At 45.4% G+C, this 72,089-nt stretch overlaps 1 protein-coding gene across 1 annotated transcript; it reads right to left on the bottom strand.

Moving 5' to 3' along the window:
* Window positions 1-16,262: 16,262 nt before the first annotated feature.
* Window positions 16,263-31,892, bottom strand: C1H11orf87 (chromosome 1 C11orf87 homolog). The gene is made up of 2 exons (XM_006265887.4): window positions 31,883-31,892; window positions 16,263-16,750 (listed from the first exon to the last, which is right to left on the bottom strand). Exons 1-2 carry the CDS (start codon window positions 31,890-31,892, stop codon window positions 16,263-16,265), a joined length of 498 nt encoding a protein of 165 aa, XP_006265949.3.
* Between the last annotated feature and the right edge of the window lie 40,197 nt (window positions 31,893-72,089).

The following is a 72,089-nucleotide window of genomic DNA, read 5'->3' on the forward strand; positions in this document are numbered from 1 at the left end:
ACACCAATTGTTGGGGAAGTAAAAACAACATAGGAACAGCACAGATGGGTTTCAAAGTCTTTGAACAGTATTGCCAAACAAAATGTTTAAAGAACTCATGAGTGAGGCACCAGCAAACAAAAAAGATCGACAATTTCTGACGTTTTCAAAGTAATATATTTTGGGTTATATTTTACTTTCCTTCTGTTTTTCTAAGTCATTAATGTTTAGGTTTTCCACACTTGTCTCCATGCCCAGGAGAGCTAAAATGTATTTATTTTTTAGTAAATAAAAAACAAGATTATCACACAAAGAGAGGACTCAACGGGTCTTAAAGAAACGCAACAGAAAGAATATGAATTAGTCATGCCAGTTGCAAGAGAAGAGGGTAGTAGAGTTTAGGCCCATTAAAAGAGGTATTGAATGCAGAAGAGTTAGTAGTGAAGAAAGCTGCTCTTTCCCTAACAGTTTTGTTTCAGGTATTGATTTTTTTCCTATAGTTCAAAAGGAGCTTTTACATTAACTTCTTTTTAGTTTATTTCTTTGTTTGGGCACCAGCATAACTAAGAAGTAAGCACAAATCCCTAGTTTGCAATTGTCTGCTTATTGCTCAAGACAGGGAAGGGAAAACAAAAGTACAAACCTTGGGTTTATCTAAATTTTGCAAAAAATATTAACTTATTGTAGAATTGATTGGACCATAGACTTCAAAACACACTGTAGAGACTTTGACCACTAAACACTGGTTCCAATCCAAGCCAGCTCTGTTGTTTCCAACAGTCGTTTTTGTTTGGTGCTTGACATATGAGGTTTGTGTTTTCATGTCAGCTGAGAACTGAATGCACATGGAACCTGAATACTTTTCTTTATGATCCCTCTAGATTATGATTATTTTACACTGGGGAGCGGGGCAGTAAAAGAAGTATTGTCCACATGATACTCTCTTAGCACCTGATGAAGTACATTGCAGTCTATGAAAGTTTATACCTCTCTGAACCAGTTAGTATCTAAGGCAGGGGTTCTCAATCATTTTAGGTTCAAGGCATTCCATGTTAAATTCAAGGCACCCCTCAGTAAGCTCAAAACACACATTGAAAAATCTCAATTCTTAGCTTTTATTTGGTTTTTGACTACAGAAAAATAATGCTGTTGTAGAGAATTCAGAAAGACTACAACAGGCCAGAATGCTTTTGGCAGGATGGATTCATATTTGAAATCTCTGCATATATCTTATGATTGTAGCCCGGATACACCTGAGGGGTGTTCCCTGTCCTCCGATGACAGTGGTGGTGGTCAGGCAGGGTACTCAGGAAGAAGTCAGCTACTAGAGCAGCTTTTTCCCCTCTCTATACAGCTAAGACAAAACCAAATATTTTGCTATGTACAGTTTATTATAAGAATAAATACAGACACTTAATATAAAACGGAATATTTACAAGGCTTAACATATAATACTATATATAATGTTCCACAATTTACATATAATACTAAATATGAACCAAATAACTTACAACCTATACAACACAATTAACACATAGGGATATTAACCTAAATAACCCAAGTAACTTAACCATAATATTTCTTTAAAGCTTCACAAATAACAATACCAATAAAACATGTAAACCATATAAACCCCCTTAAAGAATACCCCTAGCTATATAGCCCTTAACACAACAACCTCAAAATAGGGAGTGCACTCAGCCCCTCCCCTTTAGGGCCTTGGGACGTGGACCCACCCCTCCCGCAATGGAGGGTGGAGGTGGCAGACCTTCCTCACCCATGTCAGCCTCCCCTGTGGGGCCCGCTTCCCCAGTAATTCACACTTCCTCTCTGGAGAAGTCAAGGCTCATCCCCTGGTGGCCAATCCCACAAGAGCCTCTCCCCAGTGGCGCCTTCAGCTCTCCTCGACAGCCTGGCACCCTGCAGTGGGCACCCAGGGCTCTCTCTCTCTCTCGTCAGAGCCAAGCCCTTGCAGGCTCTGACTCCCCAGTCTCACACCAGGGGTTCTCCCTTTTCCCAGGCCCTGCTTAGGGCACAGGGGCTCCTTTAGTTAAAAGTGGAACTGTACTGTGGGGCTCCAGTCACTCAGCCTAGGGCCGGGGCCAACGTGAACAGCCGCAAGCTGCTTCCAAGGTGGTTCTCCGTGCACCGACCTGCGCACCGAGTGAGGCCCAAGGAGCTGCAAGCTGTTCCCTGGGCCAGCTCTCCATGTGCCGATCTGCAAACCGACTGCCCAGTTGTTTGTTCAGTTCACAGGCTTAAGCCGCCTTGGGCAGCTCCTAGAGCCTGATCCCTGTGCACTGATTTGCACACTGCTGAAGCTCAAGCAGAGTCCTGATGATGGACGTCTCTGGAGCTCCTCTCTCCTCACCATCCCTCATCACCTCTCCACAGCCTGGTGAGCACACTCCCCTTTTATACTCTTCAGGGGCCCCATCCCCGACGTTCTCCAGATCTGGCTGGTGCAGTTACAATTCAGGTCCAGCTGCTCCTTGCCCCTTCCCTTTGGAAAAGGGTGGGGCATTGCTTCCTTTGTGCTGCCTCCAGATTGGTGGGGGGCTCCACCAATCAGACAGCAGACCCTTGATCCTGGGACTCAACCCAAGCTCCAAAAAGGTAAGCCTGCTACATGAATAACTAGGGTTACCATATTTCCTGTTCCAAAAAAGAAGACGCCTATCAAGGGGACGCCTCACTCCCCACCCACAGCCCCCAGGCCCTGCCAGAACCCCTCACTTCCAACCTGCAGTCCCCCATCCCTGATGCTGCCCCTTACTCCTAACCCACAGACCTCTGGTTCTGCTGGTGCCCCTCATTCTTGACCCACAGTTCCCCACCCCTCCAGGCCATGTTAGTGCCCCTCATTCCCAACCCATAGCCCCTATTCCTGCTGATGCCCCTCACTCCCAACCTGCAGCCCCTTGGCTCTGCCAGCACCCCTCACTCCTGACCCACAAGCCCTCCACCCCCTCATGCCCTCACTCCCAATCCACACACCCCCAGCCCCACTGGTGCCTTTCATTCCCTACCTGAGGCCCCCAGCTGCCTCTTTCCCAACCGAGCTAGACTGCAGCAGCTCCGATTCACACGGGAGGTGGTGGAGTGAGCCTGGCCCTGATGCAGGCAAGAGGGAAGAGGAGGGGGCACCTGTGGCACCCTCCACCCTGAGCAGGGACTCCCATGCCATGCCAAGGGGCCTGGCCATGACCCACCTCCCCCACTGGGCAGCATCTCCTGGCCACCCCACTCCTGTGAGCACAGGCACTGGCCCTGGTGCCATGGGCCTATCCACACAGGTCCACACTGCCCCTTAAGGGCCCCCCCCATCCCCTTCCCCCCACTAGAGGCAGGTACTTCCCCCCCCACACCCCCTCCCCTGCCCCAGCACCCGAACAGCTTCTCCCAGTGCCAGCAGGCACCTGCCCCCCTCCACACAACCCTGACATACACACACCCTGGACAGTCCCCAAGCCCTGGCTCCCCATCCCCACTCCCCATAAATTTACCTGCATCCAGCTGCCAAGGCTGCTCCCAGCACCCTGCCTGTCTATATGCATATGCATGTGCATTTGCATGTGGTGCCTCTGTCTCCAATCACCCTCCCCCTGCTCCCACCAGTGGAACAGAGCAAAGTCCCAGACATTTGTTCAGATTTTTAAAAACCACCCAAACGGAGACTGGAGGATCCAAAAAAAAAACGGATATGTCCAAGAAAACCTCGACCTCTGGTAACCCTAGAATAACGTGTAGGTGATTTCACCCTGCGTCATCCTTAAAAGGATTTTGTGACAACTTGACTGAGAATCACTGGTCTAAGATGCTACCAGACCCAACCTTCTACCTGACAGTAGTGGTGCATCTGTTTTTTGGAGAGATAAAAGGGCTGTCAATCTTTCATATTTCACAAACATTAAATTCACAGAAACATTAAGTATCTTGTCTTGTTTTACTTTATTTCCTAAAGGCCAAATTTGAAAACTTACAGGTGTCACTTTCAGTAGCAATCCAGCTTTTAAGAGGAAGGGACTGTTAGGAAAAAGGTTAGAGAAAAACAGTAAACAAAAACATTTCTTTCAAGCTTATTTTCACATTGCTTGAATCCCCTCGGACCTTTTCTGGATTTCTGCGTAGACGTGCATTTTACCCTGAGTGTATCCAACAGTACTTTGTTTCTCATCAGTTTGACTATACAGGTGAAACTATAAATCATCAAGTAACTCTTGATATTGAGGGTATTTCACACAGCTATGGGGGAGAAAACTTAATAAAGAATGTGGCTTTAAAATCACCAAAATAAAAGGAACACTTTTTGGCAGGTTTAATATACAAAACTACTATTAAAAATTACTGTCAATGCAACATAACATTAAAATAGTACTGGGTATTCTACATCGCTAGAGTGTCCTAGGAAATTTTCTAATAATTTTGCTACTTAAAGAAAACAAAAGACTGTATTTTGTATTGTGTGAAAGACCTTAATAAAGAAAAGGAAGAGGAAGAGATGGAAAGAAAATTACTTTGGTTGATCATCTCCCAGCTAGCAAAGCTAACTCTGTGCATGATTTCAACTGTAGAGCATAAATGAATAAACTGAAAAATTAGAAACACAGAGATAAATTATCATATCTCAGGAACTTCAGCTAAATCAAGTATTTTCTCTTGTTTCACTTTATTTCTTAATGGTCAAACTTTAGAACATAACACTTTCAGTAGAAATTTAGCTGTTAGGAGTAAGTGGCATATTTGAGACCTAAGGATTTTGACTATACCTTGAACATACAAGCTGCTAGGGACAGCAAAAAAGACCAGCTAGCCAGGAAGTTTGTGCTAGGATTCCTGGGGGGGGGGGGGGCGCATTTGGCTGCTTGTTTGTGACTATCATAGAAACAGAGAATTAGGGCTGGAAGGGACCTCAGGAGACCCCCCCATCACAACTTCACCCTTGTTGTTCTCCCCTCTAACCTTTACCCAGAGACTTTCAACAGCTCTCTCTCCAGTTTCATACAGGAGCTCTGATTAATCATATGGCTCTTTTACATAAAGTACAATCCCTCCTCCTCTTCTCCCCTGCCTGTCCTTCCTGAACAGTTTGTACCCATCCATGACCATGCTCCAGTCATGCGAGCTCCAACCAAGTCTCTGTTATTCTAATCACATCATAGTTCTGTGACTGTGCAAGGACTTCCAATTCTTCCTGCTTGTTTCCAGGCTCTACGATTCATGTACAGGCACCTAAGGTAACTAGTTGATTGTCCCGATTTCTCAGGAAGTATGAGAACACCACTCCTGTTGCCCACTCCTGCTTGCTTCCTCCAGGTCTCTCATTTCCCCACTTACCTCAGGGCCTCGGTCCCCACCTCTCGGCAAAGCTCCTTCCCCCAGCGAACCTAGAATATAATGGTGCGATTGTCATATTTGGACTTTATAGTCTGGCTATGGCTGCTACTTTGCAGTGTTTGGGGCAGTGAGCTGCTAACAAGGAAGCAAGAGTAATCTAGTGAGTCATCCAGGAACACTAGGACTTAGTGGGAGCAAGCAAACAAAGGACTGCAGGAAGAGAGGAAGAGCGGGGCAGTCAGGAGAGTAGAAGCACGTGGCACAGAGTGATCCATCCATCGTGGCAAAGAATAAATATTTAACCCTGCCATCATTGAAGAAGGTGCTCATCCCACCGGTGGAAAAAGGGAGCCATGCATCCCCAAAGCTGGGAGTTAAGACTACCTCTTTCAAGAGGAAATAAGGGGTGCTGGTGGTAGTGGTAACAAACACAGGTGATGCAGTGGAGGTGGTAAAGGGCACAGAAGCATCCATCCATGGTCTGTGTTGTCAGAAAATCTCCTGCCTGTCCAGAGTCCAAGTATGAGATGTTACAGAAAGGCCACTGAAACTCAATCAGTCCTCAGACTATTACCCCATGCTGGATAGAGAGGCTGAGATGTTTCATTCCTTTTTTACTTCAGTCTTCACAAAAAAAATCAACTGTCAGATAACTAGCAAACTTAGAATCAGGGATGGAGCAGGTAGGTATTCAGCCTTGAACAGGAACAGAACAAATCAGAAATTACTTAGATAAGCCTGATATTTTCAGATCAGCAAGGCCTGATGAGATTCCTTTTAGGATACTCACAGAATTGGCTGAAGCAAATGTAGAGCTATTGACTATTATCTTTAGAATTCATGGAGGTCAGATGAAGTTCCAGAAGATAAAAATAGTGAAAATAGTACTTATTTTCTATAAAGGGAATAAAGAAGAGGACACAGATCAGTTGGTCTAATTCAGTATTTGGCAAGATATGGGAACATATCATCAATGAATTGTAATCATGTACCAGATGACAAGATCATATGTAATAACCAACACGTTTTCATGATTAAATCAGGCCTAACCAACCTAATTTCTTTCTCTGAATGGATAAGAAGGAGCAGTGGATGTGATATACCACAACTTTAACAAGGCTTTTGATACCATCTCTCATGCCATTCTCATATGTAAGCTAAGGAAATACAAACCTGATGAAACTAGAGTAAGGTGACACATAGCTGAAAGATTCAGTGTCAGACTGAGAAGCCAGTTTCTCAGGAGTCTGTCCTGCACATGGTTCTCTTCAAAATCTTTATTAATGAGCTGGAGAATGGAATTGAATGCACAAACAGAGAATTGGCTGATGACACCAGGCTGAGTGGAACAGCAAACACTCTAGAAGACAGAATTAAGATTCAAAATGACCTTCATATACCAGAAGAATGGCTTGAAATAAAATAGAGGAAGTTCTGCAAATTCAAGTACAAAGGGCTACATGTACAAAAGAACAGTCAAATATACAAATATAAACTGAGGAATGACTGGCTAGGCTGCAGTGCTGTAGAAAAAGGCCTGTGGTAATAGTGGACCACAAACTAAATATGGTTCAGCAGTGTGCTATTGTTGCAAAAATTAAAAAAGCGAATGGCATGTTGATTTGTATTAACAGGAGAATCATATGCAAGTCACTGGAAACCATTCTTCCACTCTTTTAATCATTGGTGAGTCTTTATTTGGAGATGCATGTGCAAGTTGGGGCAAATTAGAAAGAAAACAAAAGAAGTGCAATAAAAATGACATATGGAGAAAGGTTAGAACAGATGCAAATACACAGAGGATTGTTATAAAGAGGATAGAGATCAACTGTTCTATGAGCACATCTACACTACACCCACAGGAGTGATGCCCAAGCCATGCTCCCAAACACACTCTGCCCATCTGCTCCTACTTATACACACCAATTCCAGAAAGAAAGACATGAAGCTGTTCTGAGGTGCTCCCTTGTTATCACTCTTGAGACTTCTGTCTCCAGGATGCATGAGAACAACCATTGGAGTGGCTTCACTGACAAATTTCTGGGTTTGGTGAGGGCATGGGGGTGAGCAGCTTCAAAATATCCCTCCTTAGACACTGCAGTGTAGCCATACTCTCTGCATCTACCAGGCAAGAAGTTGTGGGCATAAATACCAAGGGGGGAAATAGTGCAGTTGAGGTGTTGTTGTAGCCATGATGGTCCAGGAAATATTGAGAAAAAAGGATTTTCTGGAACATCTTCTGGACAAAGTATAGTTAGGAGAGTTGTTGGACCAGTTTTGTGGCATCAAGCAGCTGTCCTAAGGATTAATGGGGGAAATACATGTTATATATCCACAAGAGTTCTCTCACAATGAGGATGATCAAGCAGTAGAAGAGGTTAGCTAGAGATTGTAGAATAGCCATCATTGGAAGTTTGTAACGTCAGTTTAGACCACTGGTACACAACTTCTGGCCCATGGAGCTGTCTCATCTGGCATGCAGGCATGATGGATTGCATCCTCAAACCAACTCCATATTCCAGCCACGTGCTAGATTAGGCCTGAGGACTGACCTTGTGCATGGGATCTGGTGCACAAATTGGCCCAGCACCAGTCATCTGATCCACAGGGCCAAATAGGTTGACCACCAGTGATTTAGACAAACATTCTTCTGGAACAGTTCAGACAGGAATGATCCTGCTTAGATCATTTTAAGGTTGGATTAGATGACATCTGGAGGTCTCTTCCAGCCCTCTGATACTATATGGCATCATTGGAAGTTTTCATTTATAAATGGGACTTAAACCCAAGATTTAACACTACAGAACAACTGTCGTGTTTTGTTCCAATACAGTACCCACATTCGTGCTTTTAAAATGTAAGTTATTTGGCCTAGGGATTCCCTCCTTTGTTTGATATATTCTATGTATATAGTAATGCAACCTGTACTGTTGCAGAACTATATAAACAATAAACAACACTAAAATCAGGCTGTCAAAAGGCTTAAAAATCAAATCTCAACTACATTTTCCACTTCTCACCCAGACTCAGCATCATCCCTTTATCTCAGCAGGAACAGCTTTCAGAAATAGTTTATGGTTAACATCTTGCATCTAGCAAAGTAAATCCAGAGAAACTCCACAGGCTTCAGTGGTGTCACTTTGAGTTTGTTTTGATGTAAAAAAGACAAAAAATATGGCTAATTATTTTAAGATTTACAAGTTTCCTACATATTTTTTTCGCCAAATACAATATAAGTTTGCTCAGATGACTTAGCAAAGTCACACCCTTACTAGTAACTTGACATCTATCCTTACTATTTATGATTGCTGCCAAATTGAGCAAATTCCATCTCATTACCTAGGGGTGAAACCTTGCTTATTCTGTCACTGACACAGTGTCAAAAGAATGGTTTAAACAGAAGCAAGAATTCTATCGTGAGAAAACTGATAGCCTCTAAACATGTCAATTGATTTCAATATACATAGGATCATTAATATTTTTTTCAAATTGCTTGGCAACATGAGGACATGTGTATAGATCTAGAGTTTTTGGGAAACACGGGATAAAAAGATAAGTGGAATTATCATTTACACACCCAAGATTTGGATTGGGGAGCAGAAATCTGGGAAATAATTTAGTTGACTCTAGCACAATAACTCCTGTACTATAATTACATGGTCTCATTTGCATAGACACTCCCATAATGGTTGTAACAAGAGTAGGAACTTTGCAGTGGAAACCCAAGCTATCAAACATGTTGTACTTGGGGGACAGGAAAAAGGAAATGGAAACACAAATAAAAAGCTATGTGGGCTAATCCAGTCACTTCCATATGCATATAGCTGCTATAAGTTAATTTAAAGGTAAAGTTAATGTAAGTGTCCAGTATTCTACTACATGCATGAATTACAAATATTACAGTAATGACTTGCTACCTCTTCTTAGAGTGGTGTTCTTGTTATGCAAGGGTCCTGCCTTCCTAGCAGCTCCATCCTGCCATTTAGGTATGGCTGCTTAATCAAGAAAGATAGTAATGTCCCAGAGCTGATGCACCATGTCATAAAGCAGGGTGGTATGTCTCAGTTTGCCTGAAGTCCTATGTTTCCATCAAAACTTCTGCTTTGCAGTAGGGAGTATGAGACCATATGCAGCCATACTATGGGGAAGACCATTGCAAAATTGGATTATGATAACGATAACGCTTACATTTAGTTAGCCAAGATAAGACCAAGCAGCAGTTTGGAGAAAAGACATTTTTGTAGCAACATCATGAGGAAAAAATAGGCAAAAAAAGAGAGTCTCATTCTAAGGAAAGACTAAACAGATGGGGCTCCTAGTGAGAAAGTTGTATCCCACAAAAAGCATCCGAAGTGTAAAAAGTATGAGACTATCCATGCCTAAACACAGATGTAGTTAGCCATATTAGTCTGAAGTCAAGTCGAAGGCAGGGTTGCTTGTGCTATATATACACGACACACATCCCACACAGAACTACCAATGTCACAAGAATCTGGGATGCAGAGTGCTAGCCCAAAAACAAAAGAGATCTCTGTAAAATTGTGGTAGCTTACAGAATAAAAGGCAAAAATCAAAGGAATCTGAGAGATAGGAACTAAAAACAAACAGACCAGAAGGGGGTAAGGAATGTACAACAAAGAGTGAGGATGAGGCTGAATAAATAAATGCCCCAAATCCTGGTCACAGACTACACTGCAGTCAGGATTTCTCTCAGGAACTCTCTTTCTTAGTAGCATGTCCCCCTACATATTTAGTCAGCACACCATTTAAGGAAAATGGAAAAACATTGTCAAAGATGGAATATTAAAATAAATATTAGCCTTCTTGGCTTTCCTTGGTAATACATATTTCACTTCAGCTTAAAAATTAAATCAAGAGACTCTCAGCTTGATTGTTCCAGCATCCTGTCCTGCAATCCATCTTCCAGGTGTGCTGCCTGAAACTTGCTGCCAAATGTAGAAAACTATAAAAATTCAAATGCGTTTAGCATGAAGAATCTCTTAATTTAGCCTCACTAGGTTATTTCACCTATAAGTATGTTTGTTTATTCATTTGTTTTGTTTGCTTGCAAGTACTAAGCATTTATCTGATGCATTAATGATACTGCAGTTTTGAAATAGCCTAGAAACTAAATGCTACACAATGAGTGATGGTCAATTAAAATTTAGAACTCCTTGCTTTCCAACCCTCTGCTCATTCCTCTAATTAATATGCAGCTATGATTTTGTTACCTGTAATTTTTTCTTATTACATTTATTTAAAGTTCTCAAAAGCCCCTAACATACTTTATTAGTATTATTGGACTATAACGTTTTCACCTGTATTTTATCCTGGATTTTATATATTGTTGCTTTTGGCAAAGCTAATATCATAAGCAAAATAAAGTCTGTCTATGATTTATTTAGTCAATTACTATTTTTTTCAGAGGATTTTCAAGTAGACGGTCAATTTATTTAGAGACTCAAAAGATTGAATTGCCATTACACCACCTTTGAGAGATCAGGAAACTAAAACATACATCAATTTGCTTCAATAAATCGTACAAAATCCATTTCTGACCTGGCCTTTTTATATTCAACATTTGATTGGAAGTGTATAGAAATGTAAAAAAAGTTAAAAGGCAAAGAGTAAGAGAAACTATGCCTCTCCATACCCAAAAGAAAAACAATAAAGACGACAGAGCAGGACCTTCAAATTGTATAAATCATGGTAAATTATATTTGGTTTAAGTTATATGAAATCAGTGTTAATAAAAAGGTATCACCTAGAGACTAGACAGACTGGGAAAATGAACTCTTCTAGTTCCCTATAAAACAGATGTAATATTAGCACAACAATATGAGATTCCTCAGTTTCATACTGGAAAAGCTTTACATTTAATTTTCAAAAGTCAAACCAAATTATAGTTTAAAGGAAAGTATTTTGAGCAACAGTGGCAGGAGAATGAGATGCATCTGACAGGTTTGAACCTTCTCTAAGGTTCTGTTCTTCTAGACCACTTGGTCAAAAGCCTCAGTTGTGGCATGTGTGTGGCTTAATCTTACCAGTTAAAAGTAATTCTTCTTGACCCTGTGCTCACGTGGCTCCTCAGAAATCAAGGTCATCATCATTTTCCATTGGCTACCAAACAGTCACAAAAACAAAGCACATTTTCTTCTCTGCTGACTTCAGCTGGATTAGAACCAGTGACAACTAAAAGAGAAAGTGCTTCTGTTCTGCAAGACATTTATCTACTGGATTAGGATAATTTGATTTAGAAAATTAAGTAAATCACAAGAGGGAGACAATAAAGTAATGGGAAATATATTCTTAACACTTGATATTAAGGAAAAGACCATTATAGTTGATACATAAGAATAATGCCAGCTTCTAAGTAGATACAAAATTTCATGAAAAATGCAAGTCGTTATAAATGTTAGTACTTACACAAAAGAAGAAAGAGTGTTTCCTATTCTATTGTCTGCATATCCTTCCATATCTTGCATAACTGTTAAAATATAAGGAATTTCAAAAGGCCCACAGGAAAAAATACAAGTATGCAATTAGTATGATTATGCAGAAAAGCAAATGTAAACACATCCTATGTTTGGATTTATAATAGCTCAGTCATTTATAAAGAGTCAAAGTAGTGGGGGGGGGGTTTTCTCCCTGCATGAAAGTTATACTAAGATTTATAATATGATATATAAAGCACAATTGTTTCAGAACACTGGACATTGTTTTATAGAATAATATGAAAAGTACTTGGTAACTCTCTGGAAAAAGTCAGTTACATAAGAACTTGCTATACAGCTACTTACAGTCCTTTACATAACTAACATCATCATTGCAAATGACTCCTATTTTTACTGTTTCTCCTTAGTAGTTTACATCAAATAGTGGGCTCTAAAATTCTAATTAAAAGGAAAACCAGAACATTTTAGTTATAGAACTGCCATCTATCTCACACTGGATTTCTATTTTATTCTTTGCTTGGATTTTTTTCTATAACTAAAGATTGCCTGCATGATTATTGTCTGCATTTTATGGAAAACAAACTTCCAGACAGAATTCTTGCTTCCAAGTTTCATCCTGGAGATTGTCTATGTGGTAGTCAAAAAACAACAGAATGCTTAAACAGTTTTTTTTTTTTTTTTCAAAAAAGAAAGTGAATTTAATTTTTGGTTAAAGATGCAGGACTGACAAACCTGCACACCTCAAGTTCATAGGAGCAGCATTGACAGCAGCAAAGACAGCACCCCACCCTACCCTGCCAATATGGTCCAGCCCTGAGGCAGAAGTAACACTTCTAAAGAAGAAATGTTTTCATTTCTACTGCAATAGCCAGCCAGGTTACATATCTGTGCCAGCGCTTGTGATGTAGCCAGCGATCCACTAGAAAGATGGCTGTGGACCCAATCCAATTCTCTTTCAAGTCAACGGAGAAACTTCTATTGAGTTCAGTGGAAGCTGAACCAAGCCCTGTGAAAAGTAACGGGTTCTGATGAACTGAGCACAGGACAAGGAATCAATGACCCCCTAATCCCAGCATTGCCACTAATTGACTGTATGACTTCTCAGTTTATATTAACCTCTCATTTGCCACTCTGTAAAATAAATATGCCAACACTTACCTATCTTGTCAGGATGGTGATGGAATAATTGTTAAGCTCTGTAGTATCTATTATTATATACCTCTCCCAACAGCCATGAGGTAGCAGTGGACTAAACGCCTCTCTCTCAGACTGAGAATGTTAAAGATCTAATTCTAGGATCTGGCCCTTACAAGTAAAGGATTTTCAGTCTTTGCCATTATAATCTTTGCTCAGCTATCCTGTTTCCTGAATAATTTACCAAAACAGAACAAATGCTCAATATATAGAAAAAGAAATGCACACAAAACACCGCTGTACATCCTTTTTCATCATACAAAAACAAATGGCACAATGGTTTGGTTTCCATCCCGTCAGAGATTGTGTAAAACCCTATACAAAAACTATTTGGATAAATACAGATACATAGATATTACACTTGTATAATATAGATACTGTAATTCAAGCCCTTTAGGCAAGTTCACATGAAACTGGAAATGTATGCCTTAGGTACCCTACAGAGTTGGCATAAGCCTCATCTTCCACTTCTCTGGTTTAAAAAAGGAGTAGAAGAAGGGAAATAACCATCAGCCTTATTAATACTGAATGCAAAGTGCATAAGTTTAGCTGTAGCTGTAGGGTTTTTGAAGCAATTGATTTGACAGACCCGGTACACATAAAATCCTTTGTTTTTAAATCCACATTTATTCCCCAGCTTGCTTACTGTTTCATAAAAATGAAAATCTACATGTCTTGCCTGTATCAAACTTATCTCCTGAGATTGTTCAAATAAACCTCATAAACCTCCAGTGCTTTAAGCCAAGCCTGTGTACTAGAAGGGCTCCTGGCCATTATTGTGGTAATGCAGTGTGGTAATGGGCATCTGTAATTTGTGGTATCTTGTAAAATTTATTTTATTTAAAAAAACAAAACAAAACAAAAAAAACTTATGCACCATCACAAGAAGCTCACAGCTCTGGAAAAATTAAAGTCAGTATGAAATTTTACTTATAGACCACATAATTTACATGGATTTACATAAATACAGAGATATTAAAATACTAAATCAAAGCTAACTAACAGAGAGTTGAGTATTACATGTTAAGAGACCTTTAAAATCAATTACATTTTTAGTAACATCAGAATTTTATATATAGTATATAAAATCCATATACTCTTCTACATATATGTTCTATACAGAATACATACATATAGAAGGATTATGTGTGTGTGTGTGTGTGTGTGTGTGTGTGTGTGTGTGTGTGTGCGTATATATATATCTCCACCCTTCTTTTTTCTTCCAGTAATAGGGCAATTTTATAATTGCAATAAGATCTGACAAGCAGTACACTTCTGGGGAATTATTGCATGCCTTGAGTGCATAAGGCAGAAAAAAGAGAGTGTCTGACTTAAGACACTAGAGAAATAGAATCATCAACCAGAAATGCACTCAAGCAAGGTGGAACATCTTACTGCCTTTATAAAACTGGAAATTATACACTATTAAAGAAAGACACAAAATAAAGGGGAAAACCTTCTCTCTATATTCAATGTAAATCAACACTCAGGCAGCATTGCTGCTCCCTGAACACACGTCAGCATCCTAATTCCATTCCCTGGTGGTGCAATAATGCGCTGCAGTTGTGTAAGGGGGTTAAACAGAAAAGTTCATGCACCCCGCATTGAAAAACAGATTTTCTCCTTTCTTACAGACAGACAACCTGACAGTTGTTAGAATCATATCTCTTGGTGTTGAGACTCACAAACACCCGCATCAAACTGCCACGTAAAAAAACATCCATCACTACTAGGTAAATGTTGCCACACTAACCTGAGCTGATGGAGCAGCTCCTTTAGTTGCATGATGGAGCACTTGCCTCCAAGGCTGGAGACATAATAGATTCTAGCTCAACAGCAATGTCCCCATCTGATCAGCTGAGGCGGTAAAGGGAAAAATGTGGAAAAGAGACCAGACCAGAACCCCACATTTCGGAGCTATCTTGCAACATTTCCAGAACTGTGCATGGTCCCGTCTCAAGGCCATATTGCCCCTTCCTTAAATGTATGGAACGATCTTTAACAGGGTCCGCTATTTATTCCAGCCTGCTACCTTTCACACTGGAGATGCCCATGCTTTTGGAAAACATAACAGCCATCCCTTCCATCAGGACCTGGAGGGTGTGAGGAAGGAGAAAGCCTGTAGAGAGCACAGATTAAAAACCCTTGGAAATGACATCCAGTTAGGATTTGCTAGCAATGTGTGCCTAAAGGGAAATATAGATTGCTCTCTTTCTTCATATGATTCCTCTCTATTGTGTTTACGGTTCATGAACATGCACAGAAGAGCATCGCCTCTGCTGTAAGACCAGCAGGAAAGGTTTCAAAGTTTAGAAGTGGCCACCCTGCTAAGGCACGGTTTGCAGAAGAATGGGGATTGATTTACTTATTCCGCCCAAGCTGCATTGCCTGTAACTAACATCGCTTTAGAGATACCCCCACACCACAGAGGAGCAAACAGCCACTTGTCCACCCAGAGACCTGTGGAGGCTCCATGGAAGAGTTGCCCCAGACCAGGATTTAGCGGCAAGCTGCTGGGGGGGGGGGGGCTCTGTACCCAAGGAGGGGAAGGAGATGCCTGTGCCTTCTGTTCACAGCTGCCTGCCACAGGTGAAGAGGGTTAAAAATGCCTGTAAAAAAGTAGAAGCCGGCTCTGTGCTGCTGCTGGAGCCATGTGCCAGGGTGGGGGACTGGGGAGAGCCGGCAGTGCAGGGTGTCAGCGCTGCCTTTTGCCTCAGGACCAAGAGGAGGGAGGGCTGGAGGCCCAGCTGCACCCATGGCTGGGCTGGGGCAAGCTGGCAGCTGCGATGGAGAGAACAGCAGGCTCAGAGCAGGTCCCGGGCAGGGGACGGGGTCTGAGCCAAAACAGCCCCTGTGTGTAGCTGGGCTGAGGTCCAGGCGGCCAATGGGAGGGAGGGAGGTGCGGAGCCACATGGCGGGGAGGCAGCAGCTAGGCAGGGGTCCTGCAATGGGAGGGGAGGGGCCAGCCTCAAAAGCACCCAGAGGGGCTCCTCTCCTCCCTCCCCCCCAACCTTGCTCTGCCTGGGCCAGGCAGTTTATATGCAAGCCACAATGGAGAGCCTGGGGTGGGGGTCTCTGTCCCCCACATCGCTATGTACATGGCAGGAGGCAGCCAGGGCTCGGTCCAGCAGGCGCATCTGGCCCTGCTCGCCCAGGCAAGGAGGCGCAGCAATGTGGCAGGCGCTGGGCTGGGTTGGGCTGGGCTGGCAGGGGGCTGCGGGAGGGCAGGGGGGGCTTGGCAGCCCAGGGGAGGAATCATCAGCATGAGCCAGACCCAGATCCGTCCAGCCCCGGCCATCAGGACAGCACCACGCTTTGCAGGAGTCCCGCGCCCGCCGTGTCCAAGCGGGGCTGGGAGGGGCGGGCGGCGCCCGAGTCCTGCGGGGCCCGGCCCAGGCGGGCGTCTCTCCCGGGGGGCTTCCCGGCCCCGGCCCCGGGCTGCGGGCCCCGGCTGCTGCAGTGGTCCCGCTCATACTCCTCCTGCGCCCTCTGCATCTTCCGCTTCTTCATCCTGCGCTTGTGGACGTGGAAGGTGGCGAGCGAGAGGAGCACGAGGCCGAGGATGAGGGCGACCAGCACGACCAGCACCAGCGCGGACGAGAAGGACTGGAAGAGCTGCCCCACTTGCGCCACGCAGGCGCTGCCGGCGCTGGTCCGGTTGGCGAGGCAGGGCGGCAGGGACAGCCTCCGCTCCTTGGACAGCCGGGCACTCATGGAGGAGGCTGGCGGAGGCCGGGACGGGGCTGGGGGGGCCCCCGGCGGCAGGGGGCTGGCGGAGCTCCCGCCTGCAAAGCGAGCGGACAGCGGGTGAGCACTGCAGCCAGCGGAGCCCGCGCCGCCGCCCGCCGCCCAACAAGTTGCTCGCTCCCTCCCGCCCGCCGCCGCCGCCGCTGCTCACCTGCGCTGGCCGGGCGGAGGACGCGGCGCGGAGCCGGTGCGGGGCTGCAGCAGGCGCGGACTGAGCCGGAGCCGCCGCCGCTCCGCGAGCGCAGCGCGCAGCCTATAGCCGGCCCGGCCGGTGACGTCAGGCCCCGCCCCCGCGCCCACCTGCGCACCCCCGTGCCCTCCCCCGCCCCCTCCCAGGCCCTTACCTCAGCCCCGCCCCGCCCCCACCCTCCCCCCTTCTCCTACTTAACCCCAGTCCTTCCCCTCCGGGGGCAATCCTTGTACCCCCTTCCCCATGCCCACAACTTCCCAGCACTTTCCCCATCCACATCCAACCGACCGGCCCCCAGCCCCTACCTACAGTCATTCCCAGCAGTGCCCTAGCAACGAAGTTTGGCACCCGGGGCAAAGCCCACAGTGGCAGCCCGGCCTGGCTGGGGGGCCCTGGGAGGGCAGCAGTGTCAGGAGCTGCCCTCCCCCCGCATCTCTGCACCCCTCCAAGTGAGCAGCTTGCAGCTCCATCTGCACCCCGCCCCGGCTGGGCAGCGCCTAGTGTGCCCTTCCGCCCCGGGGCAGTCACCCTGCTCAACCCTCCCTCCCCCCGCGACAACTTTGCCAAGGCACTGATTCCCAGTACTACATGGTCCAATCCCTCCCCTCTCACAACTCACAGACATCCAGTGCCCACACCCACTACTCCCCCAGTGTTTTTCCCATCTAAATCCAATCCGCTGGTCCTCCAGCCCCCACCTACAGTCATTACCAATATTACAGGGTCCAATCCCTCCCCTCTCACAACTGCCAGCCATGTAACCTCCTCACAAACATCCATCCCACACACTCAACCTCCCCAACACTTTCCCCATCTACATCCAATGCATTGGTCCTCCAGCCCCCAGTCCCATGCCTCATTCCTTTTCACTTATTTCCCAAGTCTTCACCTGTAGTCCCTACCCTGAAACCCATTCTCCTAACTCTCTTACACCAACCACGCAACTCCTTATTCTTGTGTGATAGATGCCAGGCTCTGGAAGCAAGGCAGTTTCAAAGCCTATTCTACTGAGATGTCACAGAAACTATAGACATGTGGTATATTTGATTTGCTCTATCAAGATGATGCATGTTATGCACCTTTTACAAAAACAAATGGGTACAAACTGACCATGAATACATTCCATATAAAAATCAGAGGTAGGTTTCTAACCAGCAAAGCAATGAGGTTTTGAAAATAAGCCTCTACATGGAGCAGTGGGGGCAAAAAACTCCTCACTTTTAAGATACAACTTGATACATTTCTGAAAAGGATTACTTGATATGGCTGTTTAGGACTGGAAGCATAGGTGGATTAACACACAGGCCAGCTGGGGCCCCCAGATGCCTGGAGGGCAGGTACAGGGGAGGTTTTGCACAGACAAAACCTGTGGCCGAGCCAGGTGTGAGCAATGTGGTGGGCCACAGCTGCCAGCTATCGGGTGGGCCGCTGGGCATGACTGCACCAGAGCCTTGGGAGCGGCCAGAGTCACAGACAGCAGGAAGCAGGGCACTGGCCATTGGCAGGGCAACCTCAGTGCAGCCAGGTCCCAGCCTGGCCTGGTTGCAATCCTCCACATTGGGCAGGTGCCACTGCAGCTGAACTAAGCCGCAGTGGGGTGCGGGGATGTTCCTGGAGCTCAGTGGCACCACACACACCTGGTGGGCAGTGGCACTGTACCCCTGGCATCTCTCAGCCACAGGGCGATGTTGTGCAGGATCCTGCACAACTGGACCCGGGCTCCGGCTCCGGCACAGACCTATGGACAGGGGCAACCCAAGGTTAATTTTTTAACCCACAGGCCAAAGGGGCAGCCCAGGGCTCCAGTAAATCTTATTCCACCTCTGACTAGAAGAAGAGCCAGACTTCATCAGCCAGGGAGTCCTCTCTAGTCCTATGATCCTAAGCTCTTTCCCTACAAATCAGTGCCCAGGGTAGCAGTCCCAGTCACCCCACACTAGTTATGCTACTGCTGGGTAGCCCTCCTTCACTGCTCCAGCTAGGGAACAGGGGTGAGGCCATAGCTGGAGTACTACATCCAGTTTTGGGATCCACAATTCAAAAAGGATGTGGAGAAGCTGGAGAGAGTGCAGAAGAGAGCCACACACATGATCAGAGGTCAGGAAAACAGACCTTATGATGAGAGGCTGAGAGCCATGGGGCTCTTCAGCCTAGAAAAGGGCAGGCCCAGGGGTGACCTGGTGGCCACCTATAAGTTTATCAGGGGTGCTCATCAGGATCTGGGGGAACATCTGTTCACCAGAGTGCCTCAAGGAATTACAAGATTGAACAGTCACAAACTCTGCCGCAACCGATTCAGACTGGACATAAGGAAGAATTTCTTTATTGTCCAAGCCCCCAAGATTTGGAATAGACTGCCACCGGAGGCGGTTCAAGCACCCACTTTGAATGCCTTCAAGACACATTTGGATGCTTATCTTGCTGGGATCCTGTGATCCCTGCTGACTTCCTGCCCATGGGGCAGAGAGCTGGACTCGATGATCCTCCAGGGTCCCTTCCAGCCCAAATGTCTATGAAATTGTATTCTTAGCTCAATGGATGTGTGTCCTGTGGAAGCTAAATTTACTGGGAGTAGTTAATGCAGATCACCAATACAGGTAACAATTCAGACCCCTAGAAGAAGATTGCACATATGGGTCTGCTCTGGGGTTCCAGAGGTCTGAAAAACATAAAAGAAAAATTATAAAAGAATCTTGATTTGGGACACGGAAACTAAGTAGAGTGTTGTGCTAATGAAATAGGGTGCTCATTCAGAGTTACCATGGGCATCTCTGCACAATACTGTATTGTGCCAGGTAAACATACTCAGAGAGTCGCACCGGAACAATGATCTGGCACATCTGTGTGTTGCATCATCCAGGACCCCATGTGGAAGATATGTAATACTGATAAACTAAGTACATGCGGACTCTGTTTATTGTTTTCTCTGTAATACTTTTGGCCTAGATAAATAGTACTCAGCTTTGTGCAAGCTGACTGTCCCCTGTTAACTGTTGCTTTTCCTTCAGAGAAACACAAGCTACAAGACCTGAATTAAGCTGAGGTACAATGGGGTAATATTACATTGGACTGCCAGGGAACAGCAATGTAGGGCCATAAGGAGGAATATGCAGACTTGACTAAAAAAGATGTTTGCCTGAGAACTGAAAGAGGTTTTCCTTGGGGAAGTCATAAAGAGGACAAGATATAGTTGAACCCAGAACTGGGATACCCTAACCCACATTTACTTACCCAAAGAACTCTGCCACTTAGCACAACCACTCAATATAGTCAGCATCCCCATTTTCACACTCCATGCATTTGCGCTGCCATCACTGCTGACACCTACTTAATACCACAGGCACAATATCTGAGCACTCATACAACCCCAATATCCTATCTTGCATAAATACCTACTCCTTTCTATGCCATATCTTCTTGCTCCAGTACTTCTCCCTGTACAAACTCAGTCCTGTCCTCTCCCATGTATACCCAATGGCACAAAAAAGGACACAAAAATATGTCATTTTCTTTAAAAACACATCATCAGTTCTCTTGGTCTAAAGGCAGTTTCCAAGTTGTGTTAAGTCAGTGCCTTTTTGGTTTTCTCTTAAAAGCAGTTGGGATAACAAGCACAGGATATGTTTTTATTTCATTTCATTTTATGTATTTCATTTTATATTAAGGTTTTTCCCCCATTATTTGTAGTTTTTAAGGGTCAGGTTAGCAGCCACAATACAAGGAAACACTCTAACACAACACAGCTACCTTATACTTAAAGCTTCCTTATACTTCATCCTGCTCTGAATGGAGTTGGAAGAACTTCAGTCTACACATACATTACATTTTTAGCCTCTGGCCCCAGTGTGATAACCCCCCCCCACTTTGTTACAACTTCTGTGTCATTTTGTAATGTGGACATTGGTCCATTACAAACTCAGTTACTGCAAATTACTCAAAAAGTCATCAGATGGTTAAAAATATCTTCAGAAAGAGCAAAAGCATGGACATTCATAAAGAAAACAGCATGCTGTCCCTATCACCTCCTTTCGCAACATCCTCCTTCTTACCAGTTAGGTTTGGTGTCACTAGAATCCCTGATGTTTATATTGCATCCCAAAACTGCATTGGAAGACACAGACGAGCATCTTTCAGTATTAACAAACAGGGAAACCACAAATGTTTTATCTAATGTCTATAACATTTATCCCAAGGAGAAGATCTTAGCTCTAGGGAGGGAAAGGCAGGCAGTAGAGAAGGGTGAGAGGAAGTGCGACTTCAAATCATTTTCAAATATTTTTAGCAGTTATTTAACCTGCTCACTTTCATGTGCATTTTCAAGTATTTCTGTTTCAGTGAAAAGGAGTGAAAAGCTGGGGTGGGTGTCTTTTGCTAACAAATAGTTTTACAGTTCTGGAAACAAGAGCCAACCAGAAGAGAAGGATTAAAGAGAAAAGGAAGAATAATGGCACACTAATTACATTCTGGTTAATAATTGCTATTAGTCAATTTGAAACAGGGATTCAAGTACCTGCAACTGGAGCACAAGGAATTTCACAAATGGGGAAAAAAATCTGTGTAATGTAGTTACATACCAGTAGCTGTACAGAATTCTTGCATTGTGATTAACTAAATAATGGATATATGACGTGAAGAAATGATAAAAATCCTTCAGTTACCTAGCGTAACAACAAGGAATATCAAATCTTCAAGGCTGTGGTGGCTTCCAAGTGTAAAATTGAGCACTGGTTAAGATGCAGTTACCTCCAAACTATATACAATTATGCAACTTGCAGAGGTTACACCCTCTGCTGAAGTATACTGCATTGGCCATTTGTATACTAGACAAAATGCAGAATTGCATATGCTGGTAGAAATGTTCTTTACAAGCTTTGGTAATTGCCAATTTTGGCTGGATTTACACTGGTAATAAATAAACCTCTTTGGGTACAAACAGAAGTTATGTTTTTTTGCATGATCAGCCCCCTAAAAGCACTTTATAGCTATACCCTGATACACATGCATGGCTGCAAAGCACTTTTTAAGTAGCTGATTGTGCAAAAAAATAACCCTTATCAAATGAGGTATCAAAAGAAGGTGCTCTACATTAGAGCACCTTAGGGAATTTGTATTTCTCAGGGTTAATTTGTTTCATGATTGGGGCTGGGCTGATGTAGCCTAGCCCTGTCCCAGGGCTGTCAGCAGGAAGGGAGGAAGAACTGGGAAAGTAAGCTGCTGGCTGAGGGTTGTCTGGCCTCAGATGGAGGTGGGGATGGATCAGAGCCCCACCAACATTGCACCCACCCCGCCAACCTCTACCTTCCAACTGAGGCTGGTCAAGCCCCAGCTGGCAGCTCACTCCCCCTCCCCTCCCACTGACAGCCCCAGAGCTGGTAGACAGGGTGGGACTGGGGAGAAGGATGGCTTCTCAGCTGGGAAGAAGGGCTATTCCTTGACTGGCTGCTCTTCTGCAGGCAGGCTCAATCCCCGCACCCACTCCGACCCAACAGGCAAATGCCTGTTGGGTCAGGGGGGCACTCTAACTCATGGTGCTTTATGTAAAATGCCATGAGTTAGAAAAGGGGCCTGTACATCTGTCAGCGCCCTTTATATCTTTACTGAGCCATTGAAAACCCACCTTGACTTTACTTCACCAATTAAGCATGGAGCTAATTTTGGTAGTTCAGTCTCTCTAATATGGACGCTCTTCACTGATGCAATCGTCTAATGCTGTAGTGCTCAACCTTTCTGGGCTGTGGGCAGGATGACTAGTGCAGAGTTGGTCCATAGCCAGATCTAGTGTAGAGGATCCATCTGTGGGCCCATGGGATTGGCACGTGGGTGTGATCTGGTGCGTGGCCCCAGCCCTGCATACCAGGTAGGCCATGTGTGTGGCAGATCAGACCTGTCAGCCTGATCCAGTACACAGGACCACATCATCTGGCCATGGGGCTTAAAAATCAGGTGGTGTGAGAACAATGACAGTGTTAATTGCTGCTGCCCCTTTGCTACCAAATTTGCAGACCTGTGGGGAGCCCCATGGGCCAGATGACATTGGCTCTGCAGGCTGGAGGTTGAGCACCACTAGTCTAATGAGATTGCTCATGTGAGCAAAGACTACTATGAGTAAGAGTTTTCCATTAGCCCATAGCTATTAATGACTCTTCCTGAAAAATTTTGTTGTGCCGTCATCATTTTAATTTAGTGGTAGATTACATATAGAATAATTCATGATCCCTTTTGCAAAAAGATTGATGTCATTATTTGCCACACAGCCCAAGTACTTGATGAATGTCACCAACCCCAATATTGATTTGCAGTCTCCCTATGGGATTAGGACCATCTGTACATAAGACTTTTCAGACACCCACAGAGTCATCAGCTAGTATAGACAGAAAGCAGGGCAGGTTGGCACATTACAAACTAACTCATTCAGAAATACTTAAGCTTTCACTAGCAACAACCTATGCTATCATAGCATCTGACAAAGGCTGTGGCTATGACTGTGGTTTCTCTCTAACACTGCTCTGCCTTCCGCCTGACTTCAGAACAACACGACTAACTACCTCTCTCTATTACTATTATTGAGCTAAGTAATTTAAGAATAGCCCTTGTAGCCTAGTACCTCACACAGAACTAATTTTACATGTAAAAAGTAGTACATTTGTAATTCTTATGTACTAGTAGCTCAAGTAATATCCTGGACATTATAATCCTGCAGCTCTCAAAAATACTGTAGATAAGTATCCTAGAGCATTAGTTAATTGCAAATCATTCAGCTAAGGCCAAAGAAACTGGTGTCCAGGAAACCCTGATCCAGTACAGAAGCTTCTTTTTTTTTCCTTTTGAAAAGAGGAGAGTTTGCATGATATTGTCTCAGGATTACATGACTCTATGGAAAGGCTGCTTAATAAGCTTTAGCCCAATTTTATATGTACACTTGTATCCTTATTTTACAAACATCCTCAATTCTTGCACTGTGAAGAATATAACTACCATGCTGGGCAATGAGAAAAGTCAAATATATGTTATTCAGATGAAGGATGGTTATAGGAATGGGGATATAGAAAACAAGGTTTCCTTCACTGATTTCAGTGGGGTGGAGCATGACCCTAGCAGCAGAATTTGAGCCTAGACTGCATTTATAACTAACTGACCTATATAGGGCACACATTGAAGAAGTATAGGGATCTTCATTTTCATTACAACTGAGGGCCTATATAACTGCAAAGTACATGCGTTGACTGATGAGTAGTTGATTTGATTAAAATTAATTCAAGGAGAAAAAAAGGAAGGCAGGATTTTATCAGTAACAGCACATTTAAAATGCTATTTGTTTTTCCAATAGACAATAGGTTTTAGTAAGGTAGTGCCAATCTAATGACCTTTCAGATTTAATCCTTTTGCTCTTCTTAATAGTTTAGAGTTTGATCAGAGAATTCAAAGGAGCAGACTTTCATTATTTTTTAAAAGTGGAGAATGTGGCTGGCAAAACCTGAGAGTAAGAATAGAAGTGGATATCACAAGGAAAAAAAATGCCTTGCTGTTGTTATTTAGTTTAACGGCAGAGAGGTTGTAGCATAATGATCCGTAATTTAAATCAGATTTTATGTTAGCAGCCCCTCATCTGTTTCTCATAACACAGTTTAAATGCATTTCAGAGATAATTCCACATATCATTCACTCCAATATTTGACATTGGTTGAGTTGCTTGTTTGGTGAAATGCTGTGCTTGGATGAATGCGTGAGGTACCCATTAAGTATAGTGGCAATTGTAGGCGTAATTACAAAGGCAGAATTTGATGCAATATTCTTTGCTACCAGCTAAACTGCAACATGAAAAAGCATCAACAAGAAGTAGAGCAGTGTCAAATTTCCAGAAGCAGAAGACTTCTGTAGAAATATATGTTTATAACCTTGGAACTTGGAGGTGAGAAATGATAGCAGTATTCCCCTAGAACACTTCAACCTATAATTTTACAATTTAGTAAAATAACATTGGTATAACGAGCAACTCCACTCTTACAGATCGCCCATGCAATTCACACATGTAACTTCCATTCACAGCCTAGACAGTGTCCTGTAATTGTTATTTTCCCTTCATAGAGCTAGAGTATGACTAACCTCCTGTAAGGGAATATAGTGAGGAGAAAGAATGGGAAGAGCTTTACCCACTCCTGTCCCTTTTCACAAGAGCTGGACCTAAACCAGTGGCAGGCAATTATTTCGGCTGAAGGGCTGCTTAATGAGTTTTGGTGAGCTGTCAGGGCCACAAAGGTAGCCACACCCCTTGACAGGTGCCCCACCCCTTGGTAGTCATCTTGGAACCAGACACCCCACCCCCTAACTGTGGCCTTTGCTACCAGAAGTCCCTCCCCTTGTCCCTGAAAGTACCCCTTTTGGGAAGGGGGTTTACCATCATGAAACTGGGAAAAAAAAATTATATACTAAAAATCAAACATTGACAATAACATATTTTAATTTTATTTAAAAAAATATTTTTGACCCGATTTGTGTGTGTTTGTATGGTGTATATGGAGGTGATTGCATAATAGCTCAAAATTATGTCTTACTCTTGTATATTGCAGGGGTATATGGGATATGGGTGGGTGGGTATGGAGTTTGTGTGTGTGTGTGTGAGGTGTGGGGAAGGGTGCAGGAGTGTGTGTGGATGTGGGTGGGTATGGGGGTTTGGGGGGTTTGTGGGGGGCTGTGGGGTTGTGTGGGCAGTGGGGATGGGGTGTGCATGGGGAGTGTGGGTGCATATGATGGTGGGGTACATGCACATAGCAGTGAGCAGGGCTCCCCCCAGAAGTGCGTGGGTGTGGGGTGGTACATGTGGGGAGGGGTGTGGGGGTTTGTGGGAGTGTGTGAGGGAGGGTGTGGGTGGATGTGATATATATGTAGGGATGTGATTGTGTGTGGGGGGTGGGGTTTGCGGGGGATGGTTTGTGGATATGGTGGGGTCTGCATGGGAGCCACTCCATGCATACCCCCCTGAGCTGGTCAGCATCTGCTCCTGCCCCACAACAGCCCAGAGCCCACGTATCCTGTGGCATTTCCCCACCACCACCACCAACACTTATCCCCAGCCCTGCCCCATACCCACTCTGCACTCACCCCAGCGGGAGTGGATCAGCCAGAAGCCCCAGACACATCCCCAACCCCAGCCCGCCCCATGCCTGCTCTGTGCCACCCACCAATGGTGTGTCCTGTTGCCCTCTGGACACACAGTGGAGCTGGGGTGGCTCTGCAGCTGGACTGCTCTTACAGGCAGCCCATGTGGCAGTGGCTCCTTCTGGCTGCTGCCATTGCTGGCCCCAGACCCGTGGTACTGGTGGGGAGCCACACCACAGAGCCCCAACCTGGCCCTTCCCATGCCTGCTCCAGACTCACCTGCCCATGCCAAGCAGCAGGAGCAGCTGGGCAGAAACTGTTGCTCAACGCAGGGGAAAAGCAGCCCCTCCTCCTCACCGCTGCTGGGTCGTTCCTGCTGCAGCCACCCATAGCCCATGCCAGGCTGTCCTACATCTCTACTGCCATCACTACCAGCAGTGGCAGTGCAAAGCAGCCACAGGGCAGTCTAGTGCAGGCTTCAGGTGGCTGCAGCAGAAAGAGTCCAGCAGTGGTAAGGAGGAAGGGCTGCTTTTCCCCCATGCTAAGCAACAGTTTCTGCCTGGCAGCCACTGCTGCTGTTGCTGCTGAGCCTGAGTAGGCAAGTCTAGAGCAGACACAGGGCGAGTCAGGGTGGGGCTGTGCGGCTCAGGTCCCCGCCAGTCATTAACAACGTGTACCCCCCACAGCTGGGGGGGCATGGCAGCAGCGGGAGTGCAGTGGAAGTAAATGGGAACTCCTGCAAACGCCACTGATGCTGTCAGCAGTGGAGGGGTGGGGGTGAGTGGCAAGCACCGCCCCTGCCACCAGTACCACAGGGCTGAGGCTAGTGGTGGCAGCAGCTGGAAGGAGCCACCACCACCTGTGCTGCCTAGACAGGTAGTCCAGCTGTGGAACCGCCATGGTCCCACTGCATACCCAGGGGGTGACAGGACACACCATGGCTGGACAATGCCTGGGCTAGGTGGGACTAAGAGACCCACCGTGGGTTGGACAAAGATTCTCTGTGGGCTGGATCCGGACCAGGGACCATATTTTGCCCCCCTCTGACCCAATCCGATTGGGTAACAGTCCTTGCTTTCTGCCAACCTTCTAGCAGCCTGACAAAAGAGTATGTTCGAGCAGCAGGCCAGTGAAGGAACTAAGGCACCATACCAGTGCCTATTTCTTCATTGGGCAGCAGAGTTAGCCAGGCACGGGGCACAGAGCAAGGATAGGGGATTTATGTTATTCTTTACTAGAGCTGGTTAGGAATTTTTAGTCACAACAGAATTTTTGTCAGAAAACACCAGATGATTGACACTGAATTGTTTCTTGGGGAAAAGTTTACCAGGAGGAAATTTTGACATGGAGGAATGGAAGAGCAGAGACTTGGAGTTGGCTGTCTCACATCACAGGGGTGATACCCAGCTCACCAGGCTCTTGGTCATCTGGGAACACATGTAGGTCTCTCTTGTTCATTTTTTACCAAAATTGCTTGTAAAGATCCTGGATTAATTCCAAGGAAGAATAGAAAAAGAATCTCCAAAATCTTGATGGGATGAAAAACCTAATTCTCATCAGCTCCCCTACTAACATATCCCAAGAGAAATGGGCTTACTCTGCTCCAGGCTCTATGTTGCTTTTCTCCACTGCAGTGAATAGCTCGCATTTTGCCCACAGACTTCTGTGATTATTTATTTTTTAAACTATTGTATAAAGAACTAAATTAGCATGATTCATTATTATTCTATTCAGGTTCTTACTTCACATACCCTCACCACATATTATACCACTGGCTTTATTGTTTTATTTTGAATAGCAGTACAGTTGCACACCTCTGGTACCAAACAGTTGGGAATATTCTTTTAGCATGTAGTTCCAATATTGCTCCATGGCTGACAGTTACAGAAGAAAGCTTTATGTTTTAGACTTGCCTTTGGCTCTGGCTTGTGGTAAGGATGTGAATGAGCTATAATTTTCTCTCCAGTTTAATTCATTTTAGAAGTTCTGCTTTTCTTAATGATAAATATAGATTCATAGATGTTAGGGTCGGAAGGGACCTCAATAGATCATCGAGTCCGACCACCTGCATAGGCAGGAAAGAGTGCTGGGTCTAGATGACCCCAGCTAGATGCTTATCCAACCTCCTCTTGAAGACCCCCAGGGTAGGGGAGAGCACCACCTCCCTTGGGAGCCTGTTCCAGACCTTGGCCACTCGAACTGTGAAGAAGTTCTTCCTAATGTCTAGTCTAAATCTGTTCTCTGCTAGCTTGTGGCTATTATTTCCTGTAACCCCCGGGGGCGCCTTGGTGAATAAAACCTCACCAATTCCCTTCTGTGCCCCCATGATGAACTTATAAGCAGCCACAAGGTCGCCTCACAACCTTCTCTTGTGGAGGCTGAAAAGGTCCAGGTTCTCTAGTCTCTCCTTGTAGGGCTTGGTCTGCAGGCCCTTGATCATACAAGTTGCCCTTCTCTGGACCCTCACCAGGTTATCCGCATCCTTCTTGAAGTGTGGCGCCCAGAATTGCATGCAGTACTCCAACTGCGGTCTGACCAGCGCCCGATAGAGGGGAAGTATCACCTCCCTGGACCTATTCGTCATGCATCTGCTGATGCATGATAAAGTGCGTTTGGCTTTTCTGATAGCTTCGTCACACTGCCGACTCATGTTCATCTTGGAGTCCACTAGGACTCCAAGATCCCTTTCCACCTCTGTGCCACCCAGCAGGTCATTCCCCAGGCTGTAGGTGTGCTGGACATTTTTCCTCCCTAGGTGCAGCACTTTGCATTTCTCCTTGTTGAACTGCATCCTGTTGTTTTCTGCCCACTTGTCCAACCTGTCCAGGTCTGCTTGCAGCTGTTCCCTGCCCTCCGGCGTGTCCACTTCTCCCCATAGCTTTGTGTCATCCGCAAACTTGGACAGAGTACATTTCACTCCCTCGTCCAAGTTGCTGATGAAGACATTAAAGAGTATCGGTCCAAGGACCGAGCCCTGCGGGACCCCACTGCCCACACCCTTCCAGGTCGAGACTGACCCATCCACCACGACTCTTTGGGTGCGACCCTCTAACCAATTCGCCACCCACGGGACTGTGTAGTCATCCACATCACAGCCTCTTAACTTGTTCACTAGTATGGGGTGGGATACCGTATCGAAGTCCTTCCTGAAGTCTAAGTATACGACATCCACCCCTCCTCCTGTGTCCAGGCGTTTTGTAACCTGGTCATAGAAAGAGACTAGATTGGTCAGGCACGATCTGCCTGCCACAAACCCGTGCTGGTTTCCCCTCAGCATAATTTGCCCTGCCGGGCTCTCACAAATGTGAGCCTTGATAATTTTTTCAAAGACTTTACCAAGGATGGAGGTGAGACTGACTGGCCTATAGTTGCCCGGGTCCTCCTTCCTCCCCTTCTTGAAAATGGGGAACACGTTAGCCCTTTTCCAGTCCTCCGGGAGTTGGCCCGTGTGCCACGAGCGTTCGAATATTCCTGCCAGTGGTTCTGCAATGATGTCGGCCAGTGCCTTCAGCACCCTCGGATGGAGCTCATCCGGGCCTGCCGACTTAAAGGCATCCAGTTCTTCCAAGTGACTCTGCACCACCTCAGGATCTACGTATGGAAGTCTGGCACCTTGCTGCTGCCTCTCTACAACCCCAGTGAGAGACTTGCCGTGCCCCTCACTTAGGAACACTGAGGCAAAGAACTCGTTGAGGAGTTCAGCCTTGTCCCCCCTGTCTGTCACCAATTGTTTCTGCCCATTTAGCAGCGGTCCTATTCCTCCCTGGGCCTTCCTTTTACTCCCAATATATCTAAAAAACAATTTCTTGTTGTCTTTTACTTGGGTTGCCATCCTCAGCTCCATGGTAGCTTTGGCCCGCCTAACTGCCTCCCTACAAGCACGAGCAGAGGAGGTATATTCATCTTTAGTGATCTCACCCTGTTTCCACTTTTTATGTGCTCCCCTTTTGGCCCTTAGGCTGCCCTGGATTTCTCTGGTCAGCCATGGAAGCCTCCTGGCCCCTTTCCCTTTTTTGCCTCACTTGGGGATCGTCTTGCTTTGTGCCCGAAGGATCGTTTCCTTAAGGCACAGCCACCCTTCTTGGGCTCCCATCCCTTCAAAACTCCTACTCTGCAGTGCATCCTTGACTAATAGCCTGAGTGCATTGAGATCAGCTTTCCTAAAGTCTAGCACTTTCACCCTACTAGTTACCTTACCCACTCAACGTCTTATGTTGAATTCTATTATTAGGTGATCACTGTCTCCCAAATGGCTACCAATCTGGAGGTCCCCTATCATGTTATCCCCTGCTGCCAATACCAGATCCAGTATGGCATTCCCCCTAGTGGGACCATGCACCTCCTGTGTCAGGTGGAGGTCCTGTACACAGGTTAGAAACCTGCGTGAGTGATGGGACCTTGCTGTTTGCGTCTCCCAGCAGATGTCCGGGTAGTTTAGGTCCCCCATGACTACCGCCTCTTTAGCTTTTATGGTCTCCGAGAGTTGCCTCAGGAGCCCCACATCTATTTCTTCCCCTTGGTGTGGGGTCTGTAGCAGACCCCTACCACCAAATCCCTTTCTCCTTGCCCCCCATGTAACCTAACCCACAATACTTCTACTTCCTCAACCTTGGACTCTGTCTTGATGAGGGTTGATGAATATTGCTCACTGACATAAAGTGCAACCCCCCCCCCCTTTCTTCCCCGACCTGTCCTTTCTGTATAATCTATAGCCCTCAATATGTACCGCCCGGTCGTGGGATGAATCCCACCAGGTCTGTTAGCCCCACTAAGTCATAGCTGTTTAGTGCAAGCAGGAGCGCTAGTTCATCCTGCTTTTTCCCCATGCTCCTAGCATTAGTATATAGGCACTTGAGCCCTGTGACTGGTGCCTTTGCTGCCCCCCCCCCCGCTTCGAGTCCAAAGGGGCCCATTGTTTCTTACCTTCTTGTTTCTTACCTGTTCTGTAGTGCTAGTCTCCCCATGGCTTTCAGGTTTCCAATGTTCTCCTTCTTCAAGCTAGGCTGTCCTTGTGGGTGCCACATGGTTTGGTGGTCCACAGCTTCCCCTGCCCTCGTACTCCCCTCCCCCCGACGAGCCTAGTTTAAAGCCCGCCGGAGGAGATCCGCCAACCTAGTAGAAAACACACGCTTACCTTTGGGGGACAGGTGAAGCCCATCCCAGCTGAGCATGTCCCTCGTTGTGATGTGCGGGTCATTGTCCAGGAAGCCGAAGCCTGCCTCAAGACACCACTGCTGAAGCCGCCAGTTGGTTTCTCGGATGCAGTTCTCATGCCGTCTTCCTCGTCCGGTCACTGGTAGGATGGAAGAGAAAACCACCTGTGCACCGAACTCCTTTAGCACGCCACCGAGAGCACTGTAGTCCGCCATCAGGTTTCATATGTTCATTTGGTTTTACATTCCCAGTCTGATTCTCTACATAAGTATAACAACATTAGCAGCTTCTATCCCAGGACGATCTCACATATATAGTTTTTATGGAGCTTTTGTTTCTTTTAAATGACAGAAACTTCCAGGAGCAAACCTCAAGAGCAGGCATTTCTACCCTCCTTTCTGAGAAGCCCATGAAGCAAGTGGAACTGCCCTGGTCAGGCATTGGAACGGGATCCCTAGAGAAACTGTGGAATCTCCATCCTCGGAAACTTTCAAAAGCAGGTTAGACAGACACTTGGCTGGGATGGTTTAGTCAGGGTTGATTCTGTCTTGAGTAGAGACTGGACTAGATGACCTTATGAGATCCCTTCCAGCCTTACTTTCCTATGATCCTGTGAGTTAAAGATGGACCTTTCTACTAGTTATTCTAATAGATTAATAATAATCTATTAATAAGGATGTGATGTGTGTAATTGATGACAAGTTATCACACTCTCATTCTTGGCACTTACCTGATATCATCTCGGATGTGCTAGTGAATAATCTGTTAAGTACAAAAACAATGCCATCATTTTCTAAGGAATTCATTTTCATCAAGACACAAGTCACTTATACGATAAAAACTGGCTTGCTCTACTGTTGTGTACACTGGACTTTGCTGGAGTACCATGCCATTTTATTACTGTAATGTTGGCCTTCCTCTCCTAACCCCTTTCTACTAAATTTTACAAGGCTTTTCATCATATGAGGCCTGCAATTAGAACGCAAGCATATCAGGGCAAGGACCATGCCAACTGATGCTTACTGTGAATATGACTCAAACACTCTTGAGCATTGTGAAATAATAAGCAAAGACCGTTAAGAATATTAAGAGGGGAGGGCAAATATAAATGCAATAACTATTGGGGAGTGATAAATTTAAATTGAGCTTTACTGTGTATAACTACTGTCTAGAACACCATGATTGAAGAAAATCATATTTGGATGTTACGAGGCAGTTTTTTGTATGAAATGGCATGTTTTCCAGCTATCCTGCACATGCTCAAAAGCAATCACGAAGCCATAAATTTGTTGCATGTACTCACATAAAAGTACAGAGGATATTCAGAACTGGGAGGAGTCTATAACCACATTCTCCCATTAGCCTGACTTTAGCATCTATGAAAGAAAAGTTGTATCTGTCTTTTTTCCTTGTTGTAGGTTATCATGGAAAGCTAAAGTATGTCAGAGGTGGCTCTGAGGAATCTAAAAAAAATTAATTAACCAGACAACAAATTACAGCATATCAATGTAGAAAAAGATGAGGAAATAGGCCTGGGATGGACAACACAGGCAACAGTATGCTGCTCCTGAGAAATAGAATTGTTCAGTGTGCTAATCTGGATTTAATTATGGCTTCTAGGGCACTTACACAAGTTATATTTTTCACGCAATCAGGCATCTGAAAGCACCCTACAGCCATGCCATGACATATGTTCATGGCTGCAGAGTGCTTTCAAAATGACCGATCACATGAAAAATTAACCCTCCTCAAATGAGGTATTAAATGAATGGGCTCTGCTTTAGAGCACCTTAGGGAACTTGTATTCCCTAGGGTTAATTTTTTGCACATTCAGGCCAGGTAGGTGTAACCCAGCCCCACTCTCAGGGTTTTCAGCAGTGAGAGAGGAGGAAAGCAGCAGCGAGATGCCAGTTGCTGTTGATCCACATATCCCCTACCTTGTGACCCTCTCCAGCTCTCCAGCTGCAGTACTGGGGGGAGCTGGGCCAAGACCATGAGGCAAGGAGGCTGTGTTCCATCCCTCCCCCTCCAACTCAGGCCAGGCAAAGCAGAGAGTGGGAAAGGAGCAGCACAAGCTTCCAGCTTGCCTGACCTGAGCTGGAGGAGGAGGGGTGGAATGGAGCCCCCTCATCTCATAGGCCCAGCCCAGCTCCTCCCCCCCTGCCCCCGTACCCAGGCATCCAATCCATTACCCCGCCCCTCCAACGCAGGCCAGTCAAAGCCCAACCAGCAGCTTGCTGCCATGGGTGGAGGGAGAAAAAATTATTTGGTGGGGCTGAGCGCACATGTGCATGCATGTGCATGTCCCCCAGCAGGTAAGTCTGTGGAGGAAGAGGCGGGGGGAGGGGAAAGGGCTATAGGGGGGGAGGCCCTGCACAGCCAGGATGGAGCTGTGAGTGGCTTGTCCGGGGGAGGGGTGTCCGGTGTGGGGAGAGGGTGGTAGCTCCTGCCACTGCAAACACACCAAAAGGGTATGGCAGGCATGTGCCTGGGATCTGTGTGGGGCAAGGTAGGCTGCTACTGCCATCTTGGGCTGTGCTGGGTGCTTCCCGGCTAGGAGTTGAGTTACGCTGCACTCAGGGCAGGCGGCGGCAGCACTGGGAGGGGTGTTGGGGTGGCTACAGCTAATTTTGGGTGACTGCAGCCCCCCCCCCCGGTAGCCCCTCTCCCAGCACCACTGCCACCCTAACTTGTATGATGATTTTTATAAGCCTGAGTGCAGCACAATCCAGTCCCCACACACTCTCCCACCTCCGGGAAGAGCCTGGCACTGCCTCAGCCCCAGCCTGCAGCAGCAGCCCACCCCACCCCACACAGATCTGGGGACACACACCCCGCATGCCTTCCAGGGGGTGCTCAGCGGCAGGAGCAGCATCCCCCCAAATAAGCCACTCACAGCTCAGTCCCATACCCCATCCCAGCTGTGCAGGGCCTGCCCCAGCTCCACTCCCTCCCTCACCACTGCCTGCTTGCCCCTCCTCACCCCTGCTGCAGCTGCCAGAAGCCCACAGCCCTACTGCTGCCCCACATTTGTGGAGGCTAAGCCACATTAGTTCCCCCCCACCACCACCTATGCTCACTGCTGACTGGGGCCAGTGCAGGCAGGTTCAATCCACCTGAACCAACCAGCAAATATTTGTTGGGTTAGGGGAGCGCTCTAACTCATTGTGCTTTATGTCAAGCACCATGAGTTAGAGAAGGTGCCTAAACATCTCTCTGTACCCCTAGAGTACAAGTGCACAAAAACTCAGGTAATAGAGGATTGAATAATTTAATGTATTTTTAAACGGACATTTTTAAAGGATTCCTTGTTGTGACTGTGGAATCATGTCCTAGAATCATGGAATATTCAAACTACCTTTTTAATTTCATAAATGTAATATGTATTTTGATAGGCTTGTTAGAGTTTGTCCTCCTGACCCTAGGTGAGCTAAAGACACTGGGGGTAATTAATGCAAATTACCAGTGTGGAAACAATGCAGGTAACAACTTTTTGGAAATATCACTCCACCTTCCAAAGAAAACAACATCCAGACTTATATGGCACTTCTGTAAGCCTTAAAAGGCAGAGGACTTGAAGCAGTGTAAAGTGACAGCCTCAAACTGTGTGAGAATCATTTACATACCATCCAAGAAGGGATAGCCCTAAGACTCACTAGCACAGAAAGCCCAACAGAAGAAGACCAGATGTACTTCAGAGTGTCTCTATGGAAAAAGGTGACTACCCAGTGAATAAGGCATGCATATAAGCCATTTGTAGCTTTAAAATATGCTTTTTCTGAAATGGTTTTATTTTGAGTAAATAACTTTTTGCTTCATGAAAGCAAAGTGGTCGGTGCATAACAATGTCATTGTCCCTGAGATTATATAACTGCAGGTGCTAAAAAGGCATTTGCTGAGATCATTGTAGCATTTTGCAGAAAAATGGAACTGAAGGTCTCTAGTTTGTAGGGACAGACTCCAAAAAAGGATGAACCAGACCTAAGTAGGATACTTATCATAGAGGAGGCCATGTGGGGTGAAAGGTGCAGTAAATTTAGTCACTATGACAGTGATCATCCCTAAAGATAACATTCCAAGTCTTACTTCACACTCCCTGGACTTCATTTTTGGTAGATCAACAGTCTGTATATATCCAGAACAAAATATGATAGACCCTCGGTGGACCTCACCATCAAGACCACAGTCTGGCTTCTACTCTTTTCCATTGACTGCATACAAGTAGCAGCACAGGGACAAAACTTTAAGGGGAAAAAAACCTAGATAGTAATTTAATGGTAGTTCAATAGTAATTGTGAAACAAACTGAGGTCCAAGATGGGGACATTCCAAAATATGGAAGAGTATAAATGACTTGAAAAGATCAGTCTACACAAAAGAGAAGAATAGATGAAAATGCATTTCACAAGAATAAAAAGAGCATGAGGAATCCAATTTAGAAGTGATGCTTGCAAAAAAATATTCATTATGAATTGGCTCATACCTCAGCAGTAAGAGAAGATATTACAAGGAATTTGAATGATAGAACTGAAAATCAATCTGCGTAAAAAAAAATCTGTCATTTTAACTGCCCTGTAGGGACCTAATACTAAATCTGTTTTCAACTGCTTTATTATGGTAAATATGTAAAAATCCTCATGAGAGGTTAGAGTTAAAATGCTGAAGGTCAAGAGAGCATGAAATAAAGTGGGAATAAAGTGGGAAATCAAACAGTCGTTTCATGGCACCTTCCAGTTCCACTGGTAGGAAGTGCTTTCCAAACTTGTCATACTTTCAAGGGTCTTCCACAAGTTTTAGCCATAGTTGGACATTTAGAACAAAGATGGAGTTAAGCATAGAAATTCTCTACATCACAAACTCTCAGGGACATACACCAGCAAGAACAGAATGTATTCCTAATGAGAGGATACAAATGCAGATGATATAAGATGATAGCAGATTGCATTGCATTTAGTTTCTTCCTGAAAAAAAAAGTTGTAATGTCTCTAATGAAGGATTTTTTGAGACCTGGAGGTCTGGTTTATGAGCAAATAGATGGGTCATTAAAGAAAAATGAATTAAAGATCAGTCTGTAAAGTGCCAGGATGGCACAGAGCAGTATTTTGAATTGTAGTCTTCTTATCTCGAAAACTAATGAGACAGGTTACATGACTAGCATTTTTCCTCCAGGAATGTCAGAGCTGCAGGGGTTGTGTATATAAATGTTATACTAGAAATGGATCACTTTTGTTGAAGTCATAATCCATCCCTTATTTCATTATCAGGCAAAAGTAGAGCAGAGCAAAGAGAAAAAAGAACTGTAAGGAGGTGGGTTTCTGCTCTAATTCACTAAGAGCTGGAGTTTGAAATTGCAGGTGAATAGAGTGTAAGCAGAAGAGATTAGTATTAAAATGTAATTAAGAAGGGTAAAGATATTTGCTATGGTGTACATGACCACAAACACAAAAGCAAGGTATTTCCCTTATTTATAGAAATGCTAAGGCTAATTTTAGACACGTAAATGGCATTCTGAGCCCCTTACACAGGTGTTTTGATTCTACCCCTTCCTTTTGGGCATGCTCCCAATCATATTTCAGGATGTGGCATGTAAGAATCATTGGATAAAGTGAAAAAACAGTAGTGGAGTTGTTTTTGTCTCACTGAGGCAAGAACATAGATTAAAACTCAGGGCTTCTTCCCTTCCGTGGCGGAGCGTATCTCACTTCCTCCAATGGACTCCCCTATTGCCTCACATACTTTGGCTGTCTTTTAGAACAGCTTCAGCAGAGCAGAGCCCATAGCTAGTGTTTAGAGCATTTTGTTGGGAAGCAGAAGACACAGATTCAAATTTGAGGGAGGGGGCTAGAACCTGGTGTCCAGCTAAAAGGTGGTAGATTCCCCTCTGTTTTACATTGGGGTGCTAGATGGGATGCATATCCCTGTTACCTGCCCACCCCAGGGAGACTGCCTTTACTACAGCCAGAGGAGCTTTCTTTCTGTGGTGCTCCAGACCACTGTTGCCCACTGCGGGGCCTTCATGAACATGAGTGTTGGCTGGATGGGCATTGTCCACAATGCCCACACCTTCAGGAACTCTGGCCTGCCAGGCCTGGTGGAGAGTAGGAACTTTGTGTCAGGGTGCCAGACCTGCAGCTGGGCTCCATAATAGTCCCACCTCACCTCATCAGGTGCCCCGCCTACCAGTTCCTGTCCTGGCTCATGTGGTCCTACATCAGCCACCTGGACCCCCGCCAGGCCCTCTTTAACTGCTGCCTAAGCTGGACACATGCCCTGGTGGAGTGCGCCTTTCATTGCCTCAAGGGATGCTAGTACACCCTCACCACCTGCCTCAAGTTCACTGAGGACAACCTCCCCTGGGTCATCGTCAAAGCCTGTGTGCTGCATAACATCTATGAGGCTCAGGGGGAGCTCTTTCATAAGGCCGGGGTGGAGGAGACATGGCATGTGGAGTATGGCTGGGAGTGGGAGCACCACCTGCAGTAGTCCTCCCCCCCATGCCAAGGCCTCAGGAGACCCATGCTCCTGGCTGCTGGAGGTATCATAGTATCATAGTAGCTAGCGTTGGAAGGGACCTAAACAGATCATCAAGTCCGACCCCCTGCCTTGGGCAGGAACAGATTCTGGTGTCATATGACCCCAGTCAAGTGCCTATCCAGCCTCCTCTTAAAGACAAATATACCTCCTCTGCTCGCGCTTGAAGGAAGGCAGTTAGACAGGCCAAAGCTACCATGGAGCTGGGGATGGCATCCCAAGTAAAGGACAACAAGAAATTGTTTTTTAGATATGTAGGGAGTAAAAGGAAGGCCCAGGGAGGAATAGGACCCCTGCTAAATGGGCAGAAGCAATTGGTGATGGACAGGGGGGACAAGGCTGAACTCCTCAATGAGTTCTTTGCATCAGTGTTCCTAAGAGAGGGGCACGACAAGTCTCTCACTGGGGTTGTAGAGAGGCAGCAGCAAGGCGCCAGACTACCATGCATAGACCCTGAGATGCTGCAGAGTCACTTGGAAGAACTGGATGCCTTTAAGTCGGCAGGCCCAGATGAGCTCCATCCGAGGGTGCTGAAGGCACTGGCCGACATCATTGCACAGCCACTGGCAGGAATATTTGAACGCTCATGGCGCACGGGCCAAATCCCAGAGGACTGGAAAAGGGCCAGTGTGGTCCCCATTTTCAAAAGGGGAGGAAGGAGGACCCGGGCAACTATAGGCCAGTCAGTCTCACCTCCATCCTTGGCAAAGTCTTTGAAAAAATTATCAAGGCTCACATTTGCGAGAGCCCGGCAGAACAAATTATGCTGAGGGGAAACCAGCACAGGTTCATAGCAGGCAGATTGTGCCTGACTACTCTAGTATCTTTTTATGACCAGGTTACGAAACGCCTGGACACAGGAGTAGGGTTGGATGTCGTATACTTAGACTTCAGTAAGGCCTTCGATACGGTATCCCACCCCATACTGGTGAACAAGTTAAGAGGCTGTGATGTGGATGACTACACAGTCCGGTGGGTGGCGAATTGGTTAGAGGGTCGCACCCAAAGAGTCGTGGTGGATGGGTCAGTCTCGACCTGGAAGGGTGTGGGCAGTGGGGTCCCGCAGGGCTCGATCCTTGGACCAATACTCTTTAATGTCTTCATCAGCAACTTGGACGAGGGAGTGAAATGTACTCTGTCCAAGTTTGCGGATGACACAAAGCTATGGGGAGAAGTGGACACGCCGGAGGGCAGGGAACAGCTGCAAGCAGACCTGGATAGGTTGGACAAGTGGGCAGAAAACAACAGAGTGCAGTTCAACAAGGAGAAATGCAAAGTGCTGCACCTAGGGAGGAAAAATGTCCAGCACACCTACAGCCTGGGGAATGACCTGCTGGGTGGCACGGAAGTGGAAAGGGATCTTGGAGTCCTAGTGGACTCCAAGATGAACATGAGTCGGCAGTGTGACGAAACCATCAGAAAAGCCAATGGCACTTTATCATGCATCAGCAGATACGTGACAAATAGATCCAAAGAGGTGATACTTCCCCTCTATCGGGCGCTGGTCAGACCGCAGTTGGAGTACTGCGTGCAATTCTGGGCACCGTACTTCAAGAGGGATGCAGATAACCTGGTGAGGGTCCAGAGAAGGGCAACTTGTATGGTTAAGGGCTTGCAGACCAAGCCCTACGAGGAGAGACTAGAGAACCTGGACCTTTTCAGCCTCCGCAAGAGAAGGTTGTAAGGCGACCTTGTGGCTGCTTATAAGTTCATCATGGGGGCACAGAAGGGAATTGGTGAGGTTTTATTCACCAAGGCGCCCCCGGGGGTTACAAGAAATAATAGCCACAAGCTAGCAGAGAACAGATTTAGACTAGACATTAGGAAGAACTTCTTCACAGTTCGAGTGGCCAAGGTCTGGAACAGGCTCCCAAGGGAGGTGGTGCTCTCCCCTACCCTGGGGGTCTTCAAGAGGAGGTTGGATAAGCATCTAGCTGGGGTCATCTAGACCCAGCACTCTTTCCTGCCTATGCAGGGGGTCGGACTCGATGATCTATTGAGGTCCCTTCCGACCCTAACATCTATGAATCTCCAAGCTAGGAGCAAGCACCACTTCCCTTAGAAGTTGGTTCCAGGTCATAGCCATCCTAACTGTAAAGTATTGCCTCCTAATGTCTAGCCTGAACCTGCTCTCTATCAACTTGTGGCCATTATTCCTAGTTACCCTATGTGGTGCCCAGGGGAACAGGGCATCTCCTATTCCCTGCTGATCCCCCCTGGTGAATTTGTAGATGGCCACCAGATCCCCCCTCATCCTTCTCTTGTGGAGGCTGAATAGGTTCAGGCCCTCTAGTCTCTCCTCGTATGGCCTGTCCTGCTGCCTCCTGATCATGCGAGTGGCCCTCCTCTGCACTCTCTCAATGCTAGCCACATCTCTCTTGAAGTGCAGTGACCAAAACTGGACACAGTACTCCAACTGCAGCCTGACCAACGCGGTATAGAGGGGGAGGATCACCACCCTGGACCTGCTTGTGGTGCATCTGTCGATGCATGACAAGGTGCGGTTAGCCTTACTGACAGCTTCCTTGCATTGGCCGCTCATGTTCAACCTGAAGTCAACAATGATTCCAAGATCCCTTTCCGCCTCTGTGCTAACAAGAAGGGTATTCCCCAGCCTATAGGTATGCTGCTGGTTCCTTCTCCCTAGAGGCAGTACCCTGCACTTGTCTGCATTGAATTACATCCTATTCTCATCCGCCCACCTCTGTACCCTGTCTAGATCTAGCTGGATTCTGTCCCTCCCTTCTGGAGTGCCCACCTCGCCCCACATCTTGGTGTCATTCGCGAACTTGGACAACGTGCTTTCCACCCCCTCATCCAAGTCATTGATAAAGATGTTGAACAGTATGGGCCTGAGGACTGAGCCCTGGGGAACCCCACTTCCCACATCCCTCCAAGTCGAAAATGACCTGTCCACCACCACTGTCTGTGTGCGACCGTCCACCCAATTAGCCACCCATCTTACTGCGTAGGCATCAATGCCACAGTCACCTAGTTTTTTTATGAGAATGGAGTGAGAAACAGTGTCAAAGGCCTTCTTAAAGTCCAAGAAGACGACATCCACCCCCACACCTTCGTCCAAGGGCTTTGTGACCTGATTGTAAAAGGAAATAAGGTTAGTTTGACAGGGTCTTCCCTTAGTGAACCCATGTTGGTTCCCCCTGAGCATGATCTCCCCTGCTGGTCCCTCACAGATGTGCTCCTTGATAATTTTCTCAAATATCTTCCCCAGGACCAAGGTAAGACTGACAGGCCTATAGTTGCCTGGGTCCTCCTTTCTCCCTTTCTTGTAAATGGGGATCACGTTGGCCTTTTTCCAGTCATCCAGCACCTGACCAGAGCTCCATGAGCACTCGTAGAGCTGTGCCAGGGGCCCTGCAATGACCCCTGCCAATTCCCTCAGCACCCTTAGATGAAGAGCATCTGGGCCCTCCAGAAGTTCCCTAACTAAGTCATCCCTAACCTTGGGCCTCACGGTGCCTCCCCTGAGTCCTTCTGTACTCCCGGTGGGGGAGATGTCCTGGTCCCTGCTCAGAAAAACGGAGGCAAAGAGTTTGTTAAAGAGGTCCACTTTTTCATTTGCCACAATCACCAGATTGCCAAGCACATCCTTCAGGGGCCCTACGTTACCTGGTGCCTTCTTCATGCTCCCTATGTATTGGAAAAAGGGCTCTTTGTTATCCTTAATCCTGGTCACCAGGCCCAATTCCATCTCGGCCTTGGCCTTCCTAACAGCTGCCTACAGCCTCAAGCAATGGAAGTGTGATTCTCTTTGGTAATAGCCCCTTGCACCCATCAGATGGACACCTCCTTTTTAGCCCTCAGGCATTCCTGAATGCCCTTGCTGAGCCATGGGGGCTTTTTAGCACTCTTACCCACCTTGATATGCATTGGGACTGACTCCATTTTGGGCTCAGAGGGTTGTCTCCTTGAGGAAAGACCACCCGTCTTGGCCTCCCATCTCCCCAAAACTTTGGGATCCCAATGCCTCTCATACTAGTCTTCTTAACTCATTGAAGTCAGCCCTCCTGAAGTCAAGGACTTCCGCCTTACTGCTAGCCCTTGACATCCTGTGCTGGATAATGAATTCCAGCAGGTGATGATCGCTATCACCCAGGTGGCCAAGAACCCGCAATTCCCTCAACAGGTCATCACCTGCGGCAAGGACCAGGTCCAGCACAGCAGGGCATTTCCCCTGGTGGAACTGTGCACCTCCTGAGTTAGGTGGAGGTCCTGTATCTCGGCTAGGAATCTACTTGAGCGGTCAGACCTAGCTGACTGCTCTTCCTAGCAGATGTCTGGGTAGTTCAGATCACCCATAACTACCACATCTCTTGACTTGACAGCCTCTGCGAGCTGTCCTAAAAATTCCTGGTCCAGCTCTTCCCCCTGGTTGGGCGGTCTGTAACAGACACCCACTGTTAAGTCCCTTTTCCCATGACCCCCTTGTATTCTTACCCAGAGCACCTCCGTCTGCCCCTCTTCTGACCCCACCTTGCTCATTGAGGATGTGTATTGCTCCTTGACGTAGAGCGCTACACCCCCTCCTTTTCTCCCTGCTCTGTCTTACCTGTACAGCCTGTAGCCCTTAGTATCTACTGCCCAATCGTGGGTAGAATCCCACCAGGTTTCTGTGAGCCCTACTATGTCTGGATTTAGGATAGCTAGCAGGAGGGCAAGCTCCTCCTGCTTATTCCCCATACTTCTAGCATTAATGTAGAGGCACTTAAGACCTCCTGTGGGTGTTCGTGCTGCCCCCTTGTTCCTAAGTCTATCGTTGCCCCTGTCACTTACCTGGGTACTTCCTGTGCTCAACACTTGGCTTGATGGTGAAGTGTCCTCCTGTGCCTCTGTGGCCCCATCCCCCAGTGAGACTAGTTTAAAGCCGCCGTACGAGATCAATCAACCTGGAAAAAAAGACACGTTTACCTTTTGGGGAAAGATGAAGCCCATCCCATCCGAGCATGCCCTCTGCACAGAAATGCAGGTCATTGTCAAAGAACTCAAAGCCCACCTGGTAACACCAGCTCTGAAGCTGCCGGTTGATCTCACCGATGCAGGCCTCATGGTGCCATCCACGTCTACGCACCAGGAGAATAGAAGAGAATACCACCTGCACCCCCATCTCCTTAAGCTTGGCCTCCAGAGCCTTGTTGTCCTTCATGAAGTAGTCTGGACTGCTCTTGGCCGCATCATTCATTCCCACGTGTATCAGGACCATAGGGTACTGGTCAGAGGGTTGGATGAGGTCCGGGATCATCTCCATGACATCCTGAATCTGGGCCTCAGGCAGGCAGCAGATCTCACATGCCATGGGATTGGGGCAACAGATGGGTCCCTCTGTTCCCCTCAGGATGGAATCTCTGATGATGAGGACTCTGCATCTCCTCTTCTTGGCATTCCATCCTTGTTCAGTTCGTGCATCTCCTCCATAGGCATCCTCATCAGCCCCCTCCCACAAGGCTGCCAGGGCCTCATATCTGCTCCCCAGTTGTACCCGGGGAGCTGACATTGCACTAGCCTGGGCAGGCCTTGTTCTGGTGGGTACCTTCTGCCATGCCTCTGCAGTACATTCTACCTGGGGGGCCTCTCTGCTTGATTTCTGACCCTGCAGAGAATGGAAATAACCGTTAATTTCATCATCTGCAGCCCTGATCCCCCGCAGCCTGCTCACCTCAGCCTGGAGCTCCCTCACCTGCTCCTCCAGGGCAGTTACAAGAAGGACAGGTGAGGGAGCCCTCAGACCCCTCTCCCGCTCTTGACCACAGGGCCCCTGCCAGGCAGCCCCCACAGGCAGGGGGGCTGGGTGACACCAACCCCGCCATGGGCTCCGTCTGGGTGGAGGCCTCAAAGGAGCCCTGGGCAGGTGACGCTACCGGGGCAGGGTCGCTAGCAGCAGCTCGCCGTATCCTCACCATGTTTGTGGAGCTCTGAGTCTTCCCTGGAGGCTCCCTTCTGGCTTACTCCTTCCCAGGCTGGAGACTCCCTCCTGGCTTACTCCTGCGTGGCTGCTTAGCATAAACGCCAGTGCAAACGCCAGCACGACCTTATAGAGCGCGCCTGTTTGCACACTCTGTTCGCACACAGCTCCCTGCCAGCTCAGTTAAGAGGGATCCGGGAGGCTCCCCATCCAGATCCTCTACAGCTGTGCTGGCTTCTCTGCCCCACTTACCTTCAGAGGATCCGCCGCCATTGCCTCCTCCTCTGCCGCTGCTGCTGCTGGTTACAGGGTGTACACGTGTGCTGGAGGTACATGTGCACCCACTTCGGACTCAAGCCCCAACCGGACTCAAGGTAGCACAGGACCTCCTCCCAGGCCCAGGTGATGGCCTGCTGCTGGGCAGCAGGTGGCCTCCAGGAGGCATCTGAACCCCAAGCCTCCAGGCTTCAGCCTGCAAGTAGAATGCCCGCCAAAGGTTTTAGAAACCTTTGAAGCCCCAGGTGTGGGTGGAGGATGTTTACCAGTAGTAGGATCACTTATAGTTCTGGACTCTTGGATTTGGAATTAGTTTGGGCTAATTTGGCCTCAGATATAAATTAAATTAAAAAAAAAAAAATTCCTCTTGAAGGATCAGATCAAGTGTAGCGGCTTCTTAACCTGGCTGGGGAAATACCATGTATCTGTGTCCAAGAAGGCAGTTTTCCTGAACTGCCTCGCAGGAGAACTGCTCTTCTGGTGTGTTTCGGTACCCGCCAAGGTACAGTGGCTTCAAGCCCAGTTATGGAAATGGGTGTCTCCTTAGATTTAACCATATTTATTATGTTCCCCAAAACTTGCTTTAATTTAAGAAAAAGAACACTTTGGTAGGTGACTTAATCCTAATTTGGTTAAATCACAATTATTAACAGCAAGAGACATTATCATTTATAAAACAACTACTGTACAAAAAGAGTATATTTCTCTGTGGATTTTCATAATGATTTTTATTATGACTAAGATAGGACACAACCTAAATACATAATTACACAATAGACTAAGCTTCATTTGAGCTGTTCCGGTCTATTATGTAAATTGTCTCATATTAAACAGAATTTATTGATACATATTTAATCAGCAGATAAGAACAGCTCATATACCTACGGCAGTGTCAATGGCTGAAAGTAGCAGGATATCATAAGGTCATGGAAGAAAATCTTACAAGACACAAGAGCCTTTCCCATTTATTGAGAATTTCCCCTGCACTCAGACTAAGCATTTCTGCCCCAATAAAAACACATGGCTTTCCAGGGGTCGATACTACTATATCAGTATGTGCATTCATACAATTTATAAAATGTTCTACAGTCGCTGTTATCATCTTATTGGGACAAGTACTATGTCAGTGTGGTGGGAAGACCACTTTAATGAGTAATTAAAGGAGGTGACTGGGATTCAGGATTCCTAAACTGTATTTCTAACCCATTACTGACTCTCTCTCTGACTCTGTTCACTTTATCAATTATAAAATGAGAAATGGAGTAATAATAATACTAATATAAAAGGGGAGTCTCAATAATTGTAAAGCACTGAGATACTCAGATGAAAGGTGCAAAGTAGATAGATGCAAAGTATTGCTAACACAGAGCAGAGACCATGCACCATTTTGACATAAGTTTGTGCTTTTAATTATATGTAGACCATATAACTTGTATGATGATTTTTATAAGCCTATCAGTCCACTAGCCACATTTCTAAATTATATAATAAGTTAATATAAGATTAGAAGGATAAATGGGTCTATGTGGTCAAGAAACCCTAATTTTTATTCCAAAGTGTATTCAGGTAATCTATAACACATGCTATATTTGACATTATATCTTATTAGGACAAAGTTTATGAAGAATAACCATTTCCTAATAATTCACTTGAGAAACTTAAATGACTCATTCAAAACTATCTTGTCAGCATGGCTCCTGTTCACATTCTCTCGGGGGATTATTCTTTCCTTCACAAGCACGTATGAGTACTCTTAACGTAAAAAGCAGTTACCAGCACAACAGTGGGAGAAGAGAGTTCTCAGTATCTTAGTAGGAGTTAATGTCCTGATAGAAGAGAAAATTAGGTGATGATTTCAACTGGCTTTTTTCCTTTCCTGACTTGCTCCTTTAAAAAGGTCAGATAGAGGCCCCCAAATCTGCTTTCCTCTTTAGTTTGTAACTCAAGTCTGAACACAGTACAATTTTATTCCTGCAGGTTATGAGCAATTGAAAATAATGCTGTGTATTACACTGGGAGTCTTGGCATAAATGGAGTCAGGAGAGAGTTCAGTCTTCTTCAAAGGAAAAAGAACAAGCTACACAAAGATAACATGAGCAACCAAAATTATGATAATAGCAAAAGGCAAAAAAAACCCCCAAACAAACAAAACTTCTAGAATGATGTCGACCACAGTATGCCATTATAGCACAAATGAACTTGGAGAAAATAGGCTAATAATATTATGAAACCACAACAATATCTTTATTTAACATAATCAACTAGAAATTTTTAATCAAATCAAATAACTCAGCTCCAAAACAGTCTGGAAGCAATTTTTGTATGCAAACAAATGATTAGTGCAGAGGAACAGCAAAAACAATCTATTAATAGTTTGTTTTGTAAGGAAAAAAAAATTAGTCAGGACTCGATTTGTACAAATCTGGCAGCCTACAGGAGCGTGAAGAGTGCAAGGATATTAAAAGTGTTCATGTAGCATACATTAGTTTGAAAGTTTTTCCAGAATGTGACATTTCAAATCCAGCAAAAGTTTTATCCACAGCACAGCACATGATGGAATGGAAATTTTTATTATTTTTTTTTAACAAGAACCTGAAAAAGGTGCTTATTCTTCTGATAATTCTTCTTTTCATCATCATTTTTAATATTACAACAGTACCTAAAGACCCCAGCCAAGTCAGGGCCTCATTTTGCTACTTGCTATACAGACACATAACATGGAATAATGGCTGTCCCAAATTGCCTCGTCACTTTAAACTGAATTCACAGTGGGAAAAGAGAAAACAGTGTGGAGGTGACTTGCCTGTGGTCACAGAACATTTCAGTAGTAGAAACAGACTAAAGCCCGGGTTCAGTGCGTATCATGTCATTAAGTGCTCTCTCTTTAGCAGGATCCAGAATGTAGAATAGAATCTTTGCTCTAAACATAGTCTGTAAGGATAAAATTTGCAACAGAAATCCAGAGATAAGCCTAATTTCATAACACCTAGACAACCATTAATAGTCTGGGACTGGTTTACCTGAGGTATTGCTCCTTCTCTTCCTGCCATCTGCTGGATCCCCCTATTACAAAGGAAAGGGTGTTTGCAGAGGGTTCTCTGGGAAGGGTTCAGGATTCTGTATCTTGCTCATCCTCTTCAACTGAACTAATACAAAACTAGTGACCTGCAAAAGTTGTTTGATAGGGTTTATGGAGAACGCTCTGAATATGCTTCCTATAAAGATAAAGGGATGGAGAGGAGTTTCATAAGATGTCTGACTGCCTGAATGCCTTTTGAATTGATTGCTTTCACTCTGCTGAGATTTAACCACATTGCTAATGGTGTGTTGAGGCAGCTAGAGGCCTTGAACAGATGTACCTGGGGAACGCACTGCTTCAAGTTCCTATTTATTACTCCAAGAACAATGAAGAGCTGATCAAAATAAGAAATCTGGGCCCCAAAGGGCATTTGAAAAAAGGAAAGATGGGAATCTACAGGAGTAAGTTCTAAGAGGACTGTCCTTCACATTTTTTAACACATTTCCAGAATTGTCTGAGACTGAGTATGATTGATTCTTCTTTCTGTTCCAATTATTTTCCGCTTACTCTCATAACCAGAAACGATTATTTCTTCTACCATTTTTTTTCTGTTTTCCTCTAGTATACATACCCCAAACAGTCTTTGAGTGAGAAGGACTGTCAACATTTCTACCATCCAAATGGAAATCTATCACACTGCTCTCAATGTAAATCCTAAAATCTCCTCCATCTTATCTCTTAATGCACCATGCTCCTCTACCTCCAGAACCTCGGAGTGGTACAACAAGGGTGGCAAACAGGCTATCCTGTAAAACTAGCAGCCACTAGAGAAGCTGAGTACGACTCAAAAAGGTTATGAGCAAGAACTTCCAAAGATATCTTACATCTCTGAGTTATTTTAAGTGATATAAACCCCACAAACTTACTACTGACTGACAATCATTATGAAGAGTTGATTTTTATGGGGAAATTATGCCATAGTTATCTCTGTGAGCTTTGAACTTCCCTCTCACTCGTCAGAGACCATCTGCTGAATTAAATGAATTATGGCCTTGCAAACTCCCATACTGCTGTCTGTGGCTGTGGTTGTTGGGATGCTAAGAGTGGGTTGTAAGACAGGTAGTTGGGTGATAAATGGGCCCTTCTCCAGTTCTTTATGTACATTGGGTTCCCTTATCTTCAGTGGGCAAGTAAAGCAACAAGACTCGTAAGAGGGTAAGGGAGAAAGTCTCTTCTGAATGATGGGTGAGGGAGCAAATCACAGTTTCCCTCAGTAACTGCTCTTCAGATCGCTAGTGGGGCAGAAGTTGGGCTTTACCACCTACAGGGCACCCAGTTCATGCTGCAATACTGTGGCTTCTCTCTTCAGTAGCATAACTAAAGGGGGAGGAGTGGGACACTAGCACCAGGTGCCAACTTGGGGGAATGCAAAAATAGCAGCCACTACAGACCCATGCACTGCCACTGCCCAGGGTAAAAACTGCTTAGTTATGCCTCTCTCTCTCCCCATCCACTGTTAACATGGCTGGTTGAAGGCAATACATGGCACTCTCTCCATGTGAATATAAGGTATTGGCAGCAGGCACAAGAAGGGAGATTCCCTTTGCTGCAGCTGCCAAGACTATGGGTACACCTAAAGGAGGCTGAACATCTTAATAAATAGACCGGGTTTAGCCTTTGGGTAAAGGAAACTTTTTGTCACCTTCCACCTACAAGTCATCAATCCCTATGTTCAGGTCCAAGAGAGAACTGACTCATTTTCCATAAAAGTATGGGTGTGAGATTCCTTAGGTCCCAACTCCCTTAGCCCTGTGCTATAGAAATGAAATTCAGCTGTTTGATCTTTTGAGTCTTAATAATTGGCACACACTGCTGTATTTTCCAAGCATTATACATTTTTTTCCTAAGACAAGCTAATATTTTCTATTATAGGGCACAAAGGCTGATATACATTTTCTATGTCAGATGTAAGTAATGTGACCTGGTCAATGGTACACTACTTCTTCCAAAAGCCAGTTTGTTCTTCTGGGAGATGGGGTTCAATAGTGTTCTCTTTTTGATTCAAAATTAAGCTCCACGAGTGTATATGTAATGCAGAGTAGTGACACAGATCAATAGCTTTTTGGATCCTCTGGTGATTTATTGGGTTTCAGGATAGCAATAACATCACCTTTTCTCCAGATTTTTGGAAGCTTGTTACTTTCTAGACATTAATACATGAATTTCTGGAGTCATCTCTTCATTGTGGTTCTGAGGTTGGTAGCGAATTCTGGAAAGATCTTATCTGGTCCAGCAACCTTGCCAGTCTTGATCACTTTAACAGCTGTGTCAAATTCATTGTCAGAGATTGGAGCAGGTAAATTAAACATGACGCGGGGTGATTTAAGTTGTTTGCCAGTCAAGTGTCTAATCATTTTTGTGTTAGTTGCTTGGGTTACTATACTTGCTGTTGTTGCAGAGTTTTCTGACACCGGGCAATACCACCCTTGCCGGTAAGGTAGCTAATGGTGCACCATGCCTGTCTGCTTAAGTGGATCATACCAAATCCTCTTGTGATAGTGTCCACTCTCTCCTTGCTGATATTGTTCAGTGATAACCAGCTGTTCTGTAGGTCTTTTTACAGTTGCAGGGTCACTGTATTGCTTAATCATGTTAAAGAGCTGTTCGCATTGCTGAGGCAGAAAACTGGCATGGTTCTTAACAACCTTACAGCTGCCCGTGATATTGTTTGGCACCAAGGCCTTAAATATAAACTGCACTCTATGATACCTGACTGCAAGCTATGAACTCTCATCAGGAACATGATCTCCAGCAAATCATTCAAACTCACTACTAGCCAAGGAGAAAAAAGCAGAGTACAAATAGTGGTATATACCCCAGCAGAATATTATGCTCCTGTACGGTCCAAAAGTTGTCACGCTAAAAAGTTCAACACTGTACTTAGTGCACTGAGACTCATAACAGGCTGTACATATATGTACTTCCTGTACTCTTGGGCATTAGATCAAGTGATATAAGATGACAGACCCTAACATTACTGGCAATAGAGGCAAGAGATGACTAAAATCAGCTACTCTATAAGCTGTTAACTGAAGACTCAAATTGATGGAGGCTTAAGAGGCTTAAAAGTCACAAACCATTTATACTTGAAGCCCACAATCACCTGGAAGAGCTTGGGGATGCTAAACCAAACTTATGGGCAGCCAGAGTGGGCTATTCTTACCATGTTTTATAACAACACCAAACGAGTGCCCCACTGGGCATGACCTTGAGAAAGAAGTGTGGGCCAGGCTGAACAGACTGGGATCTAGATACAGACACTTCAAAACAACACTTCACAAGATGAACATCTTGGACAGCCCCCTGTGTGAATGCTATGTCCAACAAACAGCACAACACTCAATTGGAAGCTGCAGTCTTTACATGTGCCCAGATGGAGCAGATGGAATCTGTACCTCAAGCGATAACACCAGGCAGTGGCTCATAGATTTGGAAGTTGATATCTGGTGCCATACACAAGAAAGAGAAAGGCTGATATTAGGAAGGGGCTTTGATAAGTCCCTACCATCCCTCTCCTTGACTAGCAAGGACCCTAAACCAACCAGACACTAACAAAGGAAATCATGACAATCCTAGTCCCACAAAGATTGGCTGCCTCTCTGGTCAATGGCAATTTTTGGCAATTTTCTTTCCATTCCACTCTGTTGCCTTTCCTTTTAACGTCCTATGGTTTGGATCTACTATTTATAAACGCTGATCCTTCATGTAACTATATGAGGCATGAACTGGGATAATTAACAGTTTCAGGTTATTGTAGGATGAAACAAGCAGAGCGTACTTGTTTTTTAAAATGGTAAAATTGAAAATGCATCATTAGACATAGCATCCCTCCCTGCACAATCTCAGTGATGTTTCCTGAAGTTAATGATGAAGAGTTTGAGAGATCAAGGGCACTTTAGCTGAACTAAAATCCAGTTTCATCCAGTGTTAAAGGAAGCATTTCACAGGTTCAGGTTAAAGAGTGAGTAAAAAAAAATCATGCTGCAGTAAAATTTGTTCTTGGGTATCACCTTGCAACACATATTTGCTTTTTTAAAACCCATGTGTTGAAATTTCCTAACATCTTAAGTGGCACTAACAAAACGATATCGTGGTCTTTTGGTACATTGTTTGATCTTTCTGCACTCTGAGTTCACTCAGAATCACATTGACGAGTGTTTCCTACATTGGGAGGAAATATTTCCCATCTTCCATAGGCAATTCAGGAACCTGAAAAAATCATATAATGGAGGATATAATCACCATAATTAGGCAATATCAAGTTAGTATCTGATATGACACTTTATCTTAGCCAAATGCTGTTGCTTTGTTCCTTTCAATTCAGAAAATGTTGTGGGTTTGGTGGTTTGGGACTTTTTGCCTGGTGTTTTGTTTTCTTTTGTTTGCTTGTTTTTGTCTCCTGCCTTGCAGTGGCCCTTTCTGGCTGAGGAAGGCTTAATAGCAACATCAAACTCAGTGCAGCTCCTCCATCTATGAGGATGGCTACAGCAGACATGTTGTTAGAACGGTCACTCTCATAAGAATCCCAGTAAGTGTCCCTCAGCTACACACCTCCTGTACAGTTCTGTGCCCTCATCACTGTCACATCTGTTTTCTCAGAGAGAAATAGGCCAGTCTTCACCTCCTTCATCAAATTTTTCAGGGTGGGGGGGGAAGATTTCTTTTTCAGTGCAAGTGCCTATCTATTCTAATTGGGAGTCTTCTATGTTGACATCTTCAGACACCTGCTAACAGTAAGAGTTGTCTCTCTCACCCTCTTATTCTATGATGGATAGAGTGAGCTTTTGGCAATAGCTTTGGATCAGATACCCCTAAGCCAATGGTTTTCAACTTATTTTAAATTGCCGACCCCTAAAAATTTTTTGAATGGAGATGCAGACCCCTTTGGAAATGGAATGGCTTTTCTGGGATCTAAAACTTTATTTTTATAGTCATTTTTCACAGGCCCCTTAAACTTGGTCTGTGGGCCCCTCAGTCTGTGGACCCTGAGTGGTCCACAGACCACAAGTTGAAAACCACTGCCCTAAGGCATACACTTTATACAGTGCATGTGCACCAAAAGGAATATAAGTTATTTTATCTGCATTTCACATATATGACCTGACCTAAGTATGCTAGTAGAAATGGCCTAAAATGTTGTTATTCAGGAGAACACATTAACTGCACTGTTTCAGATTCATATCATGACAAGCTGAAAAACATTCTTAGCCCATTGTCATGGATCAATACTGGCTGCATTTAAGATGGCTATCTGAAAAGCATACATCAATACCATAAAATGTGCAGGGCTATTGACTTGGGATTTGTTGCTTTTCTGTTGTCATTTATATTCTCACAAGAACCAATACAATCTTAACAGCATCAGCTCTGGGTTTCTCCAGGTTTTGTTCAGTATTACTCATTTCGCAATTAGCTTCATCATTACATATAATGCATGGTAACATTTTGGTATGCAGAAATAATGCTAGATGCATTCATCCATCAGACCTCATACCCTGAGTGCATGAGATTACACATGTGGCCCTTTGCTTAGTGTTTCAGTGCATCTTCCAATTGGCAATTCTTCCTTGTTTATTCATCTTAGTCTTGTCCTTGTTCTCCTACCTGCCAGAAGACAATAAAACCTGAAATTATCATTTTAAAGTGCTATGTGTCTCACACAAAAACAGATGCACAATCATTTTCCTGATCTCTCCCTCCCTCTTTCTACTTCCTGTCTGCTTTCCCACTCCCTCCAGTCCCAATTGTAGGGGGAAAAAAATCTCAGAACATAAGGTACTTTCAAAATCAGTAGACATAATGATAAGCAACTATTATCCAATCTTCTGCTTTATTGGTATTTGTCAGCACAGCCAGTTCCATGTCATCACTAAACCCATGCATCTTATTCCACATTTTCATCTGTAGATTACTGCTATCTACTGTATATAGTAGGAATAAGAATTAGCTCAACATATTCCCACTTGTCACCCCTTTCCAACTTCATCTATATCCCTAACGACATACCATCTCTGGCTTCTGTTTTCAAGTCAATTTTTTTTCTCCAGCTGAGTATTTCACTATCAATGCTGTGCTTGTTAACCTAATACATTGCTCTTTTGGTGGGTATTGAAAGCTCTCCAGAAGCCTAAGTGAATTACATCTACTGCTTCATCCTTTCCTACTCCTGTCGTCTCCTCCTGAAATTAATGCATCAGGTTTATTAAGCATGACTTTCCTCCTCTATATCTGTGCTGAGAGACTATCTGTGCCTGTTCAAGAGTCCTCTCCTTATCCCTGATCAGGTTTCTAGAATCTCTTCCAGTAAGGATGCCAGACAAAGTTCTGCAGCTACCAAGTCTTCTTTTTTACTTCTGGAGGCATATTAGCCTCTCTCCTGTTTATAAGTACCGTGGGTCAAAACGTCAACTGGCATATGTGTGTGCTTTGCCCAAGTCAATGACACCATGCATATTTCCACCAGTTGATGACTTGGCCCAATCTATTTGTTTTTGGGTTTCAATAGCACTTATCACTATAGCCTGAGCTATGCTGTACATCTCCAACTTCCGTCAAAACCCATCCCATAAGAGGTCTCCCTTGGGGCTTTGAAAGTACGTATACCCTGTACGCTTTGTCCTCCTTCTGGTACCCTCTCATGCATCACTGCCTGCCCACTCCACACACCAAACCCAGAAACATAGCAGTGAAGCCACTCCATGGGTTCTTTCCCCATGGCTGATCTTAGGGCAGGGATGGGCAATTATTTGGGCTGAAGGGCCTTTTAAGGAGCTTTGGTGAGCTGTTGTGGGCCAGAGAGGAAGGGGGAATTCATTCTATCTGGCCCTGGGCCCATCCACCCTACACCCACCTCCAGGGGACCCAGGCAGAGAAGGTGGGTGCAGTCTCCATGGAGACTGGCCTGGGACCCCCAGGAGCAGGAGGCACTCAGCCAGGTGGATGGGATGGGGCCGCAAGTGGGTAGGGAGCAGCATCCAGTAGCAGAACAGGTGGCTGGGACTGGGATCATGGGGCGGTGACAGCTTAGGGCTGGCAGCTGAAGCAGAAACATGATCTGCTACTTGCACATCCCTGCAGCAGGTGCTAGTTCCATGGGCAGAAACTTGCAGGGAGAAGTTTGTGAATTTGCCCCAGGCCCTGGCCCCGGCCCCATTCTGTCACTGCCCTGGGATCCCAGCCCTGGCCCCTGCCCAGGCTTCGCTTGTCCATCCCACTCCCTACCTGCCCAGAGTGGCCCCATCCCATCTGCTCAGCTCAGCACACCCTGCCCACAGGGGTCCTGGGCCAATCTCTGTGGAGACCCCACCCACCCACTCTGTCCAGCACCCCCAGTGGTGGGTGCAGGGTGGACAGGTGGTGGCAGCCAGGCGGAGCAGCCACTGTTGAGGGAACTGCCAGGAAGCCAAGTCCAGCTGCCACACCATTCCGCTGCCACCCCACCATGTGCCCAGGGACAGCAGGACCGGCTACATGTACCACAGCCAAGGGACCCACCATGGGCTGGATACAATCTCTTGGCAGGCGGATTCAGCTCACAGACCATATTTTGCCCACCCCTGTCTTAGACCTATCAGAACAGGAGCATGTGGCTTGGGCAGGCCTAACATGGGCCTCAGTAGGTCTCAGAACTTGGTACAGACCTAGCCTGAGTAGCTCTTTCAAGGCATCATACATCTGGCCTTTGAAACTTCTCTAGTTTCAATTATTCTAGGGTTTCAGGGTGGGGTGAATTTGGTAAGGATGGAAAATACAGTAATTTGTTCTGATTCAACTCCTACTATATTGATATATTAGTGAAGACACTATCTCTACAGAGGTTTAATAGAACCTCTTTTTTGTATTGTCTTTTAACCAATGCTGTACATTTTAGGTACTCCTGTAAGAGTTATATAAGAGGTGGGGGGTTATCATGAGCAGGAAGGGAGCCAAGAGTTACCTCTAACATGAAGCATGTGTTTAATAGTGCCACTTGCCTTGTTTACACTGGAATTGTAATACATCTTCTTTAACATATGCTGACTAACAAAAATCAAAACTGTGCCTTTTTCCTGGTGTCAACATGGCCTTATTTTTTTATCACCAAAAACCTAGGAAAGTTCAACATGACTTCTGAGTCCCCCTCAACCCCACAAGGGGAACTAAGCTTTAGAAACCCATTGCAGCTTAGAAAACATGTGCAATTACATTTTGAAAATATTTATAATCAACTGTAAGCAGTATCTTATTATAGCAGCTCAGGTCAGAGTTTATTGTACATGTGAGGCATGGGAGGGCATCTCTACTATTTGATGCTGCCAAGACAGACTTTTCTTTTGCAGGAACACAGGACTGGTGGGAGCCTCCTAGACCACTGGATGTAGTCCCCTGCATTCTCAGGCAAGTATTTACTCCAAGATTCCTAAAAAAACATTCACACTAAACCTTCATATACCATTATGCCAAGGCACAGAACCAGAAACACTAGGAACAGTCTACTACCTCTCACAGGTGAAAAACAGAAGAAATGAGGGTAATGTGAATGCCCTGTTCCTGCAGTGGAAGAAAAGTTTTTGGTTAATATGTGCTCAGAGGATCTTTGGAAGACAACTGTGTTCCATACTAAAGAGAAAGGCAAAAAAGAACAAAAAAACCAGAGTCAGTCTACTCTGGAGAAAAAAAGGCTTTTCTGACCAATTGGTTTGACCCTAGTAGAAGAGAAAGATCCTCTAGTCAGATACCTATGAGGCTTCTAAGTATCAGCAGCAGCACCTGTGATAAAATCTTGATGGCGCCCTATGTCCAATGATTCAGAGGGAAGCAAAAACAAAAAAACAAAAACCAAATTATGCAAGAGAAGCCAATAATGCATTTATGAGGGGGGAAAATCCTTCCTGGTACCTGCATAAAACCAGCAAAAAAAAGCCCTGAAGCATTGCCAAGCACCTACCACACTGCTGAGGAGCTACCTCTTAACCCCACCTTGGGGACTACATGTACTTGCATCTACATCTACAGTCCTGTTAAAAAAATCCAGCACTTAACCACCTGGGACCTTTGTTTATTTCTACTGTAAGTTCAAAAGGTTGACTTGAGCCTGTTACAATTCAGGAACACATTTCTGGGGAAATCAGCTGAAGCTGAACTATGGGGCTCTTACCTTTTTAATTTTATTGGGAACTTTAACTTTTTCTTACAGATGAACTATGCCACTTTTTAATGGTTATTTTAGCTGCAGTATGTTTCATCTTCTTGCTTAGATTATTAGGCCTTTGTTAGGTTTTTGTGGTTTGATGGGCTTTACTATAAAATGTAATCTTGTCAGGACACCTTTTTCCCTACCATTTTTCCCTAAAGAGATTTTTTTTTTGTTCATTTTTCAGTCATATAACTTATTTGCTGTCAGTTATTTTCATTTACCAGGATTTTAGAGGCTTTTTATTTACCTGTATTCTTCCAGCTGTTTCTTTTTAAATGGTTGAATCAATGTTTATATTTGATTAGTTTAAATTATTTTTACTACTTTTGTTTCCAGTTTTCAAGATAATTTTAAAAGTTGTTTCCAAATATTAATTTTAGAAGCTGTTATTACAGACTCAGCTTAGCATCTATTCGGTTTTACGCACTGTTGTTTATAACACCTCTGTGAAAGCTTATGCTTAAATGTGTTTACTAACCTAAATGTTTTTATTCCTGCCTATATAATAAGTATTACTTTATGATGATACGGTTACTCCAGATTATAGACTATGAGCAATTTAGCAAGATGCAAAGGAGTACCAGACCATCAGATTAATAACAAGACTATCCAGGGTTATGGTAGTTAATGCCAAGTAAAATTTTGGAAGGAAAGTTAAACCTTATGATTTAAATGTCAGGCATGAGGTTTTAAGACAATCTTAAAGATTAAGATGAGATCTAATGTGGGCCACATTATGCCTATTTCAGATTATCTTCCTACTACAAAGTTCTTGCACCTTCCTCAGGAGCATTTCATGCAGGCTGGTTTCAGAGGCAGAATTCTAGACTAAATGAACCCTGGGTCTGACCTATCATGGCAATACTTTTGTTCCTGACTTTTGTTGGTATTACAGAATTTTCTCTAGAGGAGCAAACGCATGCAATAAACATATGCACAACTAGTTCAGACAGATACAGTAGAGCCTCATTATAATGAACCCCCATGGGACTGGGAAAAATGTTAATTAAAAGGTGTTTGCTGTAATAGGATTAGTCAATTTGCTGCATCATGATAATGAAAAAAATCCATCCCTGTCATTGGTATGGTTAACAGTGGGGGGTTGTTATAAGCAGGATCTGGTATAATGAGGCTGTACTGTATTAACAAAAGCACAGATGGCCACATTTAAGCACGTCTGCTCTGCCAATGTCTCATTGACCCCGGGCCTGCACTAAGCTCTGTGCAGCTGAAGTCAAAAGACTGCAATGAGTTCCTCCCAAAAGAATTACAGGATTTGAGCCATTATCATCTAGCAATGGTTTTATATTTCAGCCTGCCTATTAGACTGTTTTGCAAGGATGTCTTTGGTTAGCACACTGCATGGTAGTAGAGAAAGTTGATGTCCACTTGCCAGATTTAGGACAAATATTTTGCACTTAGAACTGGAAGATGAAAGAACAGAGCATGTTTTCATTGTTCTGCTTGCTTCTGACCTGCATTTCAGCCTGCCTTTGTGGAAACAGAAACATTTGGGGATGCAAAACAAAAATGACATAGCTTGAGCTGGGACATTAATTTCTCTGAACAGAAAAAATGAATTCACATGTATTTATGGTTTGATTAGGCCCATGGGTAGTTTCACAAAGAACTAGACAAGATGAAACAGACATAGGCAACCAGAACAATGCATTGCATTGTTTCCCATAAATAAAGACATAGATGAAAAGCATAAAGATGTGCATATTTTTATAGTTGAAAGACTATTCACTGTGGATCAGAGGAATGGGGTTGGAATCACTGCTACAGTTATGACTGGTAAGATTACAAGGCAGATTCTCTTGCCACCAAGGCTGACACAGGAATTCAGGCCTTATATTTGTAAGAGTCTCATTTTAGTTCACAACATTTCCCCCTGCATGACCTGCTAATGCCAGCCTCCCAGACTCAGAGAAAGGAAATATTAGTCTGCCTCAAGACTACTTCTGTCACAGGTACAGGGGGAATGGTAGCATGGTGCTTGTAGATCTCATCCTACTGAAAAGGATCAATAAATTCATAAGAACATTAGTTTTGTCCCTGATCAGCTAGTTACGTACATTAACAGTTGTGGTGCTGGAGAACACCACTGGTTTGCTTTCATCCTATTGACTGTGTTGTTTATCTGAGGGATGTATTTGGTAGCTGTGTTGGTCTGAGACAAAAAGGAATGCAAAACTCTAGCACTCTTGGTTCAGAGATTATACCTTTTATGAGACCAACTCAGAAATCGAAAAAAAAAAAAATTCTGCAAGCTTTTTGGGCACATATGCCTTCCCTCAGGATTAGGGAAAATTAAAGATTGTAAAAAGTCCCCATAGGTAGAAATAAACTTCACTTTTGCACAGAGGAAGCTAAAGGTGGAAATCTGTTCATCTGGGTCCGTGAGAGCGTCTTTGTGAGTTGATCTTTGATGTTCAGATAAGGCAGGATTTCTTCCCTGGTGATGTCAGATGGCACACAGGCAGGGAAGCATAGAAATTTTTCTTGTTGTTCAGCAATGAAGTTTAAATCCCAAATCGGCTAAAATTTGGCATCTTCCAAGTTTCAGGGATGTATTTGGTAGCTTTGTTGGTCTGAGACAAAAAGAAATGCAAAACTCGAGAACTCTTGGTTCAGAGATTATACCATTTCTGAGACCAACTAAGAAATTGCAAAAAAAATATTTATCTTTTTCTGCAAGCTTTCAAGCACACGTGCCCTTCCTCAGGCTTAAGGTACATGGCTGAACTACAAGAAAGATTTCTACACCTCCCTGCCTGTCTGCTGTGTGACACTACCAGGAAAGGAATCCTACCTTATCTGCACATCAGATAAGGTAATCATGGGTTTAAGAGATGGGCAAACCTGATGGCCTAGATCAGAAATTGCTGTTGACCATCTCCACAGAGATTTGTTTTTTCACAAAAAAACTGTTGTTGAATGGCACAGACATGAAAATTAAACTGAATCATATTAAAGATTACTTTTATTTGATGGGTGAGGGGGCTGGGGCACTTGACTTCTGAGGAAATGCTGAGGGAACTGGGCTTATTTAGTCTAGAGAAGAGGAGACTGAGAGGGGATTTAATAGCAGCCTTCAGCTACCTGAGGGATGGTTCAAAAGAGGATGGAGCTAGACTGTTCTCAGTGATGGCAGGTAACAGAACAAGGAGCAGTGATCTCAAGTTGCAGCAAGGGAAGTTTAGGTTAGATATTAGGAAGAACTTTCTTACTAGGAGGGTAGTAAAACACTGGAATAGATTATCCAGAGATGTTGTGGACTCTCTGTTCTTGGAGGTTTTTAAGACCCAGCTAGACAAAGCCTTGGCTGGGATAATCTAGTGGGTCCTGCTTTGAGCAGTGGGTTGGACTAGATGACCTCCTGAGGTCCCTTCCAACCCTAGTTTTCTATGATTCTATCCCTGCAGGTATCTGGGTCAGTATTCAGGAGAATCTGTTTTTGGGACAGCTTTCCAAACTTGTCATCATTGGGTTCATGGATAACAATGCCTTTAGCAAGGACTATGCTAAAAACCCCTTCAACTTTAAATATTACTGGAATAATTCTGTTGCCCTGTATGCTGATGGAGTACAAACCCCAGCAAGGCCACTACAGCCTGATTCTGAGAATGGTAACTGAGTGAGGGAATATGTGCACCTGGTGCAGACAGCTGGTAAACATATGAAAGACCATTCACTGTTAATCAATCATGAGGAATTTGCCTGCAGGTACACCTTGTTTGCCTTTGAACTTTCTCCTGACAAGGAATGTGCTGACCATTATTCACTGATTAAAACCAGGAACCTGAGAGCAGAAATATGTTTTGCTAGGGTTTTACCCACCACTCTCAACATGATCACGTATGGAGTCTTTGACAACATTTCAGAGATAAAGCAGAGGAGAAATGTCCTGCTTGACTACATGTGAAGCTGGACACTGAACAGTTCTCCTGGGTGTTATCCACAGACCTTTATGCAAAAGAGACTTTCTTGACCATGTTCCCTTGTGACTGGCTCCCAAAGGCTCAGGTGTCTCAAAGAGCCCTTAGCTTAGTGGTCAGCATGTACCTGAATAATCAGCTGGTGAACATTTGCTGGCAGTTCCTTGACCAATTGAAACCACAGGGAGTTTTTTGACTCATATGGCTATCCCCAAACAGCACCCTCTTTCCTCAAAGTATGATGTTCCTTTTAAACAAGAATGCTACTAGCACCACTTTTCAGATGAAACAGTTACAAGACCCCCTATTCTGTTGCCTGTAGATACCACTGTGTGTTTTTCCTGCATCACTGTAACAAGGGGATTCATTTGAACAGATTTTAAAATTGGATTTAGTACAAAATGACTGGATGGTGATGCAGTTTATAAAAAGAAAATATAAAACTTTCCACATGACTGGACTTTCTCAAAACATATTTCAACATGCCTAGAACATGTCTCTTGCAATGACTTCCATGAACACGTTGCCTAAATAAAGCAACCCCACTGTTGAGTTGTTGGGTTTTTTTTAATCTGTGTGAGGGGGCAGTTTACCCCATACCATTTTAAAAAACGCTTTGTAGACAACATTTTGAAGCAGTATAGAATGGTTTATTTCAAGTGTAAAACTTTACAGGATGAGCCATTTGCTTTTAGATTATTTTTACTTCTTAGGTTAGAGTTTGGTGTTTCTTGGTCTGTGGCAGATGCTTTCAGATGTTTTAGAAGATCCCAAATCATGGCATTGCCCATGACAGAACAATACTTTCAGCTCAGCCATGGCTTTCATAAGGACATCCCAAGCTTTAGGTGTGCGCTTACTAGAAGCATGAATCTGAAGCGCTCCCTGGACTAAATCAAGCATGTTAGAACTCGTAATGACCATTTGGCCACATTTGCATGACATACTACTGCACAGTTGTTACTGTGCATTTTATTTGAGTAGTTGTTTAAACCTGAGTTACTGTGCACTAGCACCAGCAAGCACCTTTTTTGTGATGCTGACTGTGAACTAGCCTAATACTACTATGCAGTAGTGCTGCACCACAGTTTTTGCCATGCAGCACTACTGTGCAATAGTACTGGGCTACTGCACAGTTAGCGTCTTGTGTAAACACACCCTTTGCGTACAAAAACCCTTGACCATCCCAAAAAGAAATATGCTTTGACTGGCTCATATTGCTGAGCAACACTTTACCATTTTTTCCTGTATCGAGCAGCCATGTTATCCAACACTTCCTGAATGATGGGGTCAGAATACATTGAACTTTCTACGGGGGTTGCAGTTTCGGCAAAGGGGGGGGGGTGGTTGTTCTGGCATCAACAAGGTTAATTTCCTTCTGTCCAGATCACCATGCTTCATGTACATCAGGTATTTTTGAAGTACAGAAGTTTTCCGCTTAGCTTTATTATATTTGGCTGACCCCTCCTTTTAGACAATGTCTGTCATTTCAGCATCCAATAAGGTGGTCACCTCAGTTCTGATATTTTCCTTAGGTGGCATTGCTCCCATTGGTGGCTGAGCACCAGGTACATTTTTTCCTCATGCTCCATCACTGCTTAGTCAAAAGTCCTGTGACGGTCAATTTTACAGGGAACCAATAAATCTGATAAATCCCCCAGACTGTTTTACCAGCTGTTTTTTTTTTTTTCTTTTGAGGAACAGTCTTTTATTACTTAGGCTTTTTATGATTTCACATCTCTTTCTCAGCACACTGATTTAGCAGGGTGTCAAAGGGATATTTCCTTTTAAGGTATTCAGAGTGATTTCTGAAATAGTCACTATTAAATCAAGTTTATTAAATTTACACATGACCAGCAGCTACTTCACTGCAGCAGCATGCTCCCCTGTTATAGCATGCCGCTATGGCAAAGTAGCTGCTAAAAATAACCTTGTGCCGTGCATACGGTGCAGTACAAGCAGTTACTGCACCATGCTGTAGTACTTCCTTTTGGTACTAAAGCATGCCACAGTAACAATGTCACCATAGGGCAACGTGTAGACATGCCCATAGTCTTCTAATTTTACCAAAGCAGTACCGAGTATATTTTCAATAATGTTAGGATCAGAGTCCTGTGCTAGGATAGCAATATCATGACCATAAATATATTTTCTTGATTTTGTACAGGGAATATCATGTGTATACCAACTGAAGAGTATGGGTGCCAGAACAGAGCCCTGTGGTAAAACATTGTTAGCAAATCTGGTTCTACTTATTTTACCATCAAGACAAATTCTGAGCTTGCAATTGGGGAATATATTAAACAGTATTGTAATAATATTTTTGCACCTATTAGTCTTTATCAATTTAACCATAAGACCCCTTATCCATACTGTGCCATAAGCCAAAGTAAAGGATGACTAGGCCTTTTATTCCGATTTATATATTTATGAGGCCTGTCTCTCTGATGATACAGTGGTTAGACTCATGATTCTGATTCACACAGATTGTAGGTCTCAGGCTTTGGTTCATCCCTGCAGAGACGTTGCGATGTATTGATGGAGTCTAACCTATTTAATCCTTGTGTGGTACTACCCCTGCTAGGGCCAGTGTAATGGTTTTAAGTAAAAACATCCCACTCTATTGTGTTCAACAGGCCTGATTAATCCAGGTGGCCACCCATCAAAAATTTTCCACAGATTTTCAGCTTTCCTCAAACATGTTCCAACAGGGTAAACCCGGTTTACCCTCATTATGCAGTACAGGTGACAATACGCTGCCCCAACTAAAACTTTTAGGTAATGTTTTTAGGGCAATAAAATTTGCAACTATCCATACCCTCCCACAGCTGATTCATCACACACCATACACACACACACCTCTGGCCTCCCACCTCCTTTCCAAGAGACTGAACAAGCAGCACGTGACACTAGAGAGAATGCATTTTAAAACAATATTTTATTTTCATCAAAAATGTCCTGCTTTTTCTAGCCTCATACTAGTTTATACTATATACTAGCTAGACCCTTCTCCTAAGTAGGCTTTTAGCATTTCAAGTACCAATTAAGCATTTAAGATAGGACACCAGAGGCTTAGCCTCCTCATTGATCACCCCATACAGAGCAGCATTAGGGTCTTCAGTAAAATGAACAGCATTAAAAATTACTATGCCCTGGGCTAAATGTTTCTCTGTAAGGCACAGGCAATTAATATCAATATTTAAGGATGCCATAAAAATAAACAGGCAAAAGAGTTTTCATGAGTCTCTTACATTCTTGACAGGAGACAGGCTCAGTTAGTTTTTTTTCTAATTTTCTTCTAAAAGTCACAGTATCACAGTATTCTTCTGAAACATTGGGACTCTGTTCTTCACAAAAACAGAATCACTTTTCTGGTTCCAAGACTACAGGACTGCTGGTACATTGCTTTCCAGAGTCAATAGAAAGGCTTAACCTAGCTACAGAGGGATTTCAAATGAAAAAATCTAACTGGCCACTGTTTAACCAGCTTACAGCTAATTCCTACCCCCAACCACAGCCCACCAAACCCTATCACCAAATCCACTAAGCGCCCCATATCCATTGTTCAAGTCTCTCACCAGTGTCTCCACTCCCTTGTAGGCATCTTCTTTCCACTCAGGGTCCAGCACGAGGCACCCCTCTTCTCCCACATCCTCAACATCTACTCTGGGAGCCTGGGATTTTTGATTAAAGCTTTCAGAGATTCCAGTTATTACTATTACTGAAAAGTTCTGGAAAGACTGCAGCAGATTATATAATAACAAATATGATACTTTATGGCTTTTCATAAAAGGAAAAACAAGTGTTCTTGCTAATCACAGTTCTTTAAATTTATTTTTTCCCCTTATAAAATAAGGGGGGGGGGGGCAGAAGGGGGGGAATTGAGAAACAAAGGTCACACTATTTCCAGAGTAGCCAAACCATGAGAAGTAAGTCACAAGTATTTGTAAAGAATGGGATTTTCCTGAAAAAAGTTAAAGTTTAAAAAAAATATAATTACTGCATTAATGGATGAATGGAATTATCTGTCTATCTATGTAGATAACACACACATACACACATATACATGGGGCACATCTAGATTTTTGAAAAGGAGAGTGCAAATGGTGTGGTACTTTATCTCATATGACACAATACATTTTTCTCCAATAAAAGAGAAACTACCATGTTTACTTGAGTCTCAGAAAAAGTTTTTTCCCCCTATTTAACATGGAGGGAAAAGCCCCTTGTGTCTTAAAATCGAGGACAAGGGCAGTAAGAGAACATGTAGCTCTTTTAGCTTGGGCTCCAGCCTCTACCTGGGATCAGAGCTGCCATAGCTGCAGCTGCTGCCTGTGGCACCCTCCCACCATCTCTGCACCACGCCTTTCCCCCCAGCAGTTTCTTCTCCCTATCTGTCCACCCCAAGCAGACAGCCTCTACTCTCCTGTCTGGCCCTCACCCTTGCTCTGCAATGGCAGGCTCCATCCACACTGCAGTCTGGGGCAATGAGCATGGCCCTGGCCCAGCCCTGTAGCAGTGGCATGCAGCCCATACAGCTGCTAAAGGGGGCCAGACTGAAGCTGTGCTCTTATGTCTCAGGTTGCAGCACAGAGCAAGGGTAAAGGACAGGGGGGGAGAGAAGCAGAGATTAGAGGCTGGGGGGAACAGAAGCTGGGGAGGTGGAGAGCAGAGACAGGGGGAAAGGAGGCTGAAGAAAGAGCAAGCAGGGGCTAAAGTGGCAGGGGGCAGGTGCAAACAGCCATACCACCCATTCCCCCCACTGCCTACCCCCTTTGCAGCAGTATGGAGGATGAATTAAAGCTGACTCTTCAATAATACGATTCTATACAAGGGAAATCATAATGAATGTATACATTTTCCATGTATAGAATCTAATTATTGGGAGGTCATCTTGCATTAAGGGTCATCTTAGATTTGAGTAAATATAGTAGATGCTTTACTAATATGCTAAGGCACTGCTTCCCAAACTATTTACCAATACAACCGCATTTTAACCCTTGAAAATTCACAGGACCCCAGACACCAATGAAAACAAAACAGCAATAAAGCAGCATAACAAACAACATTCAGTATCTAATTATTAAAGTTTGATATTATAGAACAACATAATAAAGCATATAAATATGAACATCTATGTTTTTTAAGTACTTTTGTGAGGGGGTATGCCTGTATGTGTGGGGAGACAATAGGGTATGTTAGGCTATATGTGGAGGGGTCGGGGGGTTTGTGAGGTGTAAGGGAGGGTGGGGAGGTGTGGGAACCCCCTCCCACATTGCTCCCCATGGTGCACAGCAGCAGCAGGAGACAGAGGGTGCTTGGGGTACTTATGGCCCGTGCAGGCGCTGCCACCAAGCAGCGTGCAGCTCTGGCCAGTGCTGCACATGGTGGAAAGGAGCACAACCATGCTGGCCCACCTCTGTGGGGCTCTGTACGGTGTGGGGGAAGCCCCACACAATGAAACCAGTTGCCCTCCCCGTCATCTACCATGCAGATCCCAGAACTATGTCAGGAAGCAGGGGGAAGGGCTCCCCTTCACTTGTGGTGCAGTCCCAGCACCTGCATGGCAGAGGGTGGAAAGGCAGCCAGCTCCATTGCATAGGGTTTCCCCTGGTAACATGCAAGTGCCAGAAGCTGCATGTGTGCCATGTGGAGCCCTGTGCGATAGAGGTGGGTCAGCCTGGCTGCGCTCCTTTCCACCATGTGCAGTGCTGACCAGAGCCACATGCCACTGGGTAGCAGCACCTATGTGGGCCACAAGCACCCACCACCTGCTGCTGTTGCTGCTGCCACTGGGAGGGGCTGTGTGACATGGGGAGGGAGCATGTGGCGGGGTACACACACCCCTCCACCCTCCCTCACACCCACACCCTGCCCACTTAAGCTCCATGGTCCCACTGCCCCTCATGGGCACAGGCTCCACGCTGCTTCCAGCCCCAGCCCTACACTACACGTTCCCACCCAGCCACATCTCTGTCTCCCCCCACCCCCACGCACTTCCCTACCTGGTGCCCAGAGTAAGCATGATTCTGGCAAAGCCAAGCAGGTACCCTGGTGGCTGCAGTAGTGGCAGCAGCACCCCCACCCCGAAGCTGCACGCTGGCTGGGCCAAACCCTTCTGTGCACTGGGGTGGGAGCAAAGCACACAGGCTGGGTGGGGTACAATTAGTTAGCAGGCACCCACGAACCAAATGAAAGTCCCTAGCCAGCTGTATTTTGCCCACCCTTGGATTAAAGTGATTTTATTTCTTGCTACCGCATCCACTGTTTCTGCAACCCCATTTGGGGTCATGACCCACAGTTTGGGAACCACTGTGCTAAGAGGCTAGAGCTATAAAAAATATAGCCATTGGAATGTGCACTCGTTTGCTAGATTAAATATATACAGTTTAAAAAAAAACACAAACCCAGCAAAAAATAATCAAAATAGTCAAAAGACACTATTTCATTAGTCCTGGAGTTGTTATGGTTAAATGTATGCATCTTATTCAGATTCATGAAACAAAATCTAGCTTTCTTCCACTTCTTGACAGTGCATCCAGTACTTCACTATCAGTCATTGCTACACCTGAGTTACTATAACTACATGTAAGTTAAGGTTTTTAGCTAGAGTTAAAAACAGTCTGTGGAGCTGTGAAATAGAAGAGAGACATTACCATTACCAGAAATGACTAACAGTTGGAAATTTACGTAAGAAAGGATCATTTGAATAGTGGAACATTAAGACCATTAACACCTGTGGAATGGAGAGAGATTAACAGGAATCAGGGAGATGACAATGAGCCATGAAGTTAATTGACTTTCTTAGCACTGCCTGAATAGAAATGTGGCTGCCCCTATCATGGAGTTGTTTTTAAAGTTTGAGTGGAGCAGGAATCAAAGTGGCATATAATTGCACCACTGCACCCCTCCAGATTCACCCCTGCACCCATACGTATACATATATTACATACACATGCGCACTGTGGCAGGCCTGCATCCTACCACCTCAGGGGTGGACCGCCCCTGAGCCTACTCACCTGCCACAACTTTGAGAGATGCCATATACCCCATAATGATGTGAAGGTGTTCTTACTAGCTCTGGGGCTTCCCTCTGTCTTCTGTGGGGCTCCTCCTCCCCTTCCCACTCAGGTGTTCTTGCAGCTTACAGGCTGTGCTTAGCCAGGCTCTATTATACTTTGAATAAAAGGCTGACACAAAAGAAACAGGGTAACTCAATGTAGCTCAGGCTGAGCGGGGCAGGGCACTCTTGCCCCATTCTGAGCTGCTCGCTCCTGAGTGTTGGAGCATAAGGGTCAACTTCCCTGATGCAGTCCCCTTTCTCTCGGGGCTCTTGTAGTCAGACATCCCTGTGACTTTCTGTGCTCCCTGTCGAGACTGCTTGTAGGTGGTAGCCATGGGTCCCCTGTTGCCAAACTCCATGCACATGGTTGGGTTGCAGGATGGCTAGGGTGCTGTGGCCCATACCTCTGGGATTCTTCCCCACCAGCCCGTTGGCCGGCCCTTCCCCATCTCCGGTGGACCACAGATGGTGTAGGTCCTGGTCGATCATTGGCTGCCAGGTTCATTGGCCCCATTGCAGGCTGCCCAACCCCGGTGCAGAGTTCGGACCATGGAAGCCCCCCAGGAGCTGAGCCTGGCTTACTCAGCCCTCGCCCTGGGCCTGTGACCCAGATGTGCCCCTGGCATGGTTTGCCCCTGGCTCATGTGAGCCCCCTGGCTCCCTGAAATATAGCATGAGCAGCGGCAGCAGCAAGGATGGTGGTATGAGCAGCAGCAGAGGCAGCAGCAGGAGTGGCAGTGTCAACAGAGGGTCCCCAGGAGCAAGGTTAGCATCTGGCTCCGTCTTTAGTGCCTGGCACCTTCCGCCTCTTCCCTAGCCCTCAGGTAGCTCCTTACTTCATGGCTGCTGTGCCATGCCCCATGCCCCAGCTTGTTTGGCCGCATGGTAGCAGCAGAGCCGGACATGGCCCAGCCAACTGGATTGTGGAGAGGAGGTGACTCGGATGGGGACCTGTCACAACAAAGACACACACACACACACACACACACACACACACACACACACACACACACACAGATTCTCCTCTTATTCAGAGGCAATGAAACTAAAATGGAGTGTGTGGAGAAAAATCAAATTTACTGTATTTCACAAAGGCTGACTTAAAAATTACCATGTTTTCTCACATACAACACATTTTTCCTCTGAATCAGGCCCCCCCAAAATTGAGGTAAGTGTCCTAAATGGAGACGCTGATTTATTGCTCAGAATAGAAGCCTGACCCCCACCCCCACTTTGATTCCTGTTCCAAAATCAACGGCCCAGCAGCAGCTGTGACATTTCTTTTCAAGCAGCTAAGGGAGTCAATTTACTTAATGGCTCATTGTTCTTCACTTGACAAGTGTTAACAGTCATCTCTCCTTTTTAATGGTTTTGATGTTCTACTAATCAAGCTAACCTTTCTTCTGGCAATTTTGCTGTTTAGTAGCTATTCCTCATCTCTCACCTATTTCACAGCCTTGCAGACTTTTTAGCTCTGTCGCTATTTTAATGCAGCCCTAAGTCTGGAAAAATACTTCTTTTCTTCATTCTTCCTTCCAAAAATCAAGTTGTGTATTCTATTACAGGGCCCACTGTAGGTGAGAAAATATGGTACTTTGAATCCTCTTATTTAAAAATACTCATCTAGACTGAAAAACAAAGGATAATTACCAAAGGCAAAGTATCAGCACAGGAAGGGGAGGAAAATACTGCAGAGGAAAATGTTAGTTCATTCTTTATTTAATATCTTCATTAGCGAACTAGAAAAGGAAGTAAGGAGCATGTTAAATAAAATTCACTAAACTGGGAACAGATGAGAAGAGCAATAAGGACAGAGAAATAGGACAGAGGGACCTACTGAAACATAACAAAATAAAAATCACCTTAGAAAAATACATGGTAGGGCAATAGAGATTAATCCAGAAGGCAGATTCCATGGAAGGGAAGCTCCTAGAAAGCAGTAATGCTGAAAAAGTCCTAGGAGGAGAGAGAACAACAAATTATTCATGCATTTGCAGTGCAATATGGCAACACAAAAGGTCAGTGCAATTTGTGCCTGTACGTGCAGAGGTGTCGCATTACAGAGCAGGGAAGTCACAATTCCACTGTTCAGGGTAAAGCATGACTGCACCTGGGAGATTTCTTTCAGTCTTGGATGCTTCCTTTCTTGAAAACTATTGAAAAGTTGCAACAGAGCTGAGAAAACAGCTACAAAACTTAGAAGAGCTGGAGGGCTTGATGCGCAGTGATTAAATATCATTCCATATGCATAAGGTGAACATGATACAAAAGTTCAAAAAGTGAAAACACAAAGTAAAGAGAATAATTCTTTGGGGTGGACAGGGAAGGAGAACGTAGTGAGGCAGAAGGGAGCAAGAAGAAAGTTTAAATCTGCAGGAAAAAGCTTTGCAGTAGGAAGAGAAAAAGAGTTGCAGATTCTGACAGTCTTCCAATCAAAGTAGACATCTTAGGTTATTTAAATGCAACTGAACTGCATACAGTGGCATAACTAGGATAGGGGTGAACAGGGTAACTACCTTAAGCACTGACTTTGGGGGGAGGGGTGGAAAAAAGCAGCTGGTGCCAGCTACTGTGTAATTGGAATCATGATTGCAGTGGCAACCAGAAGTTGATGCTGCCCCTGTGCTCTGGGTGCCCAGCTGCATCCTTATGCTGTTGACTGTACAAAACCCTAATAAGCATCCAGTAGAGAATGGTCCTACCTTTGAAAAAGAACAGTCTATCGCCATAATTTTCAGAAGCCACTAAGCATTTAGAGGCCCAATCTGAGATGTCTTGGAAGGTTCTGATTTTCAGAAAGTGCTCAGCATCTGAAAATCACACCCTTGTGTGGTACTTCACACTGGGGATGTTTACACATGCATTTGATGTAGCACCAATTTACTTGCAAGTAAATTATGTGAAAGTAGATGGTGCCGGCAATGCGTCTACACGTGTCAAAAAGCAGGAGCAGATTTGCTGCCAATCTGCTCCTGCTTCCTGGGGCCCTGCAATGGGCCCCTGCTGCCACCAGGGGAAGCTCCAGCAGCTGACAGCCCTCTTCAAAAGCTAGCTCCACTTGCTGCTCTCTGGCCAGCCACTTCCCTGGCCAGGAGCAGCATACCTAGCACAGGGACAGCACACGGCAGCACTCTCCTCGCCACCTGTGCTCCAGCCCAGGCCCCTAGCAGCGACGACCAGCACTCTGTGCTCCTGCTGGCTGCCACACTGACCCTGCTGGCCCACCGCAATGACTGCCATGTGGCCTATGACCGTCTCACACTTCCTAGTTCCCCCATGTGCAGTGACCACCTGCCTGCCCACCGTCATAGGGTGGTTACCACACACCTGCCGCATCGTTCCCATCCACCTCACCAGACCTCAGCAGGGGTACTGATGATGGGCTCCAGAATGCCATCACCTGGGCTGCCATCCCCCTCCTGGACCTCCAGCCCCACCGCCTCTGAGCCCACCAGGCTAGCCAGGACTGGTGGTAACATGATGTCCAGCATACCTGGGATGACAAACAGTGACTAGAGGCCTTCCACATGACCCAGACCAACTTCTGGGACCTCATGGAGCAGCTCCAATTCCACCTGGAGTACCAGCACACCAGCATGTGGCTGCCCTTCCTTGGGACACCCAGCTGGGTCCTCACCCTGCTCAAGCTGGCCATGCCCACCAGCCTGCAGTACATCAGCCACATGTTTGGTGTGGGCAAGACCACTGCCAGGGAGGCCATCCTGAAGGTGTGCACCACCTTCCAGGACATACTGAGGCACACCCTGTGCTCCACATGCATGACTCCCTGGCAGTGGTGGAGGGTTCCATTCCCTGGGATTCCCCCAGTGCATCAGGGCCCGGAACAGAACCTACATCTCTGTCACCTACCCACCTCATGGAGATTGCCCCTACTACAACCAGAGGGCCTTTCACTCCAGGCCATCATGGACCACCAAGGCTCCTTCATGCACATAAGTGATGGATGGGTGGGCAGCACCCACAATGCACATGCCTTCTGGAACTCTGGCCTGCTGGAGAGTGGATGCTTCATGCAGGGGGTGCCAAACCCGTAGCTGGGTGGTCCCAGCCCCTGCTCATAAGGGACCCTACCTACCAGCTCTTGCCCTAGCTCATGCAGTCCTACACTGGCCACCTGGACCCCCACCAGGCCCACTTCAACCTCTACCTGAGTCAGACCCACACCCTGGTGGAGTGCACCTTCAGCTGCCTCAAGGGACACTGGTGTACCCTCACCACCCACCTCAAGATCACTGAGGACAACCTCCCCTGGTTCATCATTGCAGCCTGTGTGCTACATAACATCTGTGAGGCCCCAGGGGAAGCTCTTCCATGAGACCTGGACAGAGGAAGTGCAGCAGGCAAAGGACTCCCACTGAGGCCACAGGAAAGCCACATACCTGCCAGTGGGGGCCAGAACACCAGGTGTGGAAGGTGCTGGATGACTACCTCATCCAGCAATCCCTTTTCTAATCTGCCTGCACCGTCGCCCATGGACTCCCCACTGCCCCTGCCCACACCCAGCACCACGCTCACTGCAGACATGTCTCACAAGAACAAGTTTTTATTCCCCTCATATCAACCAGAACCCCTCTCCCCCATCTCTGTCCAACAAACACAGCCCCTCTCCTGCCTTCCTCCCAACAAACAGAGCTCCCCTGGTTCCTCAAGAAACAGACCCCCTCGAACACCCATCCAACCTACCAACAATAAAAAAACCTTTTTCCTTTTAAAAACTATGTACAATGTCCTTTCTGTGCTGTCCTGTGGTGCATGGATGACTGGTGCCATCTGAGTCAGGGGGGCATGTGCCCCCCCCCCAGTAACCAGTCAGCAACCGGGGGGTCCCCCACAGCCAATCTCACTCACCTGAAAGCAGCTGCAGAGCTCTCAGAAGTGGCTGCAGCCACTTCCAGAAACAGCTGCAGCCACTTTCGGGAGCACCACAGCCGC

The sequence above is a fragment of the Alligator mississippiensis genome, chromosome 1, assembly GCF_030867095.1.
Source record: "Alligator mississippiensis isolate rAllMis1 chromosome 1, rAllMis1, whole genome shotgun sequence".
In the NCBI taxonomy this organism is placed as follows: Eukaryota; Metazoa; Chordata; order Crocodylia; family Alligatoridae; genus Alligator; species Alligator mississippiensis.